The 72089-nt window shown below is 40.2% G+C and overlaps 2 protein-coding genes and 1 non-coding gene across 3 annotated transcripts in view; 2 read left to right on the top strand and 1 right to left on the bottom strand.

Moving 5' to 3' along the window:
• Positions 1 to 6466, bottom strand: part of SUB1 (SUB1 regulator of transcription) — a 16402-nt gene extending 9936 nt beyond the window's left edge. The window contains exons 1-3 of the mRNA XM_059833632.1: positions 6433 to 6466; positions 4426 to 4498; positions 2594 to 2713 (exon numbers count right to left, since the gene is read on the bottom strand). Of these exons, the coding sequence (XP_059689615.1) occupies positions 2594 to 2713; positions 4426 to 4497 (192 nt within the window). The 5' untranslated portion in view covers position 4498; positions 6433 to 6466. The remainder of the gene's footprint in view (positions 1 to 2593; positions 2714 to 4425; positions 4499 to 6432) is intronic.
• A 7262-nt stretch (positions 6467 to 13728) lies between these two features.
• ZFR (zinc finger RNA binding protein) lies at positions 13729 to 66954 on the top strand. Its single transcript, XM_059833250.1, has 20 exons — positions 13729 to 13765; positions 14051 to 14135; positions 37095 to 37377; positions 39103 to 39247; positions 40078 to 40296; positions 42213 to 42460; positions 43446 to 43637; positions 45808 to 46096; positions 47046 to 47239; positions 49095 to 49214; positions 49997 to 50142; positions 50528 to 50690; positions 52315 to 52520; positions 52754 to 52904; positions 54345 to 54486; positions 59470 to 59567; positions 60387 to 60482; positions 63499 to 63610; positions 63721 to 63818; positions 64555 to 66954. Exons 1-20 carry the CDS (start codon positions 13729 to 13731, stop codon positions 64732 to 64734), a joined length of 3204 nt encoding a protein of 1067 aa, XP_059689233.1. The 3' UTR covers positions 64735 to 66954.
• On the top strand, positions 34386 to 34522 carry LOC132320802 (small nucleolar RNA SNORA66). The gene has a single exon (XR_009484599.1). It is a non-coding gene; the product is annotated as a small nucleolar RNA SNORA66 (small nucleolar RNA).
• Positions 66955 to 72089: the final 5135 nt, after the last annotated feature.

Raw genomic sequence — 72089 nt, 5'->3', positions numbered from 1 at the left:
AGCCAAAAAAGCAAATACAATCCAAACTTTAAAAAAATAAAAAAAAGGGGGGGGATGGGAAGCAGAGAGGGGGAGGCGGGACAACATAGAGACAGATGACTCTTGAAGTAATAATTTCAGTTAAATGCCTGATCATGCGATGTGGTTCCACTCTGAGTAGTCATTAATACTGCATCTTGACAGCATTAAGAAACCTTATCCAAATCAGGCATAGGTAGATGACAGGATTTGTCAAACTAAGCAAAGCACATGATGCAGAGCTCACGCTGGCTTGAAGCCACAGACAGGAATCTAATGTATCAACGTTAAACCGTTCCACTTTAACATGAATAACGCTTGTCCTTAGGGCCTCTAGTACACATAACAAATGAAAGTAAGATAAATTTCCACACCCCAACTGCACCCAAATCCTTTAACAAATTCCAAAGTATGGTAGGCTACCTATAATACCTGAAAAGGCCAAGTCATGTAAATAAATAAAATACATTTGGTCTCTTATATTGAATTAATTCCCTTTTACTTACATTTATACTATTCTTCATAATTAGTTTCAAGAATACCATTACACCAACATTAATCTCAAACAAAAACAATAAAATGTAGATCTTTATGAAAATGCTCAATCTTCTGAACACAGCATTCACAATGAGCTCTATATTAAGGGAAGCTGTATACCTTAAGAACACAGCCTGAGGGTGTAGAACAAGCCTCTAAGTTTCACTAATTTGCTGCCACTCCCACAAACAATATGGACACCACAGAACTTCTGACTATCCTATGAATGCTTTACAGCCTGAATTCCATCAATTGCAGCCACACTTGTAAGTTATACTGCAAAGTCACTTGCACATCAGAGATCATTTTACTGCCATGGGAAAGCAGAAAGGGGAGTTTCTAGTATTACTAATAGTCCTAGAACAAACAAAACCATACCTGAAAAATTAACATGCAGCTAGATCTTCCAGCATGCTTTCCTAGGTAGGGAGGAGAGAGAGGAAGTATCCTCAGACCTACAGTGCTACTTCTACACTGAAACAGTTGCCTCTTCGTTAACGCACATAAGCTGATGTAGCATGAAAAAGTTCACAATACTTCACATAACACAATAAGCTATCTGAAAAAAAATTTGTTGTTGAATAACTAAAAAGCAGGCAGAGACTAAGTAACAATGATGTTTTAGGTCAAGGTGATATTCAAACATTTTTTTCTGTATCATACTCAACACTGGAAGAATCCTGTTCTTATCAGACTAATAGGAGTCCTCTACTGTCTGTTTTTAGTAACTTTTTATTATCTTAGGTCAAAAAGGTTGAAAGAAATCAGAACACGCAAATACTTTTGCTTTTATTTGAAAGGGTTTGGATTTTTTTGCATCAAGGCAGCATTAAAAATTTTAACAGCTCTCTCCAAGGCTGGAATTTCTGAACTTACAAACATAGCATGAAGCTTATACACAGTTTTTTTGAGTTCTAACTGCAGTTCACCTCATAAGGTGTAGAAGACACTATCTCATTTTTCCTACATGGTTCAAAGCACGCCCCAGCGGAACTAAAAATAATAAATTCTTCCTTCGATGGGGAAGTCCAGGCATTGCCTTCAACTGAAGCTCTCCCTCCCAACTATACATGAAGAGGAAAGTGAGAATTGATACATGAAAAATAAGTGCCCTGTATTACAGTATCAGTTAAGCAGGTCTTCTGCCTAGAAATTTTTTTTTTTTTTTTTTTTGCTATATTACTTTGCACAGCTACAGCCCAAAACCATTTATTTTGCCTTACTCAGTGTTGGAGCCATCTTATTAGGCACCTCTCCCACACCCTTTCACAAACTTAAGAATCAAAGTCTCCAAGAATTTAAGTTCCTTTCCAGCCAGCTAGTCAAAGATGCTTAGTAAGTATTGATCCACACCCTCAAAACAGGTAATTCTGAGCTGTGTATCTTCTTTCACAGCTTTCAGCACACACTGCTACTGCCACAGCTAACCCCAGGTACTGCAATACCCTGAATTCACAAATGCATCTTGCTACTGAAAAATGTACATTCATCCCATCTTAAAAACAAGGACAATGTCAAAAATTACAATCTTTCTGGATGTTTAGTGGGAAAAATCTGCATCATGAAACAAAGGAACAAGCAAAACTTATTCCAAGACACTGTCTTATAATACAGGAGCCAAGCTGCCCTTGACCCAGTTAAACAGGAATGAAGAGTCCATACGTTGGTTTCCAAGAACCTTTCTTTCAAGAGCCGTGATTAAAAAGCATTTCCATGTAGAGACAGTCCTGATCTAATATTTACAGTATATTCATGGTAAGTGCTGTATTTACCAACAAAATTACCACCCAGAGTTACCATGGGCAAAGACATGAGGCTTAGATCAATTGCTACAACTCAGATTCTTTCACTCTGCTGAATGCTGATAACGCTTTTTCTGAGCATCTCATCTGCATGCTAGCATCATAATCCTCTTTGGCCAAGACTTCGTGAGACCAAGCACCATGCTGTCAAGATAGTCCAATCACCTCATAAAATTTATACTGAATATGACGTTAAGATGTTACCTTAACCAGGCTCTAAGAGTCATCAATTTTACCTGAAACATATTCTCGTCTCTGTTACTGCTTTGCTTAGAAGAAGCTGCACCTTTTGAACTTTCACCAGTCTTTTGTTTCTTTACAGGCTTTTCTGGAGCTGCTTGCTTTTTCCGCTTTGCCTTCGAGCAAGAATAAAAAAAGAAAAGCATGAACCACAACTCACTCTGTAAGTTACACAAAAGTTTACATTAGAGGTCACAAAGTACTACTATGCAATGCACATTATCACCTTCCTGCGGTGAAAGCAGGAATGCAAAACTGTACATTTAGACTGGAATTTAAAAAAAAAATCTTCAAATGACTCTAATTCTGTTCCCAGTGAAGTTTACCATCATACTTTGGCTTTAAAGCAAACTGAAGGAGATCAAAATACGTTTCAAAAATCCTACTCTTTCTGTGCAGTAATACTGTTGGTTCAGTAGTTTTAATAAAAAATTTAAAGTCTGATGGAAGTTTCACCTTCCTTTCCACTGAGTACAACAAAAAAAGCAGGAGCTTACAACTCTTCTAAAAAAGAAAAAAACGTAAATGAGATATTGAAGAAAGGATCTAGAAATCACCTCCATCAGAGTATTTTTTAAATCAGCATCCAATCTCTGTCCATAGCATGATAAATTAAACATGTTTTGAAAACATTCAGACAGTATCACTTGTAAATCAGATTACCCGCAGATGCTACAAAGTTCTTCTTTCTACTAATGGTTATATAGTAACCATGCCCGCTCCAAAAAAAAGACTAGTGCAAAGACACTAAAAATTAGTCTCACCTGCTAAAATCATATTGTGGATAACGTCTTACAAAGACAAACAGTTCCAACAAATATGGAGGTTATAATTAAAAAAAAACCCCACCCGTAACACCTTACTGTCCACTAAAGCAGACTGTTAGACTATGTCTTTTCAGGAACACAGTTCCCTACCAAAAAAATCACCTGACCATTTTCTCTTATATTAAGATCTGACAGAACGCCTAATTTGCAAAGTGCAACCAAGTCATGTTTGAACGAATTCAGTAAAGCAGACCCAGCCTCTTCACATACTATATTAAAAGACCTGATGTCTGTGTTGCCACCCAGCATTTCTTAGATAAATTCACTGTTTTTTTCTGGTTTTATTCTTAATGACTGGTACATCTATACGAACTTATACATTAACTAACTATTAAAAATAAATAGGAACACTCAATTTATACATTTAAAACAGTCAACATATATTAAAATTAATCAACTCAAAGATATTCAGGCTAGCTCAGCTTTTAAGTGAGAAACTTGCAGATGCTATTACAGTAAATGTAAGAATCTGAAACAGAGAAAAAGAACATGCAAACAAAATAAGCAAGTGGCACATGGAGGACAAGGCAAGTGGAGGTTTTTGTTTTGGACAAGTAATCCAGACACCAAAATGGGGGATTCGGGGGCGGTGTGGTGGTGCTTGTCCTCAAAATTAGTCCAAATTCTTGCCACCAGGGGCGGCTTATACAGAAGCCTTCTATCACTTGCCACAAAGCAGCAAGGAATTCCGGGAAGCTTGTGATTAGAGATACCATATGGAAAACCCTGAGGAGAGCAAAATGCAACTTAAGGAAAAAAGTTTACTGCAAGGTAAAAAGCATCTTATCCACCCAAACCCTGATCTTGGGAGGTGTTTTTGTTGCTGTTGTTGTAGTTGTTGGAAGGGTGGGGGAGCAGGAGAGGGGGGTGTTTGGGGTTAAGTGTCTGATAAATCATATGGAATGACATGCATGTTGTGACACAACGCTCACTTAATTCCTTAACCCCAACCTCAAATATGAGAGTTAATAAAGTAGTAATAAACTGCATATAATGTTCACCTTTTTATCAACTTCACTATCTGAATCACTGGCAGATGAGCTTGAAGACACAAGTTCCTTTGACTTAGGCATTCTATGAAGAGAAAAATAACATGAGAACACTACACAAGAAATATATCCCATTACTGCTGGAAAGCCATCTTCAAACCTGTTTGTAAAGCCTCATTGTATTCAAAACCCTCCTTAAGACTTTCCAGCCTTTTCATATAAGCTTTAATACACGTTGTAGATGTGATCTCAAACACTCTTCCCCCTTACATCTCCTTGCCTTTTTGCTGCAACTGCACTCAATGCAGTGTTTTAGTTTCTGAACTGTTTACAAAGGGACAATTTTTCACCAGTTTCACATACCCCTAGATACAGCAGAAACTGTAATGTAGAAAAACACAATACTGTCCTCCAGTTGAATTCTTTACATTACATTCACAAATATAAACTATTAAGGCCCTAGCATTATCTGTACTCCTACATGGGCATTTTGCCCAGTTGGATTTGCAAGCAACACGCTCCATAATCATCATACATGAAGCTAAAGTTCCCACCAATAATACAAAAGTATGAAAAACACCTCAGTTACAGTGAACTACAGTACTGCAATTAATATTTCCACTGCAGCTTCAACACATCAGTCACTAGAGTCTATTCATTTGCCAGACAAGTGGACATTCAACTTTCCTTGAATGCGTGCTGCCAGGCGTGCTTCTACATCTCTCTAGTATGCAAACATGTGGTTAGATATAGCAGTTGCACGTCTTGCTTGCCACTAGAAACTCTTTGTGACAAATAAATAGCTCATTTGTTCTTTCAGAATAAAAAGAAGCATCCCAGAGAGAAACTGTATAAAGTAAACTACAGCTAGGAAAGGCTAAGAAAATATTACAGAAGCATTAGCTCAGGGAAAAAAAAAGGAATAGCAGTGTTTTTAAACTGGTAATGAAAAAAAACATATGCAAATGAAAAAAACGGAGCCTGAGTAATGCTAATGGATCAACACTGTTCTAAAGTAGGGTAAGTTCTGTTGCAATAGCTTGGAGCACAACGATGAAAGCTATAGCACTGAAAATGAAAACAGGGTATGGGGAAGCACACATAAGCCACGCTGCAGGATGGAGGCAGAGGACAGCTGCAATGGGGCAATGCAGAAATAAAGCACAGCGATGACATGAAATTGGGGAGCCGAACAAGGAAAGACTGATACGCAGAGGGGCACGGGCACCAGCAGGGGATAACCCCAGGGTCCGCATCAGGATGAGGGAGTGACAATATGGAGGAAGGTGGGGGCGGAAACTGGAGGAAAAAGAAATGGGGGGTGGTAGGTGCCCCTCGGGAGAGGCTAGCAGGCAGAGCGTGAGGAGACACCGAAGCACCAGTGAGAGCGAGGGTGGAATAAGACGGGCCAAGCGAGGAGGAGGGAAAGGCAGAGGAGAAAGACAGGCCAGGACGAGCTAGGAACACCAGGTAGGCGGATCCCAGCCGCCATTTTCCTCCCCTATTTTTCTTTTCCACGGCTCGTGTTGCCCCCCACGGGAAAGGAGCGAGGGCCCGAACAAGGGGGGCGGGCAAGGACGCCCAGGTCCTCTCGAGGCAGGGTGGCAGCAAGCGCGCTGCAGGTCGCCGGCGGCGGAGAAAAGAAAAGGCAGCACAAGAAAAGGGTCGGGGGTCGTTAGCGGGCAGGGTCAGATGCCGGCGCGGGGGGAACGGAGCCGGGCGGTTCCCTGCCGCCATTTTCTCCCTCACTCAAATCCTCTTTGCCCCCCCAACATGGCAGCTTCTCCTCGGCAGCGGCTCCTGCTCCCGCCCCAGGCCCGCTCCACAGCGGGGCATCCCTCCCGCAGGGCACAGCGGGCACTCGAGGAAAAGGAGAAGCCTCGCCATACCGCTGCCCAGTGCGCCTCCCTCGCACCGGCCGGGAGGTACCGAGCCCCCCGACACTCGGCGACGGGGGCGGTGGACGGAGAAAATGGCGGCGGCCCCGATGGGGCGCGAGGGGGGGACCCCAACACTCACGTCCTGCTCCACGCCCGGCTCCTCCGCACCACGAGAGAAACGGAAGTGACGCACGGCGGAATCCCCGCCCCTGCCCTGCACCACGTGGGAGGGGCGGGGGGGGGAGGTGTTTAAAGGGGACGCGTGTCCCTCGTGCTTGTTCCCGCCTCCCCCACCCGCGTTGGGGCTCGGGGGGGGGCGGCCTCAAACTCCTCCCGCGGGGCCCGTCCCTGCACTCGCCGCCTCACGCCAGCCAAGCCCCGAGGGGACGGAAACGCGCCCTCCGAGGGAAAACTGTGGGGCTGCTGGCAGGGCCCTGCCCGCCCCGCGGCCCAGCCTGGAGCCGGGCCCCTCCTGGGCCTGCGGCCCCGCTGAGGAGAGGTGCCGCCGGGGCCGGGCCTTCACCAGCCGCCTGCCCTCCGCTGAGGCGCTCCGAGAGGACGTCGGGAGGAAGGCCCTTAATGCCTAACGGGCACCCTTAAAAAAAAAAAAAGTCGGTGAACGGCTCTTTTGGTTGGCACGCTGCAGCGGTTCCTCGGTCCCGCTCGAGCCGCCCGGGCAGCAGCCGTGAGGCGCTGCCGCTGCGGTGGCTTTGCATAGCGAAACCGCAGCCCCGGCGGCAGCTGCGGCGCTGTTCAGGAACGTGCCGGTTCCCCTTTCTTCCACCGGCTGACTGGGGTTTCGTTTTCCTCTGCAGGGCTTTGCGGCTGGGGGGCGGGTGAGCTTTAGGGCTCCCGTGTTGGCCGTCACCTTGGGTCAAGCGCAGGTCCGAAGTGCTGGAGTCTGAAGGTTAAAACAATCTCTGCTACTGTTGAAACACCTACTTCTTAACAGCCCCCCAAGCAAAAAGAAGCCTTGAAAAATACATTCTGACGATCTTGCCTATTTCTGTAGCACATTTACACCAGGACACACTGCATCGTAAGTGCCCTGCTGATGCCGGGACTTGGAGAGAGGCTGGTAGGTTTCAATCACCTAAACAAGTATGCAACAGCTTCTGAAATAAACTAAAATGACACCTCTTTGGAGGGAAGGTGGGGAAAGGGTCCTCTGCCCCCATCTTTGTGAAGGAAGGAGACTTTTAGCAGCCCTTGCAAACTGCAGTAGGCCAAGCACGCTGTCAGAGCGCAAGTGGTTTCATGTTGTGTCTTCCTGTGCTACCTGTTTGAGCCTGTACTTTCTATCAGTTTATGACGAGATTTATTAATATTAAAATATTCTGGTGGTCAATACAACTTCACACAAAACGAACACAGCCTGTTATTGTATCACTGTTTGCACTGATGGGTCGTGTAGTTGTGCTGTAAGGGTGGAAGGATGCCAGTGGTTCAGAAACCCATTATTAGCTTAGTTTAATCCTTTTCTCATTGTTACTACCTCTGGACCTGTGCTTTAGCTACCATGACAATGCAAGCTTTTCATAAAAAGTGCAAGCAAACTATCAGAAATAGGAAGTGGACTCTAGTCCCAATCCTAGCTTCCAGATAAAGCTGTTGTTGGCGCAGGTGGGGTGGGGTGGTGGCTGATTGGCCTCTGTATTTTCAAGAACAAACACCTCTCAATAAAGTGTTGAAAATCAAAAGTCTTGGACTTTTTTTAAATTCAAAAAATCCCTGTTCATTAACGTGGGCCAGATGGATAAACACCACATTTCAAGAGGGGATAATCTCCCCAAGTCAGCATGAGCAGCTGCAAGTCCTAAGCAGTGTTTCTGAAAAAATAACTCAAGGGAGGTGTGCAAAGAGGTTTTTAGAAGGGATCCATGAGTTCTGTATAGCCTTCAACATGAATTGAGGTAAACTCTTTTTCACTTTTTAACTTCTATAGCAGGAAAACATGAAGTTAATACCAGAAATCAGAAGTGCATTCTAACTAATTATGAGAAATTGGCTGTTTCATAATGTTTTGTATCTTGCAAAACAAAAAGAAAAATAGATAAATATACAATTCTTACTATATGTCTGACCTTTGGAAAATAAAACTATGGTTGTTTATACAGAATCAAAGCACAGTAAATCACATGCATGCAAATATGGTAATTATCACCACTGCAGAAATATCAGGTTTGTCAAGCCATATATTTGTGGAAGATGAACAGATGATATTTTACTATTTCATATTTAACTCAAAAAAAAAAAAAAGGAAAATACTTATTCCACACAAGATAGTGTCCACATGTGGAATATTAATTTGAAAAACAGCCATTCTTTTCAAGGCTTTTACTAACCTTTCATATTAGAATAGTTAATGGCAGTTCAGGTCTTTGTAATCCCTATCTGCTTTGCTTTCCTATAGATCAACACCTGGTACACAAAGCATGCTAAGATTTTAGGAGCATCACATTCAAATGAACAATTTTTTATTTATTTTTAATCAAGTCCTTCAGCCTTGAAATACATCAAAATTACTAAAAGAAAGAGATTGTTCTGCTGGATCTTAATGAGTTAATTTCTCCCACCTGCAGCATTTCCTTCAAAGCAAGCAGCAAGTTTATTTTTACAGCTGAATTCCTGAATACCAGGTCAGTGAGGGGAAGGGAGTGTTTGCTATAGCTGGGGATTTCATGTTCTGTTTTTCAGTAATGATAGGTCTCTGAAAATTATTCTGGTTGTTGAGTATAATGGCTGTTTGCATTTTTAGTAAATTACCCGTATTGTAGTTTGTTCTATTTTAAAAGGAAGAAAGAAGATACTAAGAAATAATGCTGGCTTTAGAAAAGTGGGAAAGGAGCCTTAATTTTTCCATGGTAAATTTCTTCTGTTACCTTCTGAGTGAGTCATCTATCCCTCCAAGGAATGTCGTTCACTTTCTGTGCTCTTAAAATAGATTTTTGTAATGGGTTTGTTCCCTCATCAGACACTTTCCTTCTGTAGCTGCCTTAAAAGGGCTTAAATTCTTCTCGTTACTGCCCGATTGCCTCATTTTGTATCACACATATCTTTGGCTGAGAATGTTGAAGCATTAGATTTTTCTTCAAAGAGAAGTCTTAGCATGCAGATTTGAACACGAATGCTGAAAAATACAGGCTTATGCTTCCGATGGCAATTACTAGCTGCCGTGGTTGACTTCTCTAGTTACAAATAGTAGAGCTGGTAGGAAACACATTTTGGGTCAAGCAGAATGAGGGACAGCTCTTTTAAGTTTTCGTATTCAGTAGTTAGTAGTTTAAAAGGTAGATGACAAAATCGGTTGTGGAAGGGAAGGTTAGCCTATAGTATCAACACTTATTTTATTGAGGTGTCAGGAAAGAAAGAGTAAGGGATACTGCCAGGCAGTAGTTTTGCTAGTGTACTGATTTGTTTCTCGTGTGTGTATGATGTGTGATTTGAGTTTGCGTTAACACTTGTGTAATTTTGTGTTCTGCGGGGGTTTGGGGGGTGGGGTTTTTTTGTTGCGGTTTGGGATTCTGAACACTGATCACTTCCGCTTGTGATTTAATAAATCACTTTGTTTTACTAACACTTCTGTTGTTACGGTCACTGTTCAATGTCTAAACCTTGTTGTTAAACGGTAACACTTTTTTGCATTCATCACTTAAAACCCCGGCGAAAGCATGGGGGGGGTTGTCTTCACTACTTAAAAATAGTAGTTTCACTTTACAATAAGAAGAAGGTTGATAAGCTGATGAACTTCTTGTCTCCGTGCAGCTATCTGAGATAACTCCCAGGTGAGGGGCAGCACCGGGCTCCCTCCGCTCATCTTAAACCCTCCTCCTACCTCGGGCGCTGACAACGGGAGCACCGGCGCTGCCATGACCTTTCCAGGAAAGCGGAGCGCAGCTTCCGGTACCAGCGTGGGCACCGAGCTGCCTAAGAGGGACGGCGTCAGGCCTCTGCCGCGCCTGCCCCGCCCCCTGGTGGGCGGGCGGTGGCTAGCGCAGAGCCTGCTTCGGAAGGGGATGGAAAGGGGGCGCGGGGAAACCTCGCCTCCGTCTGCTACCCCAAAAAAAAAAAAACAAAAAAAAGAAAAAAGGTTTGTTTGCTGACTGCTAGTGATTTACAGGCAAGGTACAAAAGATTTGCAGTTTCCCCATTGTGTCTCAACTACAGTTTTGCAGTCCCGTGGTAGCGGCAGCGACGTGCGTCTTGGACGTGAAAGAGTAGGATGGATGACGCTGCATGTTACAGGGTGCTTTCTTCTCACCATATGTTGGAGATCTCCCTTCCTATAGTTGAAATGAAGGGCAAAGATTTGTTTTTCTGAATGCTAGCTTGCCATTTTTGTCTGTGATGCCTTTAGGTGCATTGAACTTCGCACAAATAGAGTAGCTGTACTATTTAATTCCAAATTAAGTTTTGTGTTCCAGTGTATGTTTTCATTCTGGAAACTCTTGGCTGTTCTCCTGTAATCTTAATAGGAACAGAGATGGAGAAGTTTCCTATTTAAAAAAAAAAAAAATCTTCTGCATGTTTCACTAAAGCTTTTCTGCCTTTCTCCCTCAACCACATGATTTGCACTCTATCACTCCATTTATTTTCCTTCTAGTTAAGGATACAGAAATTGGTAAAGTTCAAAATGCCCTAAAGGATCTAATCTGAATTCATTAGTTTCATTTTGAAGCAAATCTGATACACGTCTTACAGAGATGCAATCTTGTTTTATAACCCACTGAGGTTTTTTAAGTATAGACTATGAATCTGATCCTGTGAGCTAGTAGTAACATAAATAGATGTTATGTAATGGTTCACAAAGTCACCAGGAAGCATCAGGTTCTTATTAGGAAACTGCTGAGGGAAAGACTTGCATAATACCACTGGGATTTTTTTCCAAGAAAATGGGAAACCTTGATTTTTTTTTAATTTTTTTTTTTTTTGTGGTCACACTTAGTAAGTGCAACTTCTCATAAAACATGTTGTGATCTTTTTAAAGTGATATATGCACTGAAGATTCAATATGTAAAATTCACCCATAAAAGTAATCTGAAACTTCTGCTGAAATTGCAGCTGAATCGGGCTGCCAAACGGGAGCTTATGCTCAGACATAAGCAGGGCTGAAATCACATGATACAGGGTGAAAAATTTGAATTAGAACTCCTAGAAATTACATGGACAAAAGAAGTTATGAAACCTAAGACAGAAATCTGTATCGTGAATAAGAAATCTTTTTTCTTCCTCAGCTTGTGGAGCCAAAGGTTGAAAAGAGGGTAAACGTTCCAAGTTTATCTTTTTGATGAAGAAGGACAGGCAATTGCCAGCCTACCCACTTGCAAAATACAGGTTTAGTAGTACAGTGTTAAAAGGTGTGTGAATGTCTGTTTGTGTATATAGATGCTTATTTTTTAATGAAATGTGTATTGGATACCGTATATTTATCAGTATATTGGAATGTTTATAACTGAAAAAACTTGAAAGGCAGTGGAACAAAGAAAAGTCCCGTTTCTTTCTTGTCCAAGTGCCATGATCCAGTGGTCCAATTATGAACAATTTTTAATAAAAATAAGATGGGGAGAGTATAGCTAGCTCTTATTTGCGTATCCTGAGTCCATTGAGGTGCTTATGGCAGAGGTCATGCCCTGTAAGTTCTTCTACAGGAAATTTGTCTAGAGCCCTTTCCTGAAGAACACTTCTACATAACTTCAGGATTACGGCTTTTGTTTTTATAAGCAATAGCAATTAAATGTCTTCACACAGTAGCTGTTTTCTTCACAGAAGAGCACTTTGAGTGGAATGCACCACAGAGATTGGAAATTAATTCCTTTTCCCATGCAGGTTTCTTTTGCTATTGTACTTGATTAGGTGAAAAACGAACAAGAGGTACAGTACTTTTAGTTCCTGTGCAAAACTAATAATAATGACCAACAATGTTCAGTGAACTGGCAAGGATGTTTGGCATCTTAAGCAGCTATACTTCATATGCAGCTGTAATAATGTAAGCTTTAGATGAGGAATTACTTTCCTCTTCTCATTTGTTTTATCAACAATAATACCTTTGCTGAAGTCTTACTGCCTAAGACAACCGCAGGTACTGCGGGATAAGGGAAACTCCTGCCTTTGTGAGGACTGTGGGAGATCCCAAGCAGGGGTGTTTTGAGTAGTTGTGGCTTACGGAAAACAAATACTTCTGAAATGATTACTTTTTAATTAATTGAGAAGTGTTTTGTAAGTCTTGATTAGTTTATGAAAAATGCACGTTGTAGTGCAAAGTACACAAGTGAGATACGAGTATTTAAGGATCTAAGTTTTGCTTTGTTCAGAGCTTTGAGAATCGTCTGCTCCTCAGCGGGAAGGGTTGCCTCGAGGTGCAACAGATGCAGATTCAGTCACTTTGAATGGGAGGGTACTGTGCTGGCCGCAGTATGCTGCCCATCGGTTTTTAGGAGCACTCTGATGGACTGCTGGTGCCTCGAAACTTCAGATGAATGGGCCCTGTGTGGGTGAGGCTTTACCTCACATGTACGATAAGCACATGGGAACTATTGCAGAATTAATTTGTGGACATGCGTCAGCGGTGGTGCCTTGGGGACAGGTCAGATGATGTTGCACATGGCTTTAGTTGGACGACAGCGACGTTGCTCTTCACGTGTGCCGTCGTGGTGGTGCAGCTGGGGGCCTAGGTGGATCTAAAACTGGTTTCAAGCTTACACAAGTCCTAAGTCTTGCTGTGAACTCGGCCTTTTAGCTCCATGGCCTCGCACAAAGGCTAACTAGGTGCCTGCTGTGTACGCTGGGCTTCAGCCGACCGTGTGCTTGGGTGGGAAAGCTGGTAAATACTGACACGTGCAGTACGCGCGTGGGGAGGAACGCCAGTGTGTGGCGGGGTGGTGGTGGCCCGCTTCACCTGGACTTCTGTTACTGCAGCTACCGGCTGCGGCGCGTTGTGCCTTTGCAGCCAGGAGTGCGAAACCGACCCTATCCTTACAATATGACCCCGCGGATAAGGGTGTGCGGTGGCTGTGGGTGCGGAGCAGGGGATAAGGGAGGGAGGACGAGGACCGGCGGGCGCTGCGTGCAGCGCTCCCCTGAGAGCGGCTCTCCAGCGCGCCTGGGCCTTGGGGGGAGGACTACAACTCCCAAGAGCCTTTGTATATCCCGCGCATGCGCACACGAGGATCGGCGCCTCGAGCGGGGCGGCGGCTTCCGCAGCAGCGCCCAGCGCGCTCTTCTGGAGGGCGCGGCCACGGGCAGGACTACAACTCCCGGCGGCCCCTCGCACATCCCGCGCGTGCGCACGGCTCCGGCCCGGCCGCACTCCGCCGTTGTCGCCGTAGGTGGGTGGGGGGAAGGGAGCGAGCGCGGCGGTGAGGAGGAGGAGGAGGAGGAGGGAGGGGGGGGTGAGAGTTGAGAGTTCAGACGCCGCTGTCGCTGCCAGCTCGGACTCATGATTCCCATATGCCCGGTAGTTTCGTTCACCTATGGTAAGTAACGGCGCTCGGTCTGTATGTGTGTCCGTGCGCGCGGAGGGGGAGGGGATGCGGCCCGCGCGCGGGGCGGGGGAGCGGGGCGGGGGGGGGGGGGGGGGCTGTCCTGAGGCGCCGTGTCTGACCTGGCGCTCGCGCGCTCTTTCTGTCCCTTATCTGTCTGTCCCCTTCTCTTCCTCCCCCACTGCTCCTCCGCCTCCTCCTCCCCCTCCTCCTGCCGGGCCTCCTGTCATGGCCCCGACCGCCGCCGCCGCCGCTGTCTCTTGGTTATCGTCGCCACAGTGCCCAGCCGGCTGGGAGAAGATGCCAAAATGGCCACCGGCAACTACTTTGGATTCACCCATAGCGGGGCTGCTGCCCAGTATAGGTAACCACCGCGACCCCTCCCTGCCCTGCCCCGCCCCTCCCTCTGTCCGGGCCCGCAGCCCCCTCTGGCCTCGTCGCCTCCGGTCCCGTGTCCCTGACCGGGATCTCCCCGCCCCCTCGGGGTGAGGGCTCGGGACTGCTGCCGTCCCCCGCCCCGTGCGGGGGTTCTCTTCTGCACCCCGCTCCTCCGGGATGGTTGTGCCTGGGACCCTTCTGCTTGTCCGCCCCGCCCGCGGGTGTGTTTTGTTATCCTCCTGGGAAGGGCCTCCCTGTATCCCCAGTGGTGTGAGGGTGGGGAGGTGGAGCTGGGCACCACGGGGGAGGAGGAAGAGTCAGCCGCAGCATCAGGTCCCAAGGCCCTTAAATTAAAATGGCCACTTGCAGTCAGCACCACCAGCGAGTTACCGTCTGCTGACCCCGGGGCCTTCTCCTCCTTCAGCTTCAGGGAAGATGGGGCTTTCTCCCCAAATCTTTGCCCCCACTTAGGTCAGTGTGGGAGGACAGAATCCTTTTTAACATAGGTTGGAACCCAACCTGTGGGAGACTGGATGGATAATAGAAGAGCTGAAGCACCAGAAAATACAGGGGACTTAAGTCCATTGAAGCAATGTTACAATTAATGTCTCTAAGAAAGTAGGAAAGGTACTTTCAAGGCCAGGCACCTTTCAAAAAGATTTCCTGCTTTGATATCTAAGACCAGGAGCAGGTCTTCTACTGCAGCTTGGGGACTTGTAACTGCACATTTTGTATAGACACAGTGCTGTAAGTCTTTGTATCTTTGTAGTTTTTGTGCGTCCAAATCGTGTATCGGAGTGTTAAAAAGTTATTGGTAGCATCTATTATCTCACATTTTCTAAAATCAGGTTATGTAATTTGGCAAAAACCAGGTACAATCAGGATCATCTTCACATTTTTGGCTTGTACTGGAGTAACACATTAAAGTCCACATTTGAATCTATGTTACTCATTTCATAAATCTGTAATAAAGATCTACCTTCATGCCTAAGTCTTGGTTAATGGGAAAAACAGAAGAATAAAGCAAATACATGAGGGATTATTAACAAACAAATGCAGATGTGTGCTACTGTTAACTAGCTAGTAAAAATTGCATACCTGACATAGTTTCAGGAGTATACAGTTTTATGGAGGTCTTGGAATGACTCCCAATCTATTCTTCCTGTCTATTTTTTCCTGAAGATCGACATAAAGTACATTGTTTCATTTACTCCAATGTTTAAAAGTTAAAGGAGAGAATTAAACTTAGCTTGTCTTCTAGTTCTTTTAAGATTAGGTGCTCACAGTATATCTACGCTTTACTTGACAGTTACAGTGGAATTTGAAACTGAGTTGTCACGGGGTATGAAGGAGTTTCTAAATAGTTTTTTTGGGGTTTTTTTTGTAAGTAAATTATCTTTAAGTGAATAATAAACTGAGATCCATATGTCTGCAGTTTTGGAGATGAATTTTTAAAATTATTACTGCTTTTATTGTGGAGCTAAGGTGGTCTCAAGACTTAGGAATCTGAACAACTCGTTTGAAATTTCCTTTTGAATTGCAATATAGAAACATAATTGGAATAATGTTCAAGTTCAAAACTTATTTTCATAGTTAATCCTAAATGTGTTCTTGAGCAAATGGAAAACTGATCAAAAGAAGCTTTTTCCTTTGTTATCACAAATGCAAGATACTATTTCATTTGTTATCAGTAAAAGACTCTACATCCTTTAAATGGTTTGTATATGTATCACATCTGAAAGTGAAGAGATGCTGTGATCAGTGTTAAAGCAGTCCTTTCATAAGAAAGAATTTAGTATTCTGAGCACAAAACACAGGAGTCACTTCAAATGTCTAAAAGGGATCTTCCCTTCATGAAGCAGACTTGGCAGGTCCTTAGTAGCTTGTTTACAGAGTGCTACAAAATGTATATTCCACTCCAGTATACTGGAGAAAGAGATGGTGGTGGCAAGGGAAGCTAGTAAAAGATTTAATATTGGAACAAGTTCTCTAAGATTGTTACCAGTATTTGAAGTAAACAGTTTATAGAATAATAAAATTCTTGCATTCTTAGAAACCAGAATAATTGATAAACAAATGGATGTTTATTGGTATAGTTAATAAATAGGTGACCCTTACAAATCTACAAAAAAAAAAAAAAAATTCGGGCCGCAGGACTAATCCATGGATTTTAAAAAAGTTGCTCAAAATAGCAAGTTGTTTTAGGAGGGCAAATCAGACACTTGGAATTGAAGACCATAGTTCTTTGATACATGCCGTTTAGAAATCCTAGTGCTGTAGTTTTTAGGGCAAGTAATAGACATTTTCATAATAAACACATTATTAGTCACATTTTGGGGGGGTCTTTCTTGACAAAATGGCTGCAGAAAATTCTGATGTATTGGGAGAACTTTAGGCTGCAACTTGAAAGGAATCTCAGCCAGTGCTCCCTAATGATAATACATAGAATCTGTTGATTTCAGCACTTACTTCAGCTAAGTGCAAAAAAATCTGTGCAATTCTTTTTAGGATACCTGCCTTTCTTGGAAAGTATGAAACTGTTAAATCTTCAGATGGAGACATGCAGAAAAAAACCCCAAACTTTGCATCAGAAAGAAGAGAGTCTAAATAGTTTCTGATCAAAGAATAGAATAGAATATTTCAGTTGGAAGGGACCTACAACAATCCTCTAGTCCAACTGCCTGACCAATTCAGGGCTGATCAAAAGTTAAAGCATGTTGTTAAGGGCATTGTCCAGATGCTTCTCAAACACTGACAGGCTTGGGGCATCAACCGTCTTTCTAAGGAGCCTGTTCCAGTGTTTGACCACCCTCTTAAAGTAATGCTTCCTCATGTCCAATGTAAACCTCCCCTGATGCAGCTGTGAGCCATTCCCATACATCCTGTCACTGGATACCAGGGAGAAGAGATCAGCACTTCCCTCTCCACTTCCCTCCTCAGGAAGCTGTAGAGAGCCATGAGGTTGCACCTCAGCCTCCTTTTCTCCAAACTAAACAAACCAACAGTCCTCAGCCGCTCTTCATAGGACATTCCTTCCAGCCCTTTCACCAGATTTGTTGCCCTCCTCTGGACGCATTCAAGGACCTTCACATCCTTCTTAAATTGTGGGGCCCAGAACTGCACACAGTGCTCAAGGTGAGACTGCACCAACCCTGAATACAGTGGGATAATCACCTCTTTTGACTGGCTTGTTATGCTGTGGTTGATGCACCCCAGGATGCCATTTGCCCTCTTGGTTGCCAGGGCACACTGCTGACTCACACTGAGCCTGCTGTTGACCAGCAGTCTGGCATTTGGACTTGTTAAATTTCATGCCATTAATGATTGCCCAGTGCTTCAATCTATCTAGATCCCTCTGCAAAGCTGCTTGTCCCCCGAGAGAGTCTACAGCACCTCCCAGTTTGGTATCATCAGCAAACTTGCTAACGGTGCATTCAGCTCCTGCATCCAGATCATTGATAAAAATATTGAACAGAACTGGCCCTAGAATTGAACCCTGAGGAGCACCACTGGTGACCAGTGGCCAGCCAGACGTAGCCCCATTCACTGCAACCCTTTGAGCTCTGCCCTTCAGCCCGTTCTTCACCCAGCACACCGTGAACCTGCTTATCTCACAGTTGGAGAACTTCTCCAGAAGGATGCTGGGAGGGGCAGCATCAAAAGCCTTACTAAAATCCAGAACTACATCCGCTGCCTTCCTTTCTTCCACTACACGGGTGACCTTATAGAAGGATATCAAGTTAGTTGAACAGGTCTTTCCCTTTGTGAACCCATGTTGGCTGTGCCTGATGACTGCATTGTTCATTAAATGCCTTTCAGTAGGACCCAGTATAATCTCCATAATTTTTCCAGGAATGGAGGTTAGATTAACTGGTTTGCAGTTTCCTGGGTCTTCCCTCACACCCTTCTTGTAAATTGGAGTAACATTGGCTAGTTTCCAATCAGCAGGGACCTCCCCAGACTCCCAAGACCTTTGATAGATGATTAAGAGGGGTCCTGCTGTAACATCTGCTATCTACTTCAGTACTGTGGGATGAATCCCATCAGGCCCCATTGACTTAAGAACATTCAGCCAGTACAACTGGTCCCTTACAATTTCAGTGTTCACAAATGGAAAGTCACTGTTCCCACTGTCGTGATCCTCCCACTCAGAGGACTCAAAGGAGAAAATGTGCCGTACTAAGTTGGTATTTGAAAGGTGCTTGTGGTAAAAGTTTTCTGTATTTAATTCTAGACTTCTTGGAGACCAGTATAAACCTCGTTGGAATTCCAGTTGCTCAAAATGGCAATATTCTAATTTGCTTTAATAGTAGTGAAGGGACAATTTATTAGAACTGTTGGGTTCAAGGAGATAGCTTCTTTAAATCAACAGCGGAAAAGACAATGAAGTTCTAATTAGCATAGAAATCACCGTGTCTTCCTGTGATTCTAGTGTGGCCATGGTGGAGCATTTAAATACTCTCTCATCCTTCACATGAAGGATAAATTAAAATTTGTCTAAGGCATATAGTCTTAACACTAAATACTGATATTTGAAGCAGTTATAAAGGCCAGATTGGTAGCTGCTCAGATGTTAGATCTTGGATTTGGGAAAATCATGAGTAGTGTGTGCAGGAGTTGAGAACATATTTACTGTTGTAACAGTGTAAGCAGTATAGTTCCCTGAATTGATTAGATAAAAAAGGGAATAGACATCTGTCTTTATTAGCTCATAAATACTAGTTTTCATAAAACACATTTGAAATCTTAAGTCGTTTCATATTTAATCAAAGGCAGCAAAAGAGCTAAGTGCCCTTTAAACCTGTAAATAATGGATTAGAAACATTCTTGTTCCTTTCAGTGTTGTCACTGCATAAAATTTCCTGCTGCCCCGCTCATTCAAAATTCTTTGTGTGCACTACTCAGTAATAATATCATGACTTAATGAGAGAAGCATTAGCTTATGCAAATACCAATACAGGAAATTTCTCTGAATATTGCCATACCCTTACAATATGTGCTTTCTGCTAGTGGTGGTATTACGGCCTAAGGTTATAAACCTGCATGCAATGCAAACTTCATCTGTTACTTATTTAAGTAACTGTATTAATCCATCTATTTAGAAGCCTGAAATAAATGTGGAATTTGGTCCTCTTTTCTTTGTGTGTGTGCTCTGTAGGTCATCTGAACCACTGTGTGTCTATTCAGTTTGAAATGAACAACCTAATACTGGCTTGTCTTTCATGTGTGAAAAATACTAACATACTTGATTCGGTACTGGAGAGAGGCGTAGTTAGGCTTTTATTCTAAAGTTGGCTGATTGAAATGTGGGGATGCTGGTGGAAATATAGGGGCGTTGAGAAAAGTTTGGACAGAGAAGTGTGCAAATGTGGTAGTCTAATTTAATTAACCTTGTGTAAAGATTTTGGTTTATGTTAAGAAGATAAAGAATCTTTAAGTGTCTGAGTTTCATCTTAGTGATATTCATACCGTATCCCTGCTCTAATGAGACAGGACACAGATGGGAGATTCTTGGGTAGTTAGGAGTGATTTGTTTTTTGAATTGCTTTCAAGTAGCGTGCATTATTACTAAGTGTGGTGAGCCTTCACAGATAAAGGCAATTTTAGCAGTTGAGGTCTAGAGCAGACCACAGTGCCTGTGAGTTTAGGTTAAGATGCAATCTTCTAGGCTGCTATATGGATGTGAACTCTTGCAGTTATAGCTGATTTGGAGTTCAGGTGCAGTGCACGATGTTTCAGGATATTCAAGGCTGGTGCATAACAGCAAAGGAAGGTGAAATGCTGTGGATGGATAAGTTGGCTATTGAGAATTGTTTGGGGGTGGAGTGTTTTTTCACACTTGGTAGTACTTCTAATTAACTTTACTTTTCTCTTCAGTGTCTGTCCCAGTTACCTCTTCTTCAACTAGATACAGGTTTCAAAAGTATTCAGTCTTTCAGAGACATTAGGGCTGTTATTCAAACAGGTCTACTAGTGCAAGCTTAAAGTATCACTAAACATAATTCAGACTTGTATTGGTGGACAGCAGGAAGATAAGGACAATACTGAGTAGGACTTACGGCTTCTTTCTGCGAATTTTATGCCCATGCTATCCTGAGTTGCATCACATCTTCTATGCATTTTTAGCAAAAGAGACTTCACTGAATACAGTAGAGCTGTGTGGTGCTGATTCTCTTTTGTTCAACTGTTTGTCTTAAGTGCTATCCTAAACATGCTGTTCTAGCTTACTTAATGTACACAAGAAGCCTCCAGTTTATAAAAAGATTTTGATAGAGTTACTTTCAAATCAGTGAGGTCCCACTCTCAAAGGAGGTACGCCAACATTAGAAAGGCAATAAGGGGCTCTGGGTTTGTTAACGTGGGCTGTGTGCCAGTATTGCAGTTGATGAGACAGAGGAGGTGGTGGTAATTGGGGAGGAAAGGTGCCTCACTAATCAGAGGAGCCTTTGTCATTTTTAGGAGGAAAGTCTACCAACTAGTTGAAATTTGCAGGAGGCTCATGTCTTTAGGAACCAACCGCTTGGGGAAGCTTTTCTGTTAATGGTGTAGTTATGTCCTTGGTAGTTGCAATCTCAAAATGGATTGATGGTTGTAGGCTTAAATCTGGGGTGTTAAATTATATGTAAAATTTTGTCTGCTAGTAAAATGCAACAATGGTAGGTTAAAGAAAAGAGAAGGCTGAGGAGGGATTTTCTTAATGTATGTAAATACCTGAAGGAGGGGTGCAAAGAAGATAGAGGCAGGCTTTTTTTCAGTGGTGCCCAGTGACAGGACCAGAGGCAATGGGCACAAACTGAAATACAGGAGGTTTCCTCTGAACATCAGGGAACACTTTTTTACTGTGAGGGTGACTGAGTACTGGCACAGGTTGCCCAGGGAAGTTGTTGTCTCCATCCTTGGAGATACTCAAAAGCTGTCTAGACACAGTCCTGGGCAACGGCTCCAGGTGGCCCTGCTTGAGTGGGATTGGATCTCCAGACGATCTCCAGAGGTCCCTTCCAATCTCACTCATTCTGTGATTCTGTGATTTTGACAGGGAGAATGTTAGTAGTTGGTACTTTTTCAGGCAGGTGTAACATCCCAAGCTGAGTTCTTTTTGTCCTGCATGTTATCACTGTGAACACGGCTGTTGACTAGTCTTGAGTAAAATCAATGTTTTGATAATGAAGAAAGTAGTATAGGCAGTGAGCTGTCCATTGTGTGCAACTGAGTAAAGGGAGGTAGATACAGAGCATATATTGCATCACTGTTACAGACACTTGCAGTTACGTTGTGATGTATAGTGAAGAAAACATTGCAGAATTTGATTGGATTTAAATCAGGTCATGAGACTAAATGTGAAGATTAACAAAGCAGTAAGGGTGTATTGAAAACATGAGGATATTAATCTTTGAGGTAAGTTATTGGTAGTATATATGGTTTAGCTATCTAGCAGTAATCAGTGGGGGTTTTTTGTAATGGAATGACACAAGGATGTTTTCAGAAACAAGGAAGAGGAAGAGAAACTCAAAATTAATTCAAAGAACTGTCTTTTTTAGGCCTTCTGTAGTTAAACCATAGAATACATTACTAGGAGCTGATGAAATTTAACAGAATTCAAAAGGGACTGCACATTTGCATGCCTTCAGGCCTCTCTTTGGATTACTATTGAATTGCATTACAAACAATGTTCTGTTCACAAAATTGTAATAATAGGAAATAATAATTTTCATTAGAGTTCTAAAAAGATATATTCAATCTTCGTCGGAATTTTATGCCCGAAGTGAGTGGCAGGCTCTAGAAATACACAAGTAAAGTCACTTCTAAAGTGCAACTTAACTGCAGTGCTATATTTTATTTCACCATTTTATGCTGTTTATTGTCAAGTGTGCTCAGGGGGGAAAAAAGCTTATTTGATTTTTTTTTTCCAAATTACTATTTTTTTTTGTTTTTACTTTGCCCAGGTTCCATTAACACACCTGAAACTTGATCTCACCAATTAATCACTAGTGCCTCACCCTAGGTTAAGATCTGAAGCAGCAGCAGACTGTAGTGCTTCTTTCAGTTTTTGTAGAGTTAGGTCATACCTGTTTAAATCTTCACATCCCTGAACGAAAAACTGCAAAACTGGTTTTTTTGCTATTCTGCTACTAATAGAATTATCTATGAAATTTTGAGAAATCTGGCAGTTACGTCTCAACAGATATGGTTTCCTTAATGCTAAAATGTTCAAGTGTTCTTAAAAGATAGAATTCAAGAAATGAGTCTTAATTAGTGGGGTTTTTTTAGTTCAAGATATTTGTCTTTTGAAAGTTACTTTAAGAGTTGGTTAAATGTTGTGCTAAGCTAGCCTGAAAATCACTTCTATAAATGAAAAAAAAACCTACAAGAAATATGCTTTAGAAGTGGTATTTTCTGAGGAAGCTTGTAGTTTGGATAGAGACAAAATTGGTTTTAATCCTGATCTTAACTCTATATCAAAACAGCACTCTTCAGAAAACTACAGTTAAAAAATGTAAGATGTTCTTTGCCTCTAGGAAGAGAGTTTTCAGTGTTCAGCACCCTAAGCAGAGCTGGAATAGCAGCAGTCTGTCATGGTTTAGTCCCAGCCAGCAACTAAGCCCCACCCAGCTGCTCGCTCACTCCCTCCAGGTGGGATGGGGGGGAGAATCAGAAGAGTAGAAGTGAGAAAACTCGTGGGTTGAGATAAAGACAGTTTAATAGGTAGAGCAAAAGCTGCGCAAGGAAGCAAAGCAAAACAAGGAATTAATTCACCACTTCCCGTCGGCAGGCAGGTGTTCAGCCATCTCCAGGAAAGCAGGGCTCCATCACGTGTAACGGTTGCTTGAGAAGACAAACGCCATTACTACGAATGTCCCCCCTTTCCTTCTTCCTCCCCCAGCTTTATATGCTGAGCATGACGTCATATGGTATGGAATATCCCTTTGGTCAGTTGGGGTCCGCTGTCCCAGCTGTGTCCCCTCCCAGCTTCCCGTGCACCCCCAGCCCACTCACTGGTGGGGTGGGGTAAGGAGCAGAAAAGGCCTTGACTCTGTGCAAGCCCTGCTCAGTAGTAACTAAAACATCCCTGCTTTATCAACATTGTTTCCAGCACAAATCCAAAACACAGCCCCATACTAGCTGCTATGAAGAAAGTTAATTCTATCGCAGCCAAAACCAGCACATTCTCCACCCCTTATTCCATACCATTTACATCATGCTCAGGTCTCACACCATCCAAAACATTCTCATTTCCTACCATTACCCTTCCCATCCTTTGATATAGTACACAGATACCATTGCCTTTGACTATGGATCACTCCTGTGAAATGTCTGTAAAGTGTCCATAAATATCCACAAATGTCCACAAAATGTCCACTGAGTTAATTTAGTCCATGACTTTGGGCTCTGTCTGTTATGCTGGTCACTCAGGACAGAAGAGGTGTTGTATTGCATGGAGTTATTGGGCACCACAGCCAGCTCAGGTCGGGTCACTGCTGCACTTGCATTGCTTCTTGTAAGGCTTGTCCTTCATTGGTTCAGGTGGTTCCTGCTATAGTAATTCCTGTAACATGTATCTCAAATCATGGATTAGTTTCACCCAGAATTATATCACCTTGAGGTACGCACTGGACTCCCCCATCCCTCTGCATTACCCACCAAGTTCACCCAGGTCCTTGAGCAAAAACAACCCTGTGAATAGGTTTACCTTTTCCTGAGGAAGGAATAACCCAGACTGTTCTTCCCAGCAAGTTCTTTATATGTACCATGGGAATCTTATCTCCTTCCACAGTGCGCAGGGGTTTTGATTGGGCAGGGCCAGGTCGACTGGCAGAGCCTCTAGTGTTAACTAGCCAAGTGGCTTCTGCTAAGTGTGTATCCCAATGCTTGAATGTCCCAGCACCCATTGCTTTCAGTGTAGTTTTTAACTGCGTTGTATCGTTCAATTTTCCCAGAGGCTGGTGCATGGTAGGGGATGTGAAACACCCAGTCAGTGCCATGCTCCTTGGCCCAGGTGTTAATGAGATTGTTTCGGAAATGAGTCCCTTTGTCGGATTCAATTCTTTCAGGGGTGCCATGTCACCATAAAACTTGCTTTTCAAGGCCCAAGACAGTGTTCCGGGCAGTGGCATGGGTCACGGGGTATGTTTCCAACCATCCAGTAGTTACTTGACCATTGTAAGCACATGCTGCTTCCCGTGGCGGGTTCGTGGTAGTGTGATATAATCAACCTGCCAGGCTTCCCCATATTGATATTTCAGCCATTGTGCTCTATACCAAAAAGGCTTTAGCCGCTTAGCTTGTTTGATTATGGCATGTGTTTGACATTCATGGATAACCTGTGCAATGGCATCAATAGTCAAGTCCACCCCTCGATCACGAGCCCATTTGTAGGTGGCATCCCCTCCTAAATGTCCTGATGTGTCATGGGCCCACTGAGCTATAAATAGCTCACCCTTATGTTCCCAATCCCCCAATCCAGATCCACCTGAGCCACTTCAATTCTAGCAACCTGGTTCACCTGCTCATTGTTTCGATGTTCTTCAGTGGCACGTCTCTTGGGTATGTGAGCGTCTACGTGACATACTTTTACATCCAGGTTCTCTACCCGAGCAGCAATATCTTGCCATACTTCAGCAGCCCAGATAGCTTACCTCTGCGCTGCCAGCTGCTCTGCTTCCATTGCTGTAGCCACCCCCACAGAGCATTTGCCACCATCCATGAGTCAGTATAGAGATAAAGTACTGGCCATTTTTCTTGTTCAGCAATATCTAAAGCCAGCTGAACGGCTTTCACCTCTGAGATTGACTCGATTCACCTTGTCCTTCAGCAGTTTCTGCAACTTGTTGTGCAGGACTCCACACAGCAGCTTTCCACCTTCGATGTTTTCCCACAATACGACAGGATCCATCTGTAAACAGGGCGTATTGCTTCTCAGTCTCGGATAATTTATTATACAGAGGGGCCTCTTCAGCACGAGTCACCTCCTCTGGCAACACTCCGAAGTTTTGGCCCTCTGGCCAGTCCATGATCACTTCCAGGATTCCCGGGTGGTTGGGGTTTCCCATCCGAGCCCGTTGCGTTATCAGCGCAACCCACTTACTCCATGTAGCATCAGTTGCGTGATGCGTAAAGGGGACCTTCCCTTTGAACATCCAGCCCAGCACAGGCAGTCGAGGGGCCAAAAGGAGCTGTGCTTCAGTACCAACTACTTCCGAAGCAGCTTGAATTCCTTCATATGCTGCTAATATTTCTTTTTCAGTTGGAGTGTAATGGGCTTCAGATCCCCTGTATCCCCGGCTCCAAAACCCTAGAGGTTGACCTCGAGTCTCTCCAGGCGCTTTCTGCCAGAGGCTCCAGGTGGGCCCCTTATCCCCGGCTGAGGTGTAAAGCACATTTTTCACATCCTGTCCTGTCCGGACTGGCCCAAGCGCTACTGCATGAACTATCTCCTGTTTAATTTGTTCAAAGGCTTGCTGCTGCTCAGGGCCCCATTCAAAGTCGTTCTTCTTCTGGGTCACTCGATAGAGAGGGCTTACGATCAGACTATAACCTGGAATATGCATTCTCCAGAAACCCACAACACCTAAGAAAGCTTGTGTTTCCTTTTTATTAGTTGGTGGAGACATAGCTGTTACTGTATTGATCACATCCATTGGGATGTGACGACGGCCATCTTGCCATTTTATTCCTAAAAACTGAATTTCCTGTGCAGGCCCTTTGACCTTACTTTGGTTTATAGCAAAACCAGCTTCCAGGAGAATCTGGATTATTCTTTTCCCCTTCTCAAACACTTCCTCTGCTGTGCTGCCCCACACAATGATGTCATCAATATACTGCAGGTGTTCGGGAGCTCCACCTTGTTCCAGTGCACTCTGTACCAATCCATGACAAATGGTAGGACTATGTTTCCACCCCTGGGGCAGTTGATTCCAGGTGTACTGGATATCCCTCCATGTGAAAGCAAACTGTGGCGTGCACTCTGCTGCCAGAGGGATCAAAAAAACCGCGTTGGCGATATCTATTGTTGCATACCATTTGGCAGCCTTTGACTCCAGTTCATGTTGAAGTTCTAGCATGTCTGGTACGGCAGCACTCAGCGGCGGTGTGACTAAGTTCAGGCCTCGATAGTCCACTGTTAACCGCCACTCTCCATTAGATTTTTGCATGGGCCGTATGGGACTATTAAAGGGTGAATGAATCTTACTCATCGCTCCTTGGCTTTCCAGTTGACGGATCAGCTTATGGATGGGAACCAGGGAGTCTCAATTGGTGGGAACCAGGGAGTCTCAATTGGTGTGATATTGTCACCAGTGCACTGTCATGGTAGCAGTTGGCACCTGCTGTTCTTTAACTTGCAGCAACCCCACCACAGAAGGATCCTCTGAGAGACCAGGCAAGGTAGACAGCTGTTTAATTTCCTCCCTACTCAAAGCAGCTATACCAAAAGCCCACCGGTACCCTTTAGGGTCTCTGAAGTACCCTCTCCTGGATTCTGCCCCCTTGTAATCTGATGGAATTAAGAGTACACTGTGCACCGGTGTCCACTGGAGCTTTATACTCCCGTGGGGCTGATGTGCCAGGCCATCGAATCCACACAGTCCAGTAAACCCGATTGTCCCTTTCCTCCGCCTGACTGAAGGCAGGGCCCCTCTACTCCTGGTCTGAGTCTTCATTACTTGGTTTTTGTAAGTGCAAAACAGAAGTCCCTTCATCAGGATCAAAAGTACAGTCAGCCCTTCTACTCTGCCCAACAGACACTGGAGCAGTAATTTTCCTGGGTGGATGCTTTTTGACAGTTGTTTTTCCTTGCAGTTCCTGCACCCGAGCTTCTAGTCTCCAGGTAGGTTGACCATCCTGCTTCCTCATGTCCTCCCCCTGGTCACGCAGGAAGAACCACAGGATTGCATGTGGTGTGCACCACCAGTACCCTTTCACTTGAACAGGAAAAAGCTGACTCTTAATAGCTGAGGCTTTGGTTGGAGTGCATGAGGAAAACCTACCCTTCTCAGCTTGCTCGAACATGTTTTGGGTCAGTCTGTGTCTGTCCACAGCCAAGACACAAGCACACATGGAGGGTGCAAGATTATCTTCGTATTCTCGGAGTTGTCTGGCCGGTTCATCTATAGTTGGTGCCTCAGTGTCTGTCCAGCTCATTATCGCCAGGGTGTGGGTGTATGATGTCGCTGCATTTCGTACAAACTTTCACCACGTGGACCGTGTGCATCGGATTTCATCTGGGTCTTTGGATGCCTGGTCATTATAAATCACCTCCAACATGGCTAATTCCCTCAGATACTGGATGCCCCCCTCAATGTTGGTCCATTTTCTTCGAGAATTTGCAAGTTCTTCTTGAAGGGATACCTGTCCTTCACACTTGACAGGAGTCGCCACCAAAGACTGAGGACTCCTGCCTTTTTTCCAATCCCTTTGTCAATGGCCTTATCCTTAGCAAGGGATCCCAGATGCCGGGCTTCCTTACCCTCTAATTCCTGACTGCTGGCCCCAATATCCCAGCATCGAAGCAACCAGCTGAGAATTAGCTCACCTGGTTGAGGACTGAAATCTTTCCGCGTACCTCGCAGCTCACTTAGGGATAGGGATCAGGTGATTTCTGTCTCACTGATTATCTCAGTCTCTTCCTCCTCCTGTTCTTGTGGCTGCTCTGCTGCAGAACAGACTGCCTCTTGTGATTCTTTCTCCTGCTCCCTCTTAGGAGAAGCTTCTTCATCCCTTACAAAATGAGTTGACTTCCACTGTTTCTTTCTAGTTACAGGGGCGGCTGATACAGTGCCTGGTTTGTTTCCCCTCTCTTCTTCCTGGGGGTGCTACATAGTATCGAGCAGTGTTTGGTAGATACTGGCCAGGGCCCAGGACAGTGCAGTAAGATGTGCCTCTTTGGAATAGCCACGGCATTTTTTTTTCAAACATTCTACCACGTCATCAGGATCCTGCAGTTGTTCGGGAGTGAAGTTCCAGACCATTAGAAGTGAGAAGTTCTCTAGATACCTGCCCATATTCTCCCACATGCTGTGCCACCCATGACCATACTCTCGCGGAGCCTGGGTCACATTCCTAAATTGCTTGTTAACCTTAGACAAAACTGAAGCAATACTCTAAGAAATACCAACAGAAGTATTTTAACTACCCAAGGATGTTCAAGGTACTGAGAAGCCATTGTAACGAGGGAGACAACATCACAGAAGAAGGTAGCAAGGGTGCCATTCTGTATTTCCTCCACAAAAAAACTCTCAGAGGAAGGAGTATAATTGCTAAATATCTCCATGAAATGGTACCCGAAGTACAGTAATGGCTTCAGTACAGAGACCAAATACCAGATTACCCAGTTCAAGGTCAGTGTTTTAAAAACAAATGTCCCAGGCAAAACATCACTAATCACTACAGAGCACAGCAAACCGAAAAAGCGCACACCAATCTTTAACAGGTACAGCAAAAAAAAGAGCATGGTGCAGATCAAATAAACTAATGTTGACCTGTAACTTTTAACAGATAGAAGTTCTGTTGAATCTGTTATTATCTCAAACCCTTCGTGCCCCATGTTGGGTGCCAAAAAGGACTGTCATTGTTTAGTCCCAGCCAGCAACTAAGCACCACCCAGCCGCTCACTCACTCCCCCCAGGTGGGATGGGGGAGAGAATCAGAAGAGTAGAAGTGAGAAAACTTGTGAGTTGAGATAAAGACAGTTTAATAGGTAAAGCAAAAGCTGCGCAAGGAAGCAAAGCAAAACAAGGAATTAATTCACCACTTCCCGTCGGCAGGCAGGTGTTCAGCCATCTCCAGGAAAGCAGGGCTCCATCACGTGTAACGGTTGCTTGGGAAGACAAACGCCATTACTACGAATGTCCCCCCTTTCCTTCTTCTTCCCCCAGCTTTATATGCTGAGCATGACATCATATGGTATGGAATATCCCTTTGGTCAGTTGGGGTCCGCTGTCCCAGCTGTGTCCCCTCCCAGCTTCCCGTGCACCCCCAGCCCACTCACTGGTGGGGTGGTGTGAGGAGCAGAAAAGGCCTTGACTCTGTGTAAGCCCTGCTCAGCAGTAACTGAAACACCCCTGTATTACCAACATTGTTTCCAGCACAAATCCAAAACACAGCCCCATACTAGCTGCTATGAAGAAAGGTAACTCTTATCGCAGCCAAAACCAGCACACAGTGTTAATGTATATATGTGTGTGTATGTTGGTTGTTAGTATGGAGAGGCACTGGAGATGAGCATTTTTGTTTTTCTTCGGCTTATGTGCACGTGAGTTAGAATTCACAGTCAGTGTGATGAAAAGCAAGGCTTATAAAGAACCTTTTATGTGCTGCCTCTATATATACCTTTTACGTGCTATATATCTTTGTGGTGGGTTGGCCCTGGCTGGGTGCCAGGTACCCACCAAAGCTGCTCTGTCACTCCCCTTCCTGAGCTGGACAGGGGAGAGAAAAATACAGTGAAAGGCTCATGGGTCGAGATAAGGACAGGGAGATCACTCAGCAGTTATTGTCACAGGCAAAACAGGCTTGACTTGGGGAAATTAGTTTAATTTATTACCAATGAAATCAGAGTAAGATAATGAGAAATAAAACCAAATCTTAAAAACACCTTCCCCCCACCCCTCCCTTCTTCCCGGGCTCAACTTCACTCCTGATTTTCTCTACTTCCTCCCCCTGACTGGCACAGGGGAACGGGGAATGGGGGTTGCAGTCAGTTCATCACACGTTGTTTCTGCTGCTCCTTCCTCCTCCCTCACACTCTTCCCCTGCTCCAGCGTCGGGTCCCTCCCACAGGAGACAGTTCTCCATGAACATCTCCAATGTGGGTCCTTCCCATGGGCTGCAGTTCTTCACAAACTGCTCCAGCATGGGTCCTTTTCACGGGGTGCAGTCCTTCAGGAACAGACTGCTCCAGCGTGGGTCCCCCACGGGGTCACAAGTGCTGCCAGCAAACCTGCTCCAGCGTGGGCTCCTCTCTCCATGGGTCAACAGGTCGTGCCAGGAGCCTGTTCCAGCGCGGGCTTCCCACAGGGTCACAGTCTACTTCGGACACATCCACCTGCTCTGGTGTGGGGTCCTCCCCGGGCTGCAGGTGGATATCTGCTCCACCATGGCCCTCCATGGGCTGCAGGGGCACAGCCTGCCTCACCATGGTCTTCACCACGGGCTCAGGGGAATCTCTGCTCCGGTGCCTGGAGCACCTCCTCCCCCTCCTTCTTCACTGACCTTGGGGTCTGCAGAGATGTTTCTCTCACATATTCTCACTCTTCTCCAGCTGCCATTGCACCGTTGTTTTCCCCCCCTTCTTAAATATGTTATCACAGAGGCACTACCACTGTCACTGATGGGCTTGGCCTTGTCCAGCAGTGGGTCCATCTTGGAGCCGGCTGGCATTGGCTCTGTCAGACACAGCGGAAGCTTCTAGCAGCTTCTCACAGAAGCCACCCTTATGGTCCCCCCCTGCTACCAAAATCTTGGCACACAAAGCCAGTAGAATCTTACAGGGAAGTAGACTGCATTTTCCTGAAAATGTATTCCTCTGACAGTAATTACTATAGATACCTTATTAAGTTTCTTAACACATGACTTACTGGACAAATGTCTTAATGTGGAAAATAAAGTATTTTAGAATCTTAAGTCATCTGACCTTATTACCTGGCAAAATAGATAGCATTATATCAAAGTGTATTTTCTTGATAGTGTTAATGCGCAAAAATACATAAAGCTTTCTACTTTCAATTTACTTTTTTACAAAAAAGCTTCAACACTTTTTTACTAGAAAACACCAATAGCTGGAAATGAAAAAGGACATGAGCTAGGTGTTCTACAGAAGAGAATTCAGTATTTGTTTCTTAGTTGCCCTTAATTCTCTGTTATTCTTGGGCTGATACATCACAGGAAATCCAGACCTTCTATCAGTGTTGCTATATAAAAGTAACTAGCAAGTGAGGGTTCTGTTATATTAGATCTAATAGTTATAACAAAAGTTCTATCTAAGCTTTTTTTGTGAAAGAATGTTGCTGATTTACAAACTTACATTATATGGCTATTTAAGTTAGATAAACCTGTGTGGTTTTGGAACTGGAGAACATGTTTTGCTAAGTGGACACCAATACTTCATTAATTGCTATTGATCAGCAATTTCTGCCTCCTAGCCAGCTTCTGACTTAATAATTCTAAGTGTGCTGCCAGCTTTTTTTCACTTTGGAAGTCCGTATTTCTTTTTCTATATGAAAAACACTGCTACAGTTTCCTTGTTGAAGGTCTTTGTGCAGTTCCGAAAAGGTTTTTAATTGCTGCTTGAATATTCTGGTTTTTGACAAGGGGAATAAAAACTACCAACAGAATTATGAAATTAATTAGATATTTTAATAACTAATATGGAGTAGTGATGGCTAACACCTTCGTGTTTTGAGAGCTTGTTCTCAGGGTGTGGACTTTTTGTTGCTGGTGCTTTAATACAACTTGGCCAAATGTGGGTGTTCAGGCTGGAATTTTCCTGGCTACATATCTGCCTAGAATTACACTTATTTTTTTAAAGCTACACTGTAGCTTAATTGATTTTGTGGTGTAGAATTGGGCAGGGAGATCTTCATAAGTCTTTGATGCCTCAGGGTTTTGGAATGGAGACTTCGCAAATGAGAAAAAGATTTTTACGTGTTATACTCTTTCAGAATCACAGTTCTGAGTGTGCACAGCAATATCAAATGCTGATACCGTGAAAGCAGCTACAGTGTTAGTCTTATGTCCAGCTTGCAAAGTATCAGGGCAAAACATGCACCTGTCTTGGGAAAACATACTTTAGCTTGGTGAAAGGAGTTTCATACACCAGACAGCAATGTGGAGAAGGTTAATTTTTGCTGTGGCCTTTGCTCTGGGATGAATTCTGCAAGGTTGTGAGCCAGTGTGGCCCCTCATCCCCAGAAAATCAGACTGATGTGGAATTGGAGATTAGTGTGGAGAAAGATACACAGTCACAGCTCGCTGCAGCCAGTCTTACCTAGGAGGTTTAATATCATAGTGCTATTTCATAATACATGGCACTCATTCTGATACTAATGCATCAGGAAGATTAGTGTTTCCCATCATTAGTGTCAGTATAAATTAGAATAGGTGTTATTCAAAGACTGAGTCAAAGGTGTTTTACAACAAATACTTTTCTTATGCACTGTAATACAATAATTGTGAATAAAGAATTAATTCTCTTGGTCTTGAGGTTACATAGGTAGGATGTGGAAGATGAGGGCAAGCTAGGTATATATACGCTGTGGTGTAAAGCTTTAGAGTAGAAGTAAGCTTATTTGGGAAGAGGAAACAAAGAGCATGGGGAAATAGCGATATGCACGTAGCAGTTTAAAGCAGGTAGGGAGAGACAAAACACATAAGGTAAGGTGCTGGAAATGACCTTTTGTAGTTGACTGAAACATATAACTACAGAACCTGGAGCGGAACAATTGAGTGCAACATGTAGACTGTAAACTGGCTCTGGCTGAGATAGTGAAAACACAGTGAAATAGAAATCTGAGCTGGAAGATGAGCATCAAAGAATGTGTGTTGTTCCTAGAAAACAGAAATTAAAGTTAGCTTGGTTGGGAAGCACTGTTATTATTATGATCAGCTAAAGAAATAGGTGTGGTATGAATAAAATATATTCTTTTTGGATGAAAGTCTCTGGAGGAAGAGGTAATATAATAGGAATACAGCAGAGTACAATTTGAAGCTGCCAAGTCCTTCACCCGTAACTTCTTAAAGAATGGTGTTTATTTTGACAGTAAATTAAAACACTCTAAGAATTATAATATAAAGTTACATTGAATTGAATTGCCACAAACTGAGTTTGCCTTATGTAAATGTTGGTCTAGAGCTCATTTGCTTTTGAAACAGAAGCTTTTATAAACTAAGGAAAAAATTCGTGACAGGGTGCTCAAACACTGGAACAGGTTGTCTAGAGCAGTCTGGCAATCTCCATTCTTGGGAGATGATCAGAACCTGACTGGATGAAGCCCTGAGAAACCTAATGTAACTTTGAAATTAGCTGTGCTTTGGGGACTGGTTTAGAACAGATGACCTCCAAATCTTTGTTTCAGCCTAAATTATTCTGTGATTTTTTTAAGCTCCACCTAGTTAATAAAGCCAAATGGACTGAGTGTCTTTTCATATGAAGAGAGCTGGAATTCCTTGAACTCAAAGATGCTAATAAGGATATTAGAATTTATTTGGGGGAAGAGAAGAATTGATCTACAAAGAAAACTGGCTAAATTACCAGGTCAATGAGTTATCTTCTCTGTCTTTGTGCTGCAGTACCTGTTTGCATGTCCTTAGCCCATAGAACATACAGAGTTATTTGGTCCAACTTTTTCCCAGTGTGTTGGGGGATTAAGTTAAACTGAATTACTTTCTTTGTTCTGGTGAAGAACACGCATGTCGTTTGTTACCATAGCGCAGTTGACATACAGTATTTCATTGTTGCTCTAGTAACTTGATCATGTGCCTAAATCTTTTGGAGTCTTATTTATTGGGACTAAGTTGAAATACTTGATGTGGTGCAGTATGGAAAATTATTACTTAAGGTAGAGATCAGTAAAAGAATTGTAGAGAAGGAGCTGGTAGAGGTGGTTAGTAGAATTAGAAGATTGATTATCAAATAGGAATAATTGCGGTGGAGTTTCCTAGGGATTGGTTCTGAGTCTTACCTAGTATTTATATTAGTATGGCATGTCATGATATTTGATGCAAGGAAAATATTGTCAATACACAGGTAACTTTACAAGAAGCTGCTGTGAGGAAGCTAGACTGTTTGGAAAGAAAGCGCTGTCTGGAGCAGAGCGGGTAGCAAAGCTGAAACTTCATCTGAAGTGATGCATACGGTTCTTGCCATCTGTAGTCAAGAAAGAAGAATAGATAATACTAGGATAGGTGCACAGATGAACTACAAGAATGATCAGTGGAATAGGGAGTCTGGCAAAATAATCTAGGAGGAGGTAAGTTCATTTCAGCAAATGTGAGGAGGCACCAATCACCAAACAAGGAAAAAAACTTGTGTAAGTTAAGAAGTTGGCACAAAAATCTTTTTATGTAAATTAATTGCATGAAAATGTCTGGTCATCTTAATGTTAAAAGGTTTTCAGTAAGACCATGGGGAGAAAAAGGAATGTCATAAATTTAGAAAAGATGTCACATGAATTTCTGTCACTTAATGTAACATAAATTTTAAAAAAGAAGAAGCAGTCAATTCTAGGATATTTTTCTTGCAGTCTTGCAAACTCGATCACTAGCTCTGCATGATGTTGCAGAAGCAAGGGGAACAGGTTTGCTAAAGTAAACATGGTGATAGAACTGAATTAGCCTTAGAAATCAGATGATTGGGGCTGTTAATTCTATACCATGATAAGGAATTTCAATACAAAAATAGCACAGAAGAAATGAAACTGTCTGTACCAGTATCTTGTTAATAGTCCTGATGATAGTGATCATAATCTCGTCACAATACTGAAAACTGTCAGGTAGCTTTAATCATATATTCTGAGAACAAAAGCAATTTCTTTGATAAACTGACGGGTACTCTTACTTCATAGTGTATTGTGAGCACTGTATAGTATTTTGTAATAGTATCTTAAGCACGGTTGCATGAAACTGGGAAGAGCCAAGTTAATGTTACCTGGACAGGTCCCTGTTTTTTCTCCTCCACCTATTTTTTTTTCCCTGTTTCCCTATGTAGAACTTACGTGGGATCTGGCACTCAGGAGACTTGTTTTGTAAGCTCAAATGTTTCTAACATTTCTACCATGTTAGAAAATGAGCCCAGCAAAAAATCATCATTTTCTGCTAGATTAATGAGTTAAATCAGTGCGCTGAATAGCTTGACAAGTAGGAGAACTAGCACGAGGGATGGAATATGATGACATAGCCAGGTTTGGTATATGGGAGGAGGGAAAAATAAAAGTGGGGTTAGGGTGGAGCAAGACTTTCCTTGTTGGCAGAATGGGACTGTTCATGTGTTCAACTGCAGTCTGTGTTAAACAGTCTGCTGTCTGTTTTCTCAATGTAATGGTTTTTTAGTAGATATATATGATAATGATAATTACCTCAGAATTTCTGTTTTGTATTTTACCCTTCTGTACTGTTAGTTACATAGATAATGTAGCCTAATTTTATAGACTGTCATTCGCTTTTACCATCATAAAATAGTCTTCCTGAATTTTCTGGTGGAGTCTGATTTTTCACCTTAAACTGACAAAACAGAGAATTTTCCTATGTAGGTCAAGTAGGAGGAATTGTTTCAAACAGTGGTGGGAGCTGCACTAAAGTGTTTTAAGTCTTCTCCTTTTACTGTTATGCTAAAAAATTGAAAATAAAATGAAACGTAATTGTGAGTACAACTCAACAACTCAATTACATTTGGATGGAATGCAAGTGATCTTTTAAACAATCAGGGGCCTACGATGGGAAGAAGGTGGAGTCCAGGCATGAAGTCCAATAGTAATAAAATTTTCTCTGTTTCTGCTGTAAGAATGTTTTTTTTTAATATATTGAAGTTAGTGGGTTCTGCTGTAATTAAAATGACTAGATCAGGTTTTCTGAAAATATATAAATAAATAGGAATTACTAAACACAAGGGAGTTACGGAAATGTCTTTTGCAAAAATAATAGTATGTGTAGTTAAAAAGTGCTTTGTTTCTAGTAGTTACGTCAGAGAGAATATTGCAGTCTTCAGGAGAAAAGACTGTAACTTGTTCCTTTTGGTTTTGAGCATAACCTTACTGCAATTCCGTTGTGCCACTGAGTATGTCTGCTTCAAGTGAGATTTAATTTTTCTATTTTCTTCTGAAAAATAGGGGATACTACCTCCTTGATAGGCATGGAGTTGGTTTTGAATTATGTTTTAATCATGCTATGGAGATGTGAAACCCTCTAGAGATTCTTAAATATTATTGAACAACAGTGCAGGAAACATACCAAAAAATTCAGAATAAACACTCAATCCCCACTTCATATCATTGTTCCAGATAGTGATATTTTGCCCACTTCACTTCATTTGTTTAAAAATCAAAATAACTACTCTAAGCTTCTAATCATAACACACAGTTACACATCAATATAGGACAGTAATATTAGTTTCTGTTCAAATAATTAAACCTTTGAAGCCATCATTTTTTATTTCTGCTGTTAATATTTACTCATTCTTAGTAAATAGCCACATATTAATGTCCTGCCTGCAAATTTTAGAGAAGCAAATTAGTCTTAGCATGTGCCTGGAAGATTGTCAGAGCTCTAGTAGCAGTCTGCATGCTCGATCTGACTTGTCTGTTCTTTTGATGCATCATGTTGTGAGGCAGTGGACTTCTGTGTGAGTAAGTGGAGCCAGCTTTTGTAATTCTAAACTTTTGTGAGAGAAGTCTGCTATCAGAGGTGTGCATTTAAAGTGTCTCTGTCTTGAATGTAAGAGTTCTGAGCTAATTTTCATGGAAGTCTTTAAAATCTCATTACTTTAATATGGTTTATTGAAAAACTTCATGCAAGTGCAGGTCAGTAATGAGCTCTCACAGAAAAGTAGTATTTTTCTTAATTTGACAGGTATGTGAGTTTTATTGAAGGACTACTAAAGTATTTAAAAACTTGTCAGTCATGAAAAGATAACAGTTTAAGATTCCTGTATTATTTTGAATGGAAGACTTGTGTTCCACTGCTTGGAAAAAACCCAACACAAACGTCCCCCTTGCTAAGAAAGTCATCACCTGCATGATACGTCTGCATCCACAGAAACTTCAAAATGATACAGCCTTTTAATGGGGGTGGAAGAGAGGTAATAAAAGGCATTGAAGTGTATGCATAGATAGATAGCTGCTCCAGGTCTGTTTGTAGAACAGACAAGTATTAATCGAATCTGGGATTTTGGAATGTGTAGGCATTAACTTAGTATGTTGGATTAATCTAATTGTTTACTTACTGTCTTTTTCCAATATAGCCAGCAGCCAGCTTCGGGTGTAGCCTATTCCCATCCAACTACAGTTGCTAGCTACACTGTCCACCAGGCACCAGTTGCAGCGCACACAGTTACTGCAGCCTATGCTCCAGCAGCAGCTACAGTTGCAGTAGCCAGGCCTGCTCCAGTAGCTGTTGCAGCTGCTGCAACAGCTGCTGCATATGGAGGCTATCCTACAGCGCACACAGCTACAGATTATGGGTATACGCAGAGGCAACAAGAAGCTCCACCACCACCACCTCCTGTCACTACACAGAATTACCAGGTGGGTTCCAAAAAAAAAAAACTTCCGTTGTATGATTTTTAAATGATATGTTAAAAGGAGGAGGCCTGTTTGGATAAGGGATGTGATGATATTTATATTTTTTTCTTCTGTGAATCACAGTTTGGGTACAACTAAAATTTCTTAGTAGTGAAAACTGATAGAATGTGAAGTGACTGCAGTCTCATATGGCCCATATAGAGGATTATCAGGACTAGTAGTGCAGGAACTAAGATTTAGACATGCACACAATAAGCAATGAATGAATGTTTACCTCCAAGTGATTTTGTGAAACTACTGCTGAAAAGAGTAGTACTGTCTTGTCTCAGCTAGCTTAAATGTTTGAGTGGTGTGCAGTAAACTGGGTCATGGAACTGATGCAGCTGAAAAAAACTGTTCTGATAAGAATTTTCAGTGGAGGTAGAAACAGTTTCCTCATCAGATTCCTGAGTGCCACAGGAGTTCTAGTACCAAACATATGAGGACAGAAGATTGCCCTTGGAGGGGAACTACCCTTTGGGTAGATTTTAGGTATCCTTTGTGAGATCACTGCCTAACCTCTTGTGGTTACAGGCTTCTACAAAAGGGAACTGTTGGTCTGTTTTCATCTTGGATGTTGAAATAGTATGTCTCTTGCAATAATTTTTTAACTTTTCAGTCCTAAACTGATCTAGATTCTAATTAGTATTTTGGTTTGTTTAAAAGGACTATACTATTGCTGCATGTTGTCATTTCTTTTGTGCAGCTTTTATAATTTGTTACATATGGTAATGAATCAATGTAGGAGGCTTTCCAGTAGCACATGTGCTCATAATTATGAGGTCAGTTATTAGATGCAGTGGGACAGAAAAGAGAGTCCCCTAAACTAAATAAAAATAATTCCAGTTTACACAGGTTGGATGGAAAAGAGATTTTATTGTTATGTTTCTTGGAAATAAAAAGAATTTTTATAGATTAGTACATTTCAGCTACAGTAGTTCATGCCTTACTACCCCTCGGTTGATCATCTCTTCATGCTTTACCATGAATATGGTGACGGTAAGAGAATATATGTACATACATATAGTGGCTTCCAGGCCCTCTCCTTCTAAGCTTACTAGCCATCTCCTGAGTTTTAGAGGTGTCGAATGGACTACTTACTTTCCTTGCCGTTATAGACTAGGTGTGGTTCCCTGATGGACTAGTTGATAAACCAAAAAGTAAAGGAGGCTTTAAAAGTATCACTTTCATACTCTAAAAAATATAACCAAGAAGAGTACAGTTAATGATGGGATTTTTAAAGCCAATATAGGGTCATGTTTGTAAACTTGTGAATTTACTGTGGTTTGTAGAAATTAACATTTTGTGGAGATCTGTGGTGGTTTTTTGCTTCATATTTTACAGAAACGTAATCTGATACAGTCATTATGAAAAACTAGTGAGAGTAGTTGCTTTTCAGTAACAAAAATAATTTGGTAGGGAAAGTGATTTAATAGCATGAGGTTAATTCCTGTATTAAGTCTGGAAAAGACCATCAGGGTTGTTTTCAGGCCTGAAGTATCTGTAAACATAAATTTAATTTCTTTAATGCATTTATTTGTATATACTGTATCTGTAAACATTTTTTTAAATCTACTTTAGTAGACCAGAAGAAAATATGTTGTTTCTTTTACTCTGCTAATGACTTTTATTACTCCAGATATACACTTAAAGAAAAAATCAGCTGTTTTTTCTTTTTTTAATTTTTAGGATTCCTATTCTTACGTTCGATCTACCGCCCCAGCTGTAGCTTATGACAGCAAACAATACTATCAACAGCCAACAGCGACTGCAGCAGCTGTGGCTGCTGCTGCCCAGCCTCAGCCTTCAGTAGCTGAATCATACTACCAGACAGGTGGGTGACATGATTCAAACTGCTTTCATTATGCACAGGCTGAGTACTACTTTAATGCCTTAAAAATAGGTTTTTGAATATTTAACATTATCCAGATTTTATTTTTTTTTTTAGTTTTGTCATGTAATCTCTGTCAATGGGTAGAAAAATTTGCTGCATCTAGAGCTTGAACGTTATTGTGACATTGCCATAAGTAGCTATCTCTGAGGTTTGGATTGTTATTAAATACACTCAAAACATACTTCTAGGCAAACTTGTTGATTTGTCTAGAAACCTTGCTGAAGTAGTTTCAAATAGTCAATGGTGGGTTCAGATAACAACTTGATTAGAAAGACCCTCTTTTTTAATTCTTTAGTTACTTGATGTATGTAATTCTTTAATTATTGGTATCATGATTGCTACAAAGCATTAATCCTATTTACTTTTTTTTAATTTTAATCAGAAATAATAGGAAAGTGTAGGTGTACTCTGGTTTAGTGAACTCTAGTAAAAACCATTGAGTGAGAAGGTTGTTTAAAAACACGGCAGCACAGTTAAAAGTGAATAAATAAATATGAGGCTTACTAGTGTGAGCTGTGACATGATTAAACAGCTGTGTGATACGTAGTATACAATGCATAACCATGACTGTAAAAAAAATGAAAAACCAACAACGAACCACAACATAAAAACCCAAAATGAACCAACCAAACAAAAAAACCCAACTCCCAAACCCACTTGTTAACGCATTTATTCCCCAGCATATTGTTAAGTATCACTTAATGTTGTTTGCATTTCATTCAGCTAAAGCATATCAATGTTTGTACACTTTTATTTTCTATCTTAATTAGCTCCGAAAGCAGGATATAGCCAAGGGGCAACTCAGTATACCCAAGCCCAGCAAACACGACAAGTGACAGCTATAAAACCTGCAACCCCAAGTCCAGCAACAACTACGTTTTCTATATATCCAGTATCCTCTACTGTGCAGCCAGTAGCAGCTGCAGCTACTGTTGTTCCATCCTATACTCAAAGTGCAACGTACAGTACAACAGCGGTTACTTACTCTGGTAAGAATTTTGTGTATTACGTTGCTGGGATCTTTGCAGTTGTTACAGGAGAAGCTTTAAATACTCAGTATTTTAGCAGTTCGTGTTCAATTACATCATAGTCTACTGAGAAGTATCAACCAGTTAAGTCATTATAATGGCAAGATATTTTGCTGTATCTTTAAAAGAGGTTTAACGTTTGTATGTGCCTATTTTGTTACATGTGAGAATATATAAAGCGTTGGCATTGTTACATGCACAGTGTTTTGTGACTTACTGGAAGGTCTGGAAAGAAAAGATGGGGGACAGAAAAAGCAAGGAAACACATCCACACAAATATTACCCGGGGAAATTGGAAGGGAGCATGCTGCTATCAAACAGGAGTTGCAGAGACAGGGAGGAGCAGTCCAATATAAAACTTGTAAGTTTGGGTTGTCTTGACCCAAAATGCGAGGAGAATGGGCGCTGAAAGAGACTTTCCTTCAAACATTAGAAATCCAAAAAGTAGTTAAAGATGAAAAGATGTTAACTTTATGGCCAGATGGTAATCAACTGGCATATTGTAGCTACCTTGAACTTTTTGTTTCGTTTTGTTTTCTGTTTAAAAATGGATTTTAAGACTTTCTTGAGACAGAGCCTGATCAGGGGATTAAAATAGTTGAACCAGTAGATGTAGAAAGTTTATGGGAAAACTGGCTCAAAGGTATGAAAGCCCAGTTTCCTTGATTTATTCAACTTTGATACTAGAAATCAAGGACTGCATAGCCAGGTTTTAGCAGGCAAGCAGCTTCTCTGCACTAAAACAACTTAAATCAGTGAAACAGGGTGTAATAGCAATAGCCATTCTGTCTTTTATCTTACTTTTTTCCCCCCTTCCTTTACATAATGTCTGTCCTCTTTGCCATTTTGAAACTTGAACAGTAAATCTGGTTCTGTAAGACTGCTTACTTCAAGTGGCCATTGATAAATCTTTTATTAAAATTCTTGTTACATCATATTCGGTCTTGCCAGTTGTATCAGGAAATTTCACATATTCTTTATGTATGCTTTGCCATATCTAAAACATAACTTCATGTCTGCAAAAAAGTGTGTTAATACACATAAATTCTTGATACAAGTGGTAGCTATGTATTTGTGTACTGTGAAACATGAAGAAAAATTCAGACTGCCTAACAAGTGTGCCCAGGTGGCCAAGAAGGCCAGCGACATCCTGGCCTGTATCAGAAATAGTGTGGCCATCAGGAGCAGGGAGGTGATCGTGCCCCTGTACTCGGCGCTGGTGAGGCCGCACCTCGAATGCTGTGTTCAGTTTTGGGCCCCTCACTACAAGAAAGACATTGAGGTGCTGGAGCGTGTCTAGAGAAGGGCGATGAAGCTGGTGAAGGGTCTGGAACACAAGTCTGATGAGGAGCGGCTGAGGGAACTGGGGTTGTTCAGTCTGGAGAAGAGGAGGCTGAGGGGAGACCTTATTGCTCTCTACAGTTACCTGAAAGGAGGTTGCAGAGAGGTGGGTGTTGGTCTCTTCTCCCAAGTGACTAGCGACAGGACAAGGGGAAATGGCCTCAAGTTGCACCAGGGGAGGTTCAGGCTGGATATTAGGAAAAAGTTCTTTACTGAGAGAGTGGTGAAACACTGGAACAGGCTGCCCAGGGAGGTGGTGGAGTCACCATCCCTGGAGGCGTTCAAGGAATGTGTGGACGTGGCATTGTGTGACATGGTTTAGTGGGCATGGTGGTGTTGGGTTAATGGTTGGACTTGATGATCTTACAGGTCTTTTCCAACCTTAGTGATTCTGTGGTTCTGTGTGATCTCAATAAATCGATTATATCCTGCCCTGTCCCCCCAGCTCTATTATGCAACATGTTTTGAATTAGTGTATTATGTAATTGATACATAATGTGCAGTGATGTAACATTTATTTTGTTTTGATCTTTGAGGTACCTCTTACTCCGGCTATGAAGCTGCAGTGTATTCAGCTGCATCGTCCTATTACCAGCAGCAGCAGCAGCAACAGAAACAGGCAGCGGCAGCAGCTGCTGCTGCTGCTGCAACAGCTGCTTGGACAGGGACCACCTTTACTAAAAAGACACCATTCCAAAATAAGCAACTGAAACCAAAACAACCTCCCAAACCGCCCCAGATCCACTACTGTGATGTTTGTAAGATCAGCTGTGCTGGACCACAGGTATCTGTTATTGTAATATTCTGCTATACACTTCAGTCATAATTTCTTCAGCTAAAAACCTTCCCCCTTTAAGAAAATTTGTTAATTTTTAAAGATCTGATTCTATACTTCTACTAAAGGAATAAGTAAATGAAAATGTGCGCTATTATAGAAAGAGTTCCTATGAGAAGACAAAAAGATACATCCCCTTAGCTTGTACAGAGAAGCTTCAGCTGTGCTTTGGACTTCAGAAATAGTCTAAACTTTGCATTCGATTTGCTTTTTTAGCATAGCGAACTTCTTAGAAAATACTTTTTTCAAAACTATGGAATTACCTAGATTTTGTGAATGGTAAGCCTGAAAGTTTATTCTTCATTGTATTCCAGCATCCCAGTTTAGTTTCACAGTGGGTACAAGTGATAAGTAGATACCAATTCATGCAGAGTGTTTATGTGTGTGTCTGGCTAAACAGTTCTTGCTCTTAGGTGAACTTCTCATTATTTCCCACCCTGTCTACTCTCTAGATTGTGAGTGTTGGTATAGGAACAAACACAAACTTCCGCATTTCATTTTCAGCACTACGTACTACCTTCTTTTGAATTGGTTCTTCGGATACACTTAATCACTGTGGTCTTGCAGTTTGAGGAAAATTCAAAATCAAGAATGATTGAATGCAGTGCAGGAAACTGCAGTTTTCTGATCATATCAAGTTTTTGATGGTAATACCTGTTGACCAGTACTTCATAGAGTAAGTGAGGAGTTAGAGGAGAAAAGCCCATGTTGTATTACCTAAAAGTGGAATCCTGCTGGTGGAGAAAAAAACTTGTCTTAGAAGTGGCCGGCTAATGCCTTAGAGCATGTCATATGGAAGAAACGTTCAGTGTAGGAAGTGTTTCTTACACAAAGCATGTGTTTTATGCTATGTTCTATATAACAGGTATTCACATGAATAATGAATGAGCAGCAGAAAACCAGCTTATTGTGTGTGTATTGTTTATTTAAACAGACTTATAAAGAACACTTAGAAGGCCAGAAACACAAAAAGAAAGAAGCAGCATTAAAAGCTTCCCAGAACACCAATAACAGCAGCACTTCTGCTCGTGGAACTCAGAATCAGTTGCGTTGTGAGCTTTGTGATGTGTCTTGTACAGGGGCAGATGCTTATGCTGCCCATATCCGTGGAGCCAAGCATCAGAAAGTAAGTTTTCTCTTGTTCTTACTATACAAGTCAGTTGTATATTACTTCCCATCATTTTTTGTCATCTCAGAGAGAAGAAAATATGCAGAAACAATACAATTTGAATTATTTTGTTAAAAGATGTTTAGTTCTGCTTTTTGTTTCAAACTTATCTTTAAGCTCACTATTAGAAGGGCCTTGTTGGGAGAAAGGGGAAAAAATACTGCCACGGCATCATCAAGAAGAGGATGTATTGGGGAAAGCATGTAAATCGTAGGAAGAAGGCGTAGAGTAAGATGGGGAGAAAAGTCAATGAGGACATGCAGTAGCATGCTTGTGCCCCCTAACTTTTTTCAAGACTTTTTTTGACATTTGTCTTGTTTATCTGGTGCTGTGAAGCTTTCAGTGCACTTTGAAACACTATAGGCTGAGTCAGTGCCATGGGACAGAACTATTATGCATCACTCCTTGGTATTTCTTGCAAGTAAAATTGGCATATGGGAGCAAGGAACAATGTTCTGTAGTAGACTTTGTAATGAGTATGTTTGGAAGACTTTTGGTAAGCATGTTTTCCCTGCTGTTTGGATGCAGTTAGGTGGGCATTCTGGAATAAAGACAGCGGGCTGCACTGTGAATCCCTGTGACCTGTGTTTTAAATTTGGCCATACAATAGTAAATGCAATGGCAGTGTAGAATGTTTGTTTAGATATTACAGATTTTCCTCATAACTCTGGAAAGATCAATGTCAGTAATAAATACTATATTAATATCCAGCTTTTATAGCTCTTTGCATCTCAGAACACTGCACAAAGTGGCATCAGTAACATCATTCCTATTAAAATAAATGAATCTCATAGCAGATTTAAAACAATTTTCCCAGTATCATTTTTTGTTAGTACAAGAGCAAAAATTATAATTTAGATAGACTTGCCTAGTGTTCTTTCTTTCATTAATAAGTTGAGCCATTAAATTTTTGGGTTGTGCCCAATAACTTCATAGGTGTAGGGAGTATAATATATATTATCCTTATATATTTGGATATAGCTTTCTCTTCCTTATAGATAGTCACTAACCACTGCTAATTTAGCTTGTCATCAGTGTAAAAATGAAATCTCAAAGGACTGTTATTTGTTTCTGTGGTACACTGAAGAATCTTCTGCATTCTAGTGGAAAAAAGTAATTTTGAAGAGTTGCTTGAACTTAGATGTATAGTATTGTGTGGCACTATTATGTCTGTATTCTGATAGATATACTTTAAAAAATAAGAACAAAAACCTAAGAAATGTATGTGTATAGTTGTGGGCATATCATGATGGTGTACACGTGTTTGCGTTAAAGGCGTGTCTCACAGATTTGTATTTTTGTTACTGCAACTTTCAAACCCAGTCCTTAGTTTTGATTTTGCATGTTTTCTTATGGACTACATGCATTGCTTTTTCAGGTGATGGTCAGCTGTCACCAAAAAAGAAGTATTACTCTCTATCAAGCATGTTGGGGAAGGGCCTCTGCTTATTACTTCTAATACTAAGTAGATAGTAGATACTAAAGAGCTCTGAAATACACATCTTGCATACTCCTTAACTGTCTCTGCAGATGTGCTTTTTAAAAAAAAAAACAACCAACCAAAAAAAAAAAAAAAAAAACCAAAACACATTTGTCTAAGGAATCTCTTCAGTTCTGCTAAGTAACCTGGAAATTCTTTCAATATGTATACTCTTAAAATGTAGTGATCAAAAGAGACAGTATTGTTGAATCTGAATTAAATAACTCTTTAGTTACAAATACTATTTGGAACCAAAATAGTTCAACATACTATACACTTTTTGGAGGGAGAGTAAAAAGCAACCAGGCAACAGAACGGTCCCACTGAAACAGTTTGAGCAAAACGTTTCCTTGAATTGTACTGGCTTGTGAGTTTATTGGCTTCTGTTCTCATCTATGTAGCTTTTGGAGTAAAAGTCTGAATTTCTAAGGGAAATAAGCAATGTGAGATAACTATTAACTATTTCCTTGTTACAGATAACAAGAGCTTTCCATGTCCATCTTTTTGCTAAGATCACTTTTTGTAAAGAAGCAATAGCTAACTTTTTAGTTATGTTGATTTTTTTTAGTTACAATGATGTTTGTGTAGAATGATGTTTTTATAGTTATCCCAGGGAGATCATATTATGAATTCTGTTTATTCTTATAGGTGGTAAAGTTGCACACAAAACTTGGCAAACCCATTCCTTCAACTGAACCAAACGTGGTTACCCAAGCTACTTCATCAACATCCACATCTGCTTCCAAACCAACTGCCTCTGCTTCAAATATAGCAACTAGCAGCAGTACTGTGAACTCCTCTGTTGCATCCTCTGCAGTGAAAATTCTTACTCCCACAGCAAACACACCACTTAACACTGCGTCCAACAACAAAACATCTTCAACCGCTGCTAATATAGCTGTAAAGAAAATATCTACACCGAAAATAAACTTTGTTGGCAAGTACAGAAGTCAGTCTTTATTTTGAAACCTAACCTATTCTATAATTTTTTTTTAAGACTTAGTGCAGCAAATAAAAATGTATTTAGTTAACTTTATGCATGGGTAACTGTGTTTAAGAGAATTACTGATAGGTGAAAATAAGAATGTAAATAAAAGTTTTGCTTCAAAATTTATGGTGTTTTCTACACGGTTGTCTCCACCTGACTTCTCTTGGAGGCTTCTCCCACCTTTATAAGAAGTCTCTCACTTTTGGTTTCTCATGTAGTAGCTGCTGCAGTATTACAGTTTATAGTCCAGTTGGTCCTAATTTCAGTTTACAGCCTGGGCTGTTAAGGCAACCTGCAGTAGGTTGGCAGTTCATAACTGGGCAACTGAAACATCCTTGTAACAGTGGAAATCTTAACAGTGGAAACTTCTGAAATGAGCATGGTAGGCATTTAGAGATGGGAAGCAGCTCTTCCACAATAAGCTATCCTGCTCTTGAAGGAAAGACCTATGCAGTTGCAACACTGAGAGTATATTACCTTCGTTAGTACAAACATTATAAGGTTTTGAAGTACTTTTTTGGATCCATTTACAAAAAAAAAGAAATTATCTGATGAGAAAAAAAAATTATTAAAATATATTTGCTGTGTTGTTCCCATTCAGTCCTATCTCTTTTGAAAAAGCATGAAGATGGATAATGAAAATTGCAGTTATATAAAGGAAATGTTTTTCTTGCTAAAATGGAAAACTAAGTGTTTAAATAACTTGAATGTTGTTAAACTTATTTTTAAAAATCTTTAATTGTATTTAAAATATGTTTAAGTTTTAACTAATTTTAAAAGGCTGATAATGTTTTGGCCAGAACATTGATATTTGAAAATAAAGTCTTCAAGTTACACATCATGTGTAATCACATTCTCATTTTATGAAAGTTAACAATTTAACTTTCTTGATTTGTAGGTGGCAATAAGCTTCAGACAACAGGAAGTAAACTGGAAGAAATGAAATCAGCTGAAAGTGTTAAAACAACACCTGCTGCTACAGTACAAACACAGGAAGTAAAAACAGACACAGCAGCTGAACCAGTGACTCCCACAACTCTTGCAGCCTTGCAAAGTGATGTCCAGCCAGTGGGCCATGACTATGTGGAGGAGGTATTGATATGAAAATGTGCATTATTTTTTAACTATTTTAGTGAAAATTTGTTCAACATGAAACAGAATCACAGAGGGGTTGAGGTTGGCAGGGACTTCTGGAGGTCATCTGGTTCAACTGCCCTGCTCAGGCAGGGCCACCTGGAGCCATTGCCCAGGACTGTGTCCGGACAGCTTCTGAATATCTTCAAGGATGGAGACTCCACAACTTCCCTGGGCAAACTGTGCCAGTGCTCGGTCACCCTCACAGTAAAAAAGTGTTCCCTGATGTTCAGAGGAAACCTCCTGTATTTCGGTTTGTGCCCATTGCCTCTGGTCCTGTCACTGGGCACCACTGAAAAAAAGCCTGCCTCTGTCTTCTTTGCACCCTTCCTTCAGGTGTTTTTATGTATTAAGATCCCCCTCAGCTTTCTCTTCTCCATGTTAGACAGTTCCAGCTCTCTCAGCCTTTCCTCATAGGAGAGATGCTCCAATCCCTTCATCATCTCTGCAGCCCTTTGTTGGACTCTCTTCAACGTGTCCATGTCTCTCTTGTACTGGAAGGCCAGAACTGGACACAGGACTCCAGGTGTGGCCTCACGACTGCTGAGTTAGAGGGGAAGGATCACCCCTGTCAACTTTGTCTAATGCAGCGCAGGATTCCATTCACCTTCTTTGCTGCAAGGTCACATTGCTGGCTCATGTTCAACTTGGGTGTCCACCAGGACCCCCAGGTCCTTTTCTGCCAAGCTGCTTTCCATCTGCGTGACCCCCAGCATATATTAGCGCCAGGGGTTGTTCCTCCCCAGGTGCCGGACTTTGCATTTCCCCTTGTTGAATTTCATGATGTTCCTATTGGCCCATTTCTCCAGCCCATCGAAATCTCTCTTCTCTGCATGGCAGTGCAACCCTCTGGCATATCAGCCACTCCTCCCAGTTTATGTCATCAGCAAACTTGGGGAGGGTACGCTCTGCCCCATCATCCAGCTCATTAATGAAGATATTAAACAGGACTGGACCCAGTATTGACCCCTGGGGTACACTGCTAGTTACTAGCCTCCAGCTAGGCTTCATTCTATTGATCACCATGCTCTGGGCCTGGCCATTCAGCCAGTTTTCAATCCACCTCACTGTATGCTTATCCAGCATGCAGTTGTATACATCAACAGCTTGTCTATGAGGATATTATGGTGAGACTGTGACAGAGGACTTACTGAAGTCCAGGTAGACGATACTGACTGCTCTCCCCTCATCTCCCAGGCCAGTCATTTCATCGCAGAAGTTTAGCAAGTTGATCAAGCATGACTTCCCCTTGTTGAAGCCATGCTGACTACTCCTGATGGTTTTCTTGCCCTTAATGTGCCTGGAAATCATTTCCAGGATTAGCTGCTCCATCACCTTCCCAGGGATCAAAGTGAGGCTGACTGACCTGTAATTCCCTGGGTCGTCCTTGAAGATAAGAATGATAAGGCATTGAGCCTGCAAAGGCTTGTGCATATGTTTACATTTTTGTATTGTGCATGTTTCTTTTATGCTCAGTGGGGCATTCTTCATGTGGGTGGCGTGAGATATGTGGATGAAGTCTGATGTAAATTTTTCATGATTTGCAGGTTTATAATAATTCAACTCGGTATGTTTGGACTTGAATTTAAAGCTGTGTACTCTTTGCAATGGAAGAACTTAGTTCGTTATGAAGCACAATGGTGTGTCTGTCAGAATTGAAAGTTCTACTCTGCCTTCTTTCAGTTATTGTGTCAAATTTTTGGCATGTTTTGAGATGGGTAGACATTATCCAGTGTCACTGAATTAAATTAATTTTTACATCAGCTTTGTTTTTAAAAAAAAAAAGGCAAATGTGTTATAACTTTATTTCCAGGTAAGAAATGATGAAGGAAAGGTGATCCGCTTTCACTGTAAACTTTGTGAATGCAGTTTTAATGACCCTAATGCGAAGGAGATGCACTTAAAAGGGAGGCGGCACAGACTTCAGTATAAGGTTAGTAGAAATGCTAATGCTTCTACGTGGAAGTCCACATTGCTTTCAGGCAACCTTTGCAACATTAAAATATGGTACAACATACGCAAGCAGCAGTAGGTTCTTTATGTTGTTTACCATGAATTTCAAATAGTGTAAAATAGTAGTGCTCAATGGTTTTGGCAGGATAAACCACATAAAACCTTTTTGGAGACATTTGAGAAACAAGCGTTGCAGATTTTTTAGTTACGAAGGGAGACACACCTGTACTGACATCTGGTGTGCGTTTTGATTATTATAAGAATAGATTGGAAGAAGCTACTGTGGTCCCAGGAGGTACAGTGGACCTGCATAATCATGAAAGGGGTGAAAGAAGAGAAAAAATTGCCAGAAAATCTTATTCAGTAACTCATGATTATGCCCCTGTATGAGGGACCCTTCAAGCATCAGGAAGCACACTGTAATTAAGATGAAATGGTTTTTCAGGCTATAGAGTAGTCATCCTGCTACAGAATGAACAGCAAATTACTTAGTATTTCATGTAACATTTTAATTTTAAATTGCTTTGTTCTCATATAAGTGAAGAGGAAATTCATGCTATTTGTAATATGTTGCTATTTCTTTCCTTTAAAATGCTGGATACAGCTTTTTCTTCTTCAACTACTCATTCATTGCAGTTCTAAAACTGCATTTTACTCCCCTTGATTTTATCGTAGACAGTATTGTGTGTTAAACATATCAGAAAAACTGTAACCTTGAGAGGACGAGGAAAACAACATTTCATTCATTATTTTTCTGACTAGAAAAAAGTAAACCCAGACTTACAAGTAGAAGTAAAGCCCAGTATTCGAGCAAGAAAAATTCAAGAAGAGAAGATGAGGAAACAGATGCAGAAAGAAGAATACTGGAGAAGGCGAGAAGAAGAAGAACGCTGGAGGATGGAAATGAGGTAATGCATGCTGTTTTATCAGTGAATGAAACAAAGGTGCAGTCAGATTATTTAAAATTAACTCTGCTTCTGTAGTTACTTATTTTGAATACTTGTTTTGGGAACTCTGTACTGTCTGGTTTTAAATTAAGTTGTCATTATACCTCTGGGGTTTTTGTTTATTAGTGTTCAGTCCCTCTGAGGAATGCAGACTTACTAGAATTATTCTGCTATAAATTCAGACTAATTTTCAAAAAAACCATTCATTTTAGTTACCCTCTGGAGTTCGCTGGTATTTGTTTATAACTACTAGGAATTACTCGGTGAGGCTATACAATAATTTATTTAGAATGGTTGCAAGTATTAACTGCTATATAAAGAGAACACTTTAATTGATGCACTTCAGGCGCTATGAAGAGGACATGTACTGGAGGAGAATGGAGGAAGAGCAGCATCACTGGGATGACCGTCGCAGAATACCAGATGGAGGATATCCTCATGGTCCTCCAGGACCTCTAGGCCTGCTGGGAGTTAGACCAGGAATGCCTCCTCAGCCCCAAGGACCAGCTGTGAGTTTCTTAACTTGAGAAAAAAAAAGAAATCTTACTTACCAGGAGGCACATTTAAGAACTGTAAATTATTCAGTGCTACTTCACTTATCTCCAGTGTTTCTTAATAAAGGATTTGGAAAAGTGAATAAGAAATTACATGCTACTGAAACTCTTTAGGTGGACCTGTCTTCCAAAATAGGTCCACTGAAATGACAAAAGGATGCCTTAAAGACAAATACAGTTTCTTCTGAAATACAGGTCACTCTGGATTTGTGTACTACTTTTTATTTTATTTAATTGCATTATACAACATTATTTATCTAACTGTGGACGAATGTATGGATAAAAAGTGGTTGGATCGTCAGTCCCAGAGGATGATGGTTAGTGGTGGGTCATACTCTACCTGGAGGTCAGTAACAAGTGCAGTACCCCATGGTTTTATCCTGGGATTTGTCTCATTACCACCTTATCAATGATCTGAAAGGCGATGGAGTGAGTGCACACTCATAAGGTTTGCAGGTGGCATGAAACTGAATCAGTTTGGGGTGGGGAGAATAGCTGATACCTTTGAGGGCAGGGCTGTCATCCAGAGGCAGACTGGAGGAATGGACCAACAGGAACTTTACGGAGTTCTTCAAGGACAGATGCCTAATGCTGCACTTGGGAAGGAATAACCGCTTGCACTGATACAGGCTAGGGAGTGACAGGCTGGGTAGCAGCCCTGCTGAAAGGGATCTGGGGATCTCGGCAGATAGCAAGCTGAACATGAGTCAACAGTGTGCCCTGGCAGCAATGGAGGCCAACAACATCCTGGGTTATACTAACAGGAGCATAATCAGTAGGTGAAGGAAGTGATCAGCTTTCATTAGACCCAAAGTACAATACTACATTCAGTTTTGGGCTTTCCAGTACAAGAAAGATACTATAAGCCACAGCAGGTTCAGTGTGGGGCTACCAGGGTGGTCGGGGTCTGGAACACATGCCCTGTGAGGAGAGACTGAGGGATCTGGGCTTGTTCAGCCTGGAGAACAGAGAGCTTCAGTGGGACATAGCTTTCTAATACCTGTGCATTAGAAAGACAATGGAGCCAGGCTCTTTACAGTCACGAGAAGGCGAGATACAACCAGCTTAAGTTGAGACAAAAGAGGTTCAGATTGAACACAGGAAATAATTTTTTTCACAGAGATGTTCTGCAGCCTCCATCTTTGGCAGTTTTCAAGAACCAACTGGATAAAGCCCTGAGCCAATATGATGTGGTCTTATATCTGACCATGGTTTGCACAGGAGGCTGGACTCGAGGACCTCCTGAGGTCCCTTCCTATTTGAATTCTCCTGTGTTTCTATGAAAACAATCATGGATATATGCAAGCATTTCCCAGTTGATAGAAAGACAATAGATATTTATGTTGAGGAGATACTTTTGATCCTGGGATTTCATAATTTGTTTAATTTTTATATATTTCATGTTTTTTCAGACATGATTGATTGTGGCCAGTGCAAGTTGTTAAGGACAGTTCAGGTCATGTTTTGTTACTTGTCAGCGATTTGAGGTTTGAATATTCTGTTGTTTAGCCACTTGTTTGGTTTTTGTGAATTTGGAAGTGTATGCATATTTCAGAAATATGCTTTTTTGTCTGTTTAGCCTCTACGCCGCCCTGACTCCTCTGATGACCGCTATGTGATGACCAAACATGCTGCTATATATCCAACAGAGGAGGAACTTCAGGCAGTCCAAAAAATTGTTTCTATTACTGAGCGTGCTTTGAAACTTGTTTCTGACAACATGACTGATCATGAAAAAAGCAAGAACAAAGAAGGAGATGACAAAAAAGACGGCAGTAAAGACAGGTATTTTTTTTTTATTACTTTTTAAGAATTTCCTCATTTGTTTCTGAAGTTTTTCCTTACACTGTTATCAGTGTTTCCACGGATTCTCTTCTCTTCAGGTTTTGATAAGGTCTGTGTCACTATGGCCTCAAAAGTATGTGGAATACTCCTATTTTATTTCACTTTTCTATCTTCAGGATTAGTTTTAAGGTTTTTATATTATTTTAAATGCAACTTTTAACTGTAATTCACAGAGCTTTGAAAGGAGTTTTACGGGTAGGCGTTTTGGCTAAAGGTTTACTACTCCGTGGAGACCGAAACGTCAATCTTGTTTTGTTATGTGCTGAGAAGCCTTCAAAGACGTTACTCAGTCGTATTGCTGAAAGCCTTCCCAAACAACTTGCAGTAAGTAGAATTTAGACTTTTGGATTTGAATTTTTGTAAAGATACTGTAAAAGTCTGTCCTCAAGTCAAGTGTCGGCAGGGCTCACTGTGCCACATTTCATAGCTCAGGTTCAGTTTCTTTCCGTTTTCCAAGTGTTTCCATTGGAACTCGGGGACTATGTGGCATGTTTTGCTTTCTGTGTATTGCATCCATACAAGTGTCTAGGTGTTTATGCTAGCAGTGTAGTATCAATCATCATTTAATAGATTTTATTTAATTGGGAAATAGAAATCAACAGAAGACTATTATCCAGTTACCAGCAGCGACAGAGGTAATTTGTGGAGTGTTACAGGAAGTTTGCTGCCTGAAGGTCAAAGTTCTCCATTAATGCCAGTCTGTTTGTACTTACATCTTGTTTCCAATTTGTGTGTCAGTGCTTTGTAGTTCCACAATTAGTTAACTAAGTCTTGTGTGGTTGGTTTGTTTTTTTATTTTAATTTGGCCCTTTAAAAAAAAAAAAAAAAGGACATGCAGTCTTAGACCTTTCATCAGAATTCATGTAAACTGTTTGCTGTATTTCCACAAGAAATGAAAATATAGAATAAAGTCTCTGTTTTGCTGAACAAAGCCTGTCCACCATCGTTACGGAATGCTTGTCACAGCATTAATATTTCAATAGTGTCTGGTAAATGTTCGACAGAATCGGTGGCATTGTAGAAGCTTTAGCAGGATCGGATAAGTTAGAAAATAATCTTGAGTTTGCTGTAGTTTGAAGTAACAGAGCAGAAGAAAACTTGAAAACTACATCTTGGTCTGGCTTTGTGGAGAAGTCACTTGTCTGTCTAGTTTGTGGAAGAAGGTGGCAGAGGTGCCTACAGCTTCCTTTTGGGGGTATTTAGAATTATTAAATCTAGTTACAAGAAGCAATTTGGAATAACCACCTTGTTAGTTACTCTTACATTTTTTCCCTGGCGTTTATCTTGCCCTTTGTTCTTACCATGTTGTGACAGCCAAGTATAGAATGTTCCTAGTGGTACCCATCCTGTAACTGCAAGCTTGAAGAACAACCACCACATCTTGGTGCTTTTTAAACGCTCCTGTGTTCCAATAAGAAACATATCCAGCTGACGTTTTAAGTGGCACTGAGGCTGTCAAACACTGTCAAGATTCTTGTTATGTAACTTAATTGTAGATGAATTTCCTTTCTGGGTAGTTTTTTTTCTTTTGCATGCTTGGTGGCTGCTGTGTATTGTCATTAATGATTTGGAAGCAGTATGCAAGTCCATATATATATATATTCATTGTGTATACTGTGGTTTCTTTGAATACAGAGGTATTTGCTTCATGGAACTATATTGCATTTCTGTCTTTCTGTTAAAAAGACTATGTCGAAATCCGTTTTCTTCCCCATACTTTTACTGTCCCCATGCTAATGGAAATTTCTGTTTCTCGATATTTAGGTAATAAGTCCTGAGAAATACGATATCAAGTGTGCAGTCCCAGAAGCAGCAATAATTTTAAATTCGTGTGTGGAACCCAAAATGCAAGTTACTATCACACTGACATCTCCAATCATTCGGGAGGAGAACATGAGGGATGGAGGTTGGGAAGTTGTTAAAGAAGTTACTTCTTTCTCACCTGTTTTTTTATGTTTATCTATTCTGCTTAAGATGGCATTAAGGTCCTGGAAGGCAACATGCTGGCACATGTATTTGATCGAAACCTTGTTTTTCAACAACCAGTCTTGGTAGAGAACAGTTGATTAAAATAAATGCTTATATGATGCGTTTATTTAATTTTTAAAATTTCTAACTTTATGTCCAACCTCAGTTTTCTGGAAAAGGTACAAACTTGACTATTTTTTCCCCCTCTTTTAAAATTATGTGGAAAACTAAGTATTTTATAGCAAATGGCTATAAACTGGCTTTCTAGAGCAGTCTTGCCCTAAGAGAAAGATTGTGTGGTTTTAGAAAATCAAATCACAGGTTTTTGGGTTTAAACTGGATCAGTATTACAATCACTTACACATTCCAAATAGCAGCGCCACTTAAAATGCACTTTTATAATACTTTTGATGGTAACAGTTCTTCTAACTTTAAAATACAATGCGATTTTTTCCAGCTTTCTGAGGTTGCTTTTTGGTCTGGAGTGCTTTTTGAGTATATTTAGACTCCTGGTATTACAATCAGTCTTCTATCCAACTGACAAACCCAGACTAGTACAATAAGAAATGGCTTTGTCGTTGAGCTGAAGCAGAAGGTGGAGCTTGTAAATCAATTTACATTTCTGAAGTCCACAGTTTCTCTCGTGCCAGCAGTGTTGCTTTAGGGTCTGTTCTGTAACACTTTCGAAGCTCCAAAAGCTTTTAAGCCAACAAGCATGATTAATGTCTGCAGTACATTGGTTCTTTTTGTTTACGGGTCAGATAAAATTAACTTTTGTTTCCTTTTAATCCTGTATTTTCATAGTTGAAAGAGATCATGGCAAACAGGGTTCTGGTGTTTGACAGTGAACCTACAAATAGGAAATCTGAGGCTATCTTAACACTTCTTATATGCAGGTTGAAAAAAATTGTATGTGTGTGTGTATACATGTGCTTGTGTATATACGTATTTATATAAGCCACGGAGGTTTTTTTATTTCATCTCATCATTACCTGTCCTCTAAAATACTTGAGGTTTTTATATTGCATTAGTAAATGTCCTGTAGCTGTGACTAGTGCATTGTAAGCAAGCTGTGTTAACAAAGTCGTCCTCCATAATCAGAAAGAAAATTTTCAAGATGCATTCTCTGGTTTGGATGACTTCTGAAGAGTCATTCAGAGTGCTTTGTACATGATTTTTAAACTGTGCATATTATTCCTAGCTATAAAGGCTTTGTACATGTACTGTCACACCCAACCAGTTTTACTTGGTTTTTGACAATCTAAGTGTAACATGACTCTTGGTTTGTCTGTGCTGAATCAGACTTCACATATTATTTGAATAGATAATAATACTTTAACTTAAAAGATTTTATTATTAAACTAGATTAACCATTAAGTGAAGTTAACCTTAAACACCATGTTTATTTCTTGATATACTGTGCAAAAGTGCACTATTGATTCCTGCCACAATACTAATTTTCAATTAAGTAGTTTCTGGCCTAAAATTCTATGATGTGGACTAAAAATAAAATAAATTTCAAATTACTGCCATCAATCCCTTAATTTATGCCACCTAAAGGAAACAAATCTGTATTTTTGTCTGACCCACACTTGAGTTAAAATGATCATTGTGAGTTTATTCACTGCTGAATGCAGTAGTGCCTCTAGGCAAGCAAAATCAAGTTAGATTTCTCTTCAAGACACTGAGCAGTATAAAATGGATATGCAGAAAAGTTCACTTTTGAAACTAGAGCAAATAGAAGACTGAATTGCAAATTATTGAAGCAAAGAAGGCCTTATTACAAAGACTGCTGCTTATTTGCTGCAGAGTAACAGTATGTGTTTGTGTTTTTTCTTACTGCAGCTTCTCATGCTCTGTGTCTTACAATGGTTTAAAGTTTTCTTTTTTTTTAGCCCGCTTGGGAAGCTAGTTCAGGTGATAAGGAAGGCTTTACCGGAAGAACCAGTTTGAGTAAAGATGAGACTGAGACTTGCACGTGGAGTAGAATCATGTTTGATATGTAGTAATCCCATTACATGATAAAAGGCTAAAAAAAAATACGGTGAAATAAAATTGTTAATCGCATAGCTACTGTTTCTTACAGTATTGTGCGTTTGACAGTTTACCGAATCTGATATATTCAAAGTGCTCTAACCCCTGCTGTGGAATCTTTCCTTCAGCAAACAAAGTGTACATACTTACAAACACATATATGTGTGTGCGTGTGTGTTTTTTATCCTTAGCTAACAGCTCTGGTCCAAAGCCTTCTAGCAGAGGGATTTGATTCCTGTCAGGGGTTGCTGCCAAGACATCGGAAGGATTTTTGACCAAGGTTTTCTAAAGCTCAGTGTCACACCTGCCATGCTTTGTAAAGGAGGGGGTTTGGATGCATAGTCCTAGCATCTACTGTTGCTTTGTGTGTGTTTGTTTTTTTTCTTTTCGTCTTTGTCTCTCTCCTAGAATTAAGCAGTGTTCACACTAGTCTTGAAATAGTTGACGGAGTAAAATGGTATTTCCCATAATAAAACTTACTGAAATTGATATACCTGTTAACTTTCAATGAAGAGGTAGTGTGGACACAGCATGTCTAACTGAAGATTAACCCCTTATATTTAGGCTAGTAATAAAGTAAGTTATATAGGGTAAGAATTCGTGCTTGTGTTTTGTAAATTAATTCAGTTTTTTGTCTTAGCTTAACAAGGTGGTAGGTCAGGCATCTGAATTTAGTTAAATAGTCTTTAAGGGGTTAATCCTGAAATGTGAAACAGATGCAAAAATCCACAGATTATGTATTACAGGAGTTTCTTTGATACATTTTTTTTAGTCAAGGTGTTCTCAGTGCAATAGGTGCCTTGGCAACTTCTGACTCTCAGAGTCTTTTTAAGTTTCAAGGGTATTCATATGATACCTATTAGTAGCACATTTTAGATTGACATTTCCAGCACTGAGTAAGATTCTCTTCTGTGCACTTGAACTGTAATTCTTTTTAGTAAAATTATTTTCCAAATTGAAGTTTTTCAGAGCTAGAAATAATTGGAGTTTCAAATTATGTAATGAATTACTGTGCTAAAAGTTTGGATGGTGTCACCTATTTGCAGATTAGTTTTAGAAGAATGTAAATAATTGACTGATTAGGCTACTAGGCCCAACAACCCATATTTTTATTCTTAATTTCTAAACCTTACTTCGCCACTTTTTTCCTCCTGTGGGTTTTCTCTAAATGTACTCCTTGTCTCTTATATCCAGATTGTACTCATTTCATCAGTTATCTTACCTGGCACCTCTCTTGTATAGGTTTGGGTTTGGGGTTTTTTTAATTTGTTTTGTTTTAAAGGAAATACCACTTTAACTGTCTTCATTTGCTCTGTAAATGCCTTGTTAGTGCAGTTTTTCATCTTTCCACTTTAACATATAGTCCATAAGTTTGAATATCTGTGTGAGAAGATACCTATGTTCTTCTCAGCTTCGTTCTTGTTTTGAAATCCTCCCCCTTTTATCCCTGTGCAGAGCAGTGGGACTATCCTCCAAAAAATGCACAAATCTGAATGTAGTACTTCAGATTAAATTTAATTATTATATTGCGAAGTTGTACCACCATGTTCATTCATGGCTTTTTAGCTCTCTGTATAGTAAAGTATCCTACTATTTATTTTACATTTGTGTAAAATAGGTGGTTTCACAGCTGTCTTTCTGCAGCATCCCTAAAAGCTTCTCCTTGCAGGCATGTTTCATGAGACTCAATATTCTTACTTTTTAAAAAAATTTATTCTCTGACTTACCTAAATTAATATCTTGCTGGAGTAAACTATATTGTTGCATACAGGCAGCTCCTGTGAAATGAGTACAATTGAGTGAGGGCTTTTTGTTTCATCTTACCTGGTGTATCACCAGTTATGCTAACAATATCCTTTGTTACTAGTCACAATAGCCATTTTCTTAATTAGTAAAACAAAGAACTTTTAAAGCTGATCACTGCATTGTATCTGTACAATTTTTAAGTAACTGAAGGATACCATTTCACATTGTTCAGTGGTTCCAGTTTTATTGATCAAACCACTTCCAAAAGGGCCTGTGGTCTCTTCCTTTTTGGTAACAAAGCAATCAGCTTGGTAATTAAATCCTTTCTGAACACTTGAATATACAAGATCTACTATATTTTCTTTATCTTTCAGATGTTCTGCTTTTTTTTTAAACTATTCCCTGCTTTTCTTTTTCCTGCTGAATCTTAAGTAAAGCAGTCCCTTTTCAGATCCTTCCTTGCATCCTAAATGATACTGGAGCACATATATTATGGGTTGAGGAATTTTACTTATATGAGTAAGAGAGATGGTACTAGAAAGTAATGGAACTCTGTAATATTGAAGAACATTTCACATTCCTTTAGTCAGGATTTTAAAGCAAAATAATTTCAATTTTAAGGTATGATAAAAATAACATAATTACTAAACATCTAGTGCTTTTAAGATTTGTTATACTTAGTTTTTCTTTTAAGAATACATCCCAAATAACACGTGACCATTAAAATTTAGAAGAAACTAAGTTTGAATGTTTCTACTTCGTTAAAGTGGATTTTTGTGTTCCTTCTGTCTTGTGTTCTCTGTGCTGGTGCACTGTGTCCAACCATCCTTCCTTCAGTATTTAATTTTAGGGGATATGTGTTTTTCCAGTGTTAGCTTAAATAAAGAAGCACTACGCATTGCATAATCCACAATGCATTTGAAAATAACCTCAGAGCTAAAGTATAACATGCTCTTGATCTTCATACTGGGTTGATGCCCTAATCCTAATTGAATGGCTTTTGTTGAACATTTACATTTGTTCTTCAAGGGTTTAAACTTTAAATGGCATGTGTGACATTGAAGCTACTTTAAGGAAGTGTCTTGCTCACCTGGTCAAACACCCATTCCTCACTGCATTTTGCCAATTCAATCCATTTTAGATGTAACCTCGGGTATGGTGAAAGACCCACCGGACGTCTTGGACAGGCAAAAATGCCTTGACGCTCTGGCTGCTCTACGCCACGCTAAGTGGTTCCAGGTTCGGAACATCATTTTACTTTCTTCTTGTAGCCTTATGAGAGATTAGCTCAGTTGCAATATAAATGTTTAATTGTGTGAAACCACTCAGCGTTGTTCATGCTAATAATACTTAATATTTTTCTGGTCCCTAAATTTAAATGTAGAAGGTTGAGTATGGAGGAACTGCTTTATGCAGTTATTGCTCACTTGACATGATTTTTTTTTCTGGTCATTGAGAAGGCGATGTTGAAAGCTTGACTCGCTTGGGGTGATCATATGTTGTATATTTGTTATATATTCCATAAGGCTGCAGAGTAACTTTGCTTTAAATAATGGAATACGTGTTTAAAGCTTTGTGTTTAGATTTAAGACTTTTTTTCCTATTTCTTAAGTGCATTAAGTGTAGGGAATGAAAGGTGAGAAGCAACTGTTTGGTTTAGTGACTTTGCATTCTGGCAAAGGCACAATAAAGAAACCAAACAGATTCCCTTGACCTTTCAGTCTCTATACCTATTCCTTAGATCTTTACTTTATCCTTTGTATTTCTAATATAGAAAGATATTGTATTTATTGTTACAAGTGAACATAGGTCAAAGTGTACAGGGGATCAAGAAATGTTATTCTTGTATAACCTGTGCACTTTGACTTCTACCACCTTAAATTACTAACCCTGTATAAAATACTGCTGTAAATGGCAGCTCATGGAATAAAGTTGTAGAATGATTTGTTTCAATCTTGTGTCTGAGCTTCCATTGAACAGTGGTGTTTTACTCTTTCAACAAGTCCTATTTGCTGTAGGTGTTGGGATTAATTAATTTGATTTTGTATTGCTCTCAAGGCTAGAGCTAATGGTCTGCAGTCCTGTGTGATTATCATACGTATTCTTCGTGACCTCTGTCAGCGGGTTCCAACTTGGTCTGATTTTCCAAGCTGGGTGAGTAATGTTCTTTTGAATGAGTCTTTTTAATACACATGGTACCGCCAGTAAAGCATAGGGAAGTGTTACTACAGTTTTTAAATGTAGACTTTTTCAAGAAGTATTGTAGGGTTTTGTTCGTCTTTTGGGTTTTTTTTTCCCACCAAATAATCCAGATTCCCTCTAAAAATTTAGTTTTCTGAGGTTTTGTCATTTGGAGGTGGAATTTTTTTTTTTCCAAAATGAATTTTCTTGTTCTTTTGTATTCTTTGTAGGTAGCATTCTTAGTCTATATTTTAGCATTTTTTTCCCTTACTCTGTGTAAAAGAATCCAATTTGTTCTAACCACCTACTGTGAACTGCTTGGACTTTAATGAAACTTACATAAAATAATACCAGCTGTGCCTATATAGTTCTGTGGTAACTTGAAAGAACAAATCACAGTAATTCCTGTGATCATTAATATGTCCCTTCTGCAAGATGAAATGCCACAGTACTTCACTACAATCTATGGATGTGTCACCATTAGCATTTTAATCAGTGTCACTTAGATCTCTAGGTTGTACCAGGTTACCTCTCTTAATTCTTGCAGCCGAGTGTTCTTGGAGCATTCCTTTTGCATTGACTGTCTTAAATGATGCTCTCTGAGAGTGCAACTTGTGCTCCAAATATTAAAAGATGTCCAATCTGTGGACCGGACAAAGTTAGTCTGAAAAAAAATCTCTGAAACGTGTGTAGTGTGGAAGTAAAGTTAGCTCTGACTGTTTCGTTTCACAGACCAAACCCTGTTGCACTGTGCTGCTTCCTTTTCAGTTTTGGCAGGAAGAGCGCTAACATTGTCAAGACAGCTTGAGCAGTTGGCATTATTTCAGTGAGAAATGTTTTACAACTGTGCTAAGCTTCCAGACAATTTTATTAAATTACTTCTGATAATATTTATTGCTTCTGGAAAATACGTGGAGCAGTTATTTCTGTGTTTTAAATATTTAAAGTTAAAAAAAATAGTGCCAGTTTCTGTGCTACATTTCATGAAAGATACACCGTACGAATACAGCTTAGAAGAAGCTGAGAAGTATGTAAGTGCCCTCTTAATATCACTAGGATACTGACTTGCCACAGAATAAACCCTGGCATACTTTTAGAAAAGCATCCTTAGAACTATTGCAGCACACAGCAGGCACATAGATGAAGATCAAGGAATGTTGTTTCTTACTTCTCACGTTATTTGTTTTGAGGCACATCCAGAAGGGAAGAGAGGTATGAAGTGGTGTGTTGGGCCTAGCTGTGTCTCAGCTCTCTGCAAAAGTGATTCCTGATTTGCTCCTGGTACCTGATGCATTGTCAGCGACATGGATCAACATTGAAGCCTGTGTAGAGTCAGCTGTTCTTTTGGCCGGTTGGCAAAGTCTTACTGATAAAAACAATGACAGAATGAAAATGGTGATTTTAAATATATGTAATTTCTGCCAGTCACAGATGGAGTTTCATAGATTGAAGAAACATATTTTTCTGGCTGCAGAACTTCTCCTAACTTGTATGCTAGAAGCCTGCTACAAACCAAAGAGATGCCAGAGCTTTTCAAAAAGAGCCTAAGTAGTTGTAAAAATAGAAGATATTAGGAAGTCTAAATATGGACATTAGTAGCACCCTCTTTATATACCTAACAATAAAAACTAAATTAGAATAATTTTGTCAAGTTCCTACAAGTTAGAAGGAACTATTATTCAAGGTTGATTTTTCAAACTTGAAATCCAGCCTTTCATGCACATAAACACAGGGCATCATAATTCACGTTTTCCTAGGATTAAGTTGTAGAATTTAGTGTATTCTATGAGGATCCAAAGGAACTAGACCTGAATAAATGCAAAAACATGATCTGCTTTTTTTCTTCCCTGCTGTATTTTGCTTCATACTTGAAAACAGCTAAATTACTGTTGCTAAATCCTGAGTGATACAGTGGGAGTGTGGAAATACCATGCTCGAGAGTGGAAATTTTTTGGTTAAATTTGAGCTAAAATAGAAAGGAATGGGCGCCCTTAGTGAAGGATTGTAATCAACACTGCCTATAGTTACTTGCATGCATTCGAATAGGCATTTACTCCTAGAAAGTAAAAACAAAAGCCAACATTTGAACAACTGTAAAACTCGGTGGGGAGGACCAAAAAACAAACCCCCCAAAAAACCCACCAAAAAACAAGAGAGACACTTTGTTTGAGAATTAAACTTGCCAAAGAGGTAGTATTGAAACATCCATTTCATGCTGGGAAGAAAACCTGAGAAAAGCTATTCTTTACCTTTGCAAATATCTTTTAACAGGTTTTTCTGGAAAAAATAGTGTCTAATAGAAGTAAACAATGAGAATACTCACAGAGAAAACAATATTTAAAATACAGCTTATAATTTAAACCATTTTAACTACTATCAAGTAATGTATAAATTTCAGAAAGCCTGTTTATCATCAAGGTTTTTTTACACTTGTTTAACATCTGAGTTAGTGTTAGCCCATATTCAGGAGAAGACTTGCTGTGAACTTCAGTTTTGCTAAACTGAAGAACTAGTAACCACTTAAATGTTAAAAGGTCATTAAATTTTCAATGCTTTAAGTTTCTGTACTCCTGTAAAAAAAATTTATCTTTCTATAGCATCCTGTTAATTTCATAAGATATACTGTGTGCTGTTTATTCATGTGGCTGACAGATTCAGGTGACCCACCATGTTTCTTTCATACTCTCTCAAAAAATGGCTGGACAAGTTGTCTACCTGCATATGTAGGCTACCAGAGTATGAATTTCTACAAAACTTTTGAACAATTTGTGATGAGAAGAAGCGTATCAGTACTCAATGTTAGTCTTGCACCAGCTTTCTTTTTATTCATCTTTATAAAATACCCAATTTTTTTTTTCCATTTTAACTGAAAGTGTTCTGTGATGTGTAATGTTCTTCAGAATTCTGGATTCAAAGGTTCTGTATGGAACAACAGTAGCAGCTTTTTTCCGTCATCTAAATTGGCTGCATTTTCTTATTGTTGGTCTAGGCTATGGAGTTGCTTGTGGAAAAAGCAATAAGCAGTGCTACTGGACCACAGAGTCCTGGGGATGCACTGAGAAGAGTATTTGAGTGTATATCCTCAGGAATCATCCTTAAAGGCAAGTTGCATTTGATCAGTGTCTATATACTTACACTTAACTAATGTAAAATCTGTAATCTTGGTTGAAATAAGGTAGAGACGTGCTACTAATTAACCTAACCATTGTAGGTGGTCCTGGCCTTCTGGACCCTTGTGAAAAAGATCCTTTTGATACACTTGCTGTAATGACAGATCAGCAACGAGAGGATATTACTTCGAGTGCACAGGTAGGGAAGCATATGTGTGAAGTAACTAAATTTGATGGCTGGTTTTCGGGGTGGTTTTTGTGGTTTTTTTTTTTTTTTAATGGAGCTACATGGTGGACATTAATTTTCCTTTCTTAGAATATAGTTCCATCTTTCAGATGATCAGTCTTAAGCTAGGCAATAAAAATTCCACAACAGAGAATGTATAATAATGTTCGATTCTGCACTAAAATTAACATTTTCCTGAAAAGTTTGAAGCACTCACATCTATATATATCTGTAAAGATGCTCACTCTACAGCAGTATGTTATTAGATCTAAAATTACATTGACATTTAATATTTTATGAATAAATCTGTGTAAGTTTAATTTTTAATATTTATTGCATCCACTTACAGTATTGACCATTCAGACTTGCAGCTTAAGAGGTTACTGCCCCTAGCTCTTCATTTGATCCTTTTGCTCAAGATTACTAACGTGTAATGGGACATGTGACAAGCCTTGGCTGCTTCAGTGCAAGTCCAGCAGCTAAAACACATGTACATTATTTTTAAGCTAAGATGATGTACTTTGTACAGAAGCAGCAAATGTGACATACACATTTTATTGTGTTGACTTTGTTGGGGGGAAGAAGAGGGGATAATGAGAGCTAAGGATAGTGTCATACACCACTAATGTTCTTCATTAGTTGTTTGACAAAATACTTAAAATTGACATTTGTTTCTAACAGAAATATCTTCTTTCTACCCTTTTTCTAGTTTGCACTGAGACTCCTTGCATTCCGTCAAATACACAAAGTTTTAGGAATGGATCCGTTACCACAGATGAATCAACGCTTCAACATCCATAATAATCGTAAAAGGAGAAGGGACAGTGATGGGGTTGATGGATTTGAAGCAGAGGGGAAAAAAGACAAAAAAGATTATGATAACTTTTAAAAATGTTTGTCGTCAGTGCTAAGATCAAAGGTGATAAAAAGTCCATTTGTTGCCTTGCTTTTTCTTCATTCATAATAATGTCTGTTTAAAACATCCAAAACCAACTTGGGGATTAGATTTGGAAGACAACAACCTAGCTCTTCTGTGAGATTCTGAATATTTTAATGGATGTTCTGTACCAGACAAATTATGGATGGAAAGACTGCAAATGGAAACTCTGTTGTCATACGAAAAAATAGTTTTCCCTCATTGCATTTTCTTTAAATGTGTTGCTAACTTTAGTAACTTTTCTTCTTTTTTTTTTGTCTTTTTTATTAACAAGTGCGTTGTCTTCTTATCTTGACTGTATTTAATGCAGCATTTGTGCTTCTGTTGCTATGTGTATTTTGACTTTTTATTTAGAAGGTTTTTTTGTTTGCCTTTGACACTAGTTGTATAAGTTACTTTGTGTTAGATAGTATAAACTGTTCCCCTCCCAATTAATATTTTACAGAACTTTTTTTTTTGTAAAGTGAGACTGCAGGATTATGTTTTTTTCTAAATGTGAAGGGGTTACAACACATAATTATCCTGCCATTTGAGTGCTCAGAATTCAATGTTTTTGCCAATCTTGTGGCATTTGTCTCCTTAGTGTGATATAACGGTGTAATTAAGACAAATTTGTGTTAATCTAATCAAGTTTGCTGTTAGTTGTGCATTAGCAGTATAAAAGCTAATATATACAGTATGGTCTTGCAACAGTTTTAAAGCAGCTGCATAATTGATCAAAGTTTTGCATGACGTTTTTGTTTATAATAGAAGGGCTTTTAAAACTATCATCTTAGGTTAAATGCGTAGGTCTTTGTATGATTGACTTTGTGACATAGCAAGGCCAAAAAATAACTTTCTGAATTTCGTTTCTCAATATACAAGCAAAAGCAGGTATTTCCCATTTAGACAAAGTTAATAATTCTTTTCAGTCAACTTTGTCAATATGATATTAATGCCTCTCAGCCCTTAAAATAAATGTTTGTCATATCAGTGCCTGTGAGGTTATTCCTTATAGCTATTCCTGTATAAACTTCCTGTGATTTTTTCAATAATTCAAATTTTAGAAGTGAAATATTACTGAAAAAGTGAAGGTTATCAAAGAAAAAACCCAGAAAATTATTTGATGTGGCCATAGTGTATGCTTATGTCTCTTTCAAAAAGCTAAATATAGCAGTGATGTAAGTAAAGTTACATCATACTGTTGATGTATGCTCTGGTACACAGGTGTGATTTGTTGTCACAGCACTACGGTGGAATACACAAATAAAAACTAAAATTTATTAAATGACTAAAATTCATTATACACTGGAAACTGAAGTTTTAATTATTCTGTTCAATGTGTTTTATGCTTTGTTGCAAACCCATAAAACAGATTAACATAAACTAACATTCCGGTAACTACTTTATCGATGGTGTAGGAGACTATCACACATTACAAAGATCATTTATTATTTCTGGTAGCATTTATTAAAAAAAAATTTTGTTACGTTTTGAGGTCGAATTTATCTTTGACCTTTTTAATAAGTAACTGGTGGAGTAGGGGGATGTTTCTGTTTGCAACACCTACTGCTAACAGCATAGGCCTATGGAATAAAAATACAATATTTTAGAAAAGTAGAGGGAGTCTAAAGACTTAAAGAAAAAAATTCATACAATGTTTTTCAAGCATCAGAGTGCAATTTTTAAGGGAGTGATTATTAGTGGTTAGCAAATAACGGGAAAGCTTTCTCATTATAGGAAAAAGCTTTCTCATTATAGGAAAGATTTCTTACTAAAATTTCAGCATCAGAAATGTAGAAAGCAGAAATGCTTTAAAGTTACTTTAAAGAAAGATTACAATAGTTTCTGTTGTCCAGCCTTGATGCATAGCTCCAAGCAATGTGCTTATTCTTAGTCTTTTTTTAAGAGGATACCTTGCTGCCATGGTGTCTAGTTAGCCATTACTATTTATTTTGAAAGCTACAGGTGCTATTCATGTGGCTAGTTCAACTCCATACCAAAGTTTCTCTCCTCCTATAGCAAACTGGTCTATTCAGACATGTGACCCTAAAATTTAGGATTAAAAAGGTCAAAGATGTATTTTGGATTTCCTGTATTTTTGTTCTGCTGGCTTTTAACTCTTAACCAGTTTCTGGATCTTTTGAGATATTGTATACTTAAAGTGATTCCACATTAAATATGAAGCTGTGACCATGATTTTTGCGCTGTGTGGTGAAGAGTGAATTTGCAGTTTGTTTCTGGTTTTCCTGCCCATTTTAATGGGCTCTTTTAGGTGACTTCTGACTCTTGCTACTAAGAAGGATGGAAAAACAAGGTTTTAAAAAGTACAGAGCTAGCTTTTACTTTAAATACTACACTGTGCACGTAGGAAGACAAAACCAAGACCAAGTAACCAATTTATGAACAAGTAATCATTTTAATATCCTGTGTTTTGGTAATGCTAGCGGTTTACTAATAAGCAGTGTTTACCTTTTTTATTCGGCAATGCTGTGTGTTAACTCTCAAAATCTCAGACACCATACTCGTCATACACAAAAGAGAAATGGACACAGCAAGAATTTTCCCCTCAGTGCTCACCTTAGAGGAGCAATGTGAAAATGTGAGCTGTTCTGTTTTGGAGCTTTTTCAAACTTTGACTTGTCTGCCTGGTTTGTTAAGTGTGTCCTGTCTGTGAGCAGTGTGGTTTCACATGGGTTCCTGTGTAGAGGCTTTGCTAGAAATTAAAGGACATAGTCCATCAACTTCTTGCCCTGTTATGAAATTCTAGATGGACTGTTAATCTTACAGAGCTATTGAATGTGATGGGTTCGTTTGCTGCTTCTACTTTTAGACCTATCTCACTACTCAGAAGTGATTTAATACTACTTAAAATTGTTGTACCTAGCAAATTTCTGAGAGTTGGAGTCAACTTTAAATATTCCTACAACAATTCGTATGCATATTTAACATTCTTGTTGCAAGTTGAATACCTGCTGATCATTAGTCTTGTTAAGTATTCACACAATGCCGAATTAATTTCTTTATTAAACAATTAAGACTTCTTTGGACTATGCAAATGGATTTTAACAGCATAGCGTTAATAATGGTGACGGGGGAGGAGTAGGCACAATTTGCAGTCTGTTTTTTCCACTTACATTGTAGGTTTACAAAGTAGATTCAACAAAAACATCTGTTTTCCTTCTGTTTGTTGTTTTTTTTCTCTGACAGCTGTAAGCCAAAGAGCTTTCTAGCCAAAAAGGCTAGCAAATTAAATTTCTCCTGAGAGATTCTTTTACAAATCTTTTCAAGAGTTCTTTTTTCCTTCAGCATGGTATATCTCAGCCTTTTTAAAATTAAACAGGTATCTCATCTTTTGGGGAGGAAAAAATTCCAAGGGGTGTCATCTACAGAGTTATCACAATGGTTTTGATTTAGATCCATATAAAAATCAGGCTTCATTCTGTAAATATCTGTTAATTTGTATTCTCCCATTTTGTTCCACTTTCTCACTTGGATTATGAAAATGTGCATATATATTCCTAGTACTGAGAGAAGTTTGCTGCTGTGTATTGAACTGCTTTCTGATGTTCTGCAGTTTGCATTTTAAGAAATAGTACCCTAATAATACTTGCCAAATGTGAAATTCCTAACAGGGTCATTGTTTTTCATGGGTCCATGACTGGCAGCTATTGCTGGGGATTTTTATCCTGCACAGTGCATACTTTCCCATTTAACGTAGCCTTAACATACCTGCGTTAGCAAGGGTCATTATGACGGGTTGTCTGCTTTAATACATGTGTTTTCTTAAACTATTTTGCAAACCCATGGCCATTAATATTTATTCTGAAGCTAGTGATTCATTTATTGCAGGGCAGTTTAAAGCCTATCAGCTTTTAGAGGCTCAGCCTAGCCTAAATACTTTCACATATATTCTACATCAATCCTATTTCAGGTTGATACCCTAGATCCAAAGAAACATAGAATGGCATCAAGAAACCTCTATGGATTTTTGAAGTTTCCTATATTTGAAAATCTGAGGTTGTGGAACGAAAAGCTGACCAAGAGAACATAAATTGCTTTCTCTACAGTAAAAGGTTACTTTCAGGCTAAAATGGAGACAAAAAGCCTCTTGTTTCTACATAAGAATCACAAAACTTGCTCCTTATGTAAGCTTTTTTCTTTCCTTTTCTGTATGCTGCATCATGTTTGTATTAATTGTATGCATATATAATGAGGAAGTTCTGTCCAGAATATGTAAGACAGCCTTATCAGAGACCCAAAGTCTGTCACACGTTTAAATTTGCCAGTAATGTGCTGGGTATACAAGTTAATGTTTTCTTGCTAAGACAGGAGGCTGAGCTGCATTGCTAACACTGCAAGTCAGAACAACCTGGGAGAGATGAAGGTGCCTGAACACAGGGGTTTACTGTCATTTTATATGTTCCTAGGGTATGTGCTGCTCCAAAAGGGGATGGCTGTCTCAGAGGTCCGGGCCTATAGCTGCCAGCCCCATATGGATACCTCAGTATGCCTTAGGATGTCTAGAATGGCGTTGTTTAGGGAACTACCATGTATTTATGTGCATGAGAGAAAAACGGAGGTACTTCTCAGTATTGGAGCCAGTGTGATCCAGACTGTTGCCAATATAGTCGTGTGGAACTGCAGCTTCAGGAAGGTGGGATAGTCACGAAGGATGCATTGCGGTGTCGACAACGGAGTGTGCTTGTTGCAGTGAAGTGCCTATGATAATTAAATGCCATCCCAGTTTCTCCCAGTAACTTCAATAATTTTTTTTAGTGTGTTTTGTAAATTATTTGCACCTGTCCAAGGTTTTGAGAATAAGAAGTGGGAGGAATTTGCTTAATGTCTTTCTCTTCTAAACAATTTTAGTAACCTTTTTTTAATATACAGTGGCTACCTTGGTCAGATTATGTCCTTATTGCTGAAATGGTGTAAAAAATCTGCTCAGCCAGCACATGAGGACTAATTCTTTCTCATCATTTACAAAACACATTTATCACTGCTATAAATATTTAACGCATACACGTGTACATGACTTCCCCCTTCTCATATGAAGCAGCCAGCTTTCTGTGGCCGTGTCAAGAATGTCATCCAATACATCTTCATTCCCAAATGTATTGTTTCCAATAATGCATCCTATTTCAAGTTCATTATAATTTTGGTAGTCTTTTACAGAATCAAGGGCACACACATTTAGCAGGAAAACGTCTGCTCTTCCCAGCCTTTTTCCTTTTGACGGTCAATCACCTCAACAGCTGCATTTTTCCAGTGAAAAGAAATAGTCTTTGAGTGAATTATGACTTTGAGAAGAGAGAAAAGGGAAAAAAACCCAAGAAAAATAGTATCAGAAAGAACAGAAGTGGTTAAATGGGTCCAACTGAAGAAATAAAATGAGGAAGGCTGTTAGAGAGCTACAAATCAAAGCTACATTAAGAATGAAAGAAAAGTTACATCAAGTAGTAAAAGACTCAGCTACAAACTACAAAAATAGTGTGGGGAAAATGAAGAGAAAGGCTCTATTTCATGCGGAGGGAAGACCCAGCGCAGTACGTGATTTGCCACCCATGCAGCAACTGCAGTGCTCCAGAAAAACATAGAAAAAAAGAGGTGATTGCAGAGGTTGAGACTGAAATGGTTTAGGCCAGCCCAGCTGAGGTGTTAATAAACGTTATGTAAAATATCGCTGCAGATGGGCTGGGAGGAGAGGTGAAGGGAAAGATGAAGAGAAGGGACTGACCTTTCATGCATCTATCCAGCTTCACAGAGAAAACTGTGCATCTAGTGTCCGTGCCTTGCTCCCTTATCTGTGAATGAAGAGGTGACTGTTGGAGAGTGCGTGAGCACACTTCTCCAAACACTTGGAAATCAAAATCCTGCACAGCCAAAAAACCAAAAATTTGCAGTGTTACACAGTGAATGAAGGGGCTGAGCTGGACTAACACTTGGAACGGCTCTGAGCGCTTACAACAGCAGGGAGCGCTGTGTTGTCAGAAGCAGCTTCCATTTGGAAAGGCGGAGTTAATTTTCGCCTTACTGTGACAAGCACGAAGCGAAAACTGTGATGTTTCAGCTACTCCAGCGTTCCTCTCTATTGCCGAAGAATGCAATTTAAAAAGATTTTTAAATAAAGAAATAAATGATGCAGCAGAGCTGCCATGGCAGCAAAATCCAATATAAAATCTCTGCTATTGCATAAGAAGAGAGGAGAGGTTAGAAACTACCTCATGAATAAATTAGATGTAAATACTTTTAGGGGTGAGGAAATGAAACATTTCAGAGTGGGCACAAGAGAAAGGAGAAGAGAGATTCAATTTGTCCAGAGTCACTGTGAAATGAGCTATAGAAGTTCTCCCAGGTAAGGATTCCCACTGAGGAAGGCGACCTGAGAAAGAATTTATAAAGACTTAAGAAAGCGTGTGTCAGAAGAGTATATCTGGCAAATCATTGAGAACAGGAGGAGAGGGGCATTTCAGATGTAATTCTTGGGTGAGGAGATAGTGTGCATTTTTGCTTTCTTGCATCCATTTCTTAAGAAACTTCTTGCAGCTGCTGCCAGGGGTGATTTCAGGGCAATAGATTCAGGATAAGCATTTCTCATATGGCAGTGGTAAATCGTAAACCAAGATTCTGGATGCTTTAACTAATGTCCCCAGCATGTTCTCCAGCATATCAAAGGTGCCAATTTACAAGCCATGGGACCAGTTCAGAGCTCCAATTACAGGAGTAGCCAGCGCTGAAGTGTTTCCCAAGGAGCAGTGAAGCAGAGTGAGAGAAAACAGACCTGAAAGCCAAAGGCTTGGAACAAAGTCCACGCAAGAAACTTCCACCAACACTCTGCTGGTTTACATATTCTCCCCGAGGAACAGTCCCTCTACAAATGTCACCCACGCATCAGAAAAGAATAGAAGATTTAAAATAACTCATTTCATTGAAAAACCTTCTGGAGTTCTGGAAGTGCAGGTTAGTTCTTGAGTTCCCAAGATAAATGTTTCCAAATACCCATCCGACATTTAGGCGTGCCAAATTCCCTTGCAGAATTCAGTGTGAATATGTTTTAATTCTAGAAAGTTTGGTCAAGAAACTTTGCAAAGGCCTGGAGCTGAAAACCACAGCAATTCTGGAGTAAAATGTTCTAGCAAATCAGACAGTTGCTAACAGGGAAGAATATATGCGTTTATGAGATTTCTTTTACAAGATTTGATGCTTCTGCAAAGTTGGCTGCTTCAAAGAGTGGTTTGTCTTAGTCAAATAAAGGTTTACCTTGCTTAGACGAAGGCCTTTTTGGAGTCAGGGACAAAGTGGGAAGCTAGAGCCAGCCTCTAGAC

This window comes from Gavia stellata, chromosome Z (genome assembly GCF_030936135.1).
Source record: "Gavia stellata isolate bGavSte3 chromosome Z, bGavSte3.hap2, whole genome shotgun sequence".
Taxonomy (NCBI): Eukaryota; Metazoa; Chordata; class Aves; order Gaviiformes; family Gaviidae; genus Gavia; species Gavia stellata.
This window is presented reverse-complemented; position numbering and strand designations above follow the sequence as displayed.

Excerpts from the sequence above, each read along its gene's own strand:
- ZFR (XM_059833250.1), top strand. The coding sequence starts at position 13,729 with ATGATTCCCATATGCCCGGTAGTTTCGTTCACCTATG. Across the intron at positions 46,097-47,045 it reads ACCGAAAATAAACTTTGTTG|GTGGCAATAAGCTTCAGACA; the intron begins GCAAGTACAGAA and ends CTTGATTTGTAG. Across the intron at positions 63,819-64,554 it reads ATATTACTTCGAGTGCACAG|TTTGCACTGAGACTCCTTGC; the intron begins GTAGGGAAGCAT and ends CCCTTTTTCTAG.